The sequence below is a fragment of the Pelodiscus sinensis genome, chromosome 9 (assembly GCF_052426305.1).
Source record: "Pelodiscus sinensis isolate ZL-2025 chromosome 9, ASM5242630v1, whole genome shotgun sequence".
In the NCBI taxonomy this organism is placed as follows: Eukaryota; Metazoa; Chordata; order Testudines; family Trionychidae; genus Pelodiscus; species Pelodiscus sinensis.
Genome location: NC_143060.1, coordinates 56,701,849 through 56,753,639, shown reverse-complemented (window position 1 = coordinate 56,753,639; position 51,791 = coordinate 56,701,849). Strand labels below are relative to the sequence as shown.

The following is a 51,791-nucleotide window of genomic DNA, read 5'->3' as shown; positions in this document are numbered from 1 at the left end:
CTTTGGGACAGCTCGAACAGACAATGGTGGCCTAGAATATCCCTAAACCTAACCCTGAACTGAAAGAAAATCCTAGCTACGGCCGACGCGCCTGACGAACAAACTCGACGACGGCCGAAATGCTTTGAACCGACGACGATAGCTAATCTAACTAAACCTAAATCTAAACCTAATCCCAATTGGTAGGTACAAGCCTTCTGCTTGACCTGACCAAACCCTTAACAGACAAGAGTACTCTGCTCTGAACTAGACTGCTCATACATATTTCATATAACAATCATGAACATTCTGCACAACGTCCTCCTCTCTCCCAAACTGTGTTGTTGTGTATTGGGAGGTAAGGGGAGGGGAGGGAGTTGTCCAGGGAAACAGAGGTGACCCTACTCCGGGGCCTGTGAAAACATGTCTGTGAGGGCCTCCCGGATGTGCACCCCATCCTGGTGTGCCTGGCGGCTGGCAGCTGTGTGGGGCTGTTCGTAGGCCTGGCCCTCCACTGCCATCCATGCGGGAAGGAAGACCTCCCTGCTCCGTTCCACAATGTTGTGGAGCACGCAGCACACGACCACTACCTCCGTGGCATTCCGCTCACCCATCTCGAGACAGGTGAGCAAACACCAGAAGCGGACTTTTAATCGCCCAAAGGCGAGCTCCACTTGATTACAGGCCCGGTTGAGGCGGTCATTGAACCGGGCCCGGTTCTGGTCCGGCCGCCCCGTGTAGGGCCGCATTAGCCAGGTCAGCAGGGGGTAGGCCACGTCCCCGATGACGCAGATGGGCACAGGCACATCCCTGACAGTCGACTCCCGCCGGGGGAAGTAGGTGCCCGCCTCCAGCCTGTGAAACAGTCCGGAGTTGCAGAGGATGCGGGCGTCGTGTGCCCTGCCGGACCAGCTCGCATAAATGTCCAGAAAGCGGCCCCAGTGGTCCATGAGGGCCTGCAGAACAATGGAGCAGTACCCTTTTCTGATCATGAAATGGGCCGCTCGATGCTCCGGGGCCCAGACAGGGATGTGGGTTGCATCCAGGACTCCCCCACAGTTGGGGAACCCGAGGGCAGCGAAACCGGCAATGGTAGTGTCCACATCCCGCAGGTGGATCACTCTGGGGAGCAGGACATCGTTGATGGCATGGACGACCTGCAGAAGGGTGCAGAGACACACAGCGGAACACATCACATAAGGCAGGGGTGGGTGTGCACTCCCTTGGCCCTCTCCCCGTGATTCCCTCTGTCCTCACGCGCGCGCACACACACACACACACACACACACACACACACACACACACACACCACAGCCCTCTTTCCCTACATGCGCCCCTCCCCCAGCAGGCCTGTGCAAGGGAGGGACAGCCCGAACCCCTGGGTGATCCAGGGTATGTCTACACTACCACCCTAGTTCGAACTAGGATGGTTAATGTAGGCAACCGAAGTTGCAAATGAAGCCCAGGATTTAAATATCCCGGGCTTCATTTGCATCTTGCTGGGCGCCACCATTTTTAAAGCCCCGGTAGTTCGGACTCCGTGCCCACGGCTACACGCAGCACGGAGTAGATAGTTCGGATTAGGCTCTCTAATCCGAACTACCGGTACACCTTGTAGTTCGAACTAGGGTGGTAGTGTAGACATACCCCCAGCGTGGAGTCTTGGCTGCCCCTGGGCATGGAGTGTAGCACCCTTCCCCCACCCCACTCCCCACTCCCCCTGGGACTTACCTCCATCATGATGGTGCCAACAGTGGATCTGCCCACCCCGAATTGGTGTGCCACTGATCGGTAGCTGTCCGGGGTGGCCAGCTTCCAGACTGCGATAGAGACCCTCTTCTTGATGGGGATGGGTGCCCGCAGCCGGGTGGTGTCTCTCTGAAGCGCGGGGGTGAGCCAGGCACAGAGCTCCATGAATGTCCGCTTTTGCATGTGGAAGTTCCAGAGCCATTGCTGGTCGTCCCATTGCCCTAGGACCATCCGGTCCCACCAGTCGGTGCTGGTGTCCAGTCTCCACAGTGGCCTCTCCACCCTGGGGTGGGGGTGCCATAGGGCCTCACTGGTGAGGAAGTCTAAAGTGATCTGTCCCTCCTGGTCCTGGAAGAGGAGGGCACCAACCTGGAGCAGCAGCTGCAGGCACTCGAAAATGTCCGACAGGGGCCAGAGCAGGCACGTGGCCACCCCTGGTTCCATGGCACAAGAAACAAGGCAAGAAAAAAAACCCTGGCAAAAGCAGTAGGTGGCCAAAGGCAGCGGTGTCCAAAAGTCAGAGGGCAACCACCAAACCTGGTATGGCTGTCAGTCCCTGCAAGAGGTCCTATAGCACGGAGCGGAGACAAACGGCCATCCGGCGAGACCCCTTTAAGCACGTGTCTGAAAGGAGCTCCATCCCCCGGCCCCGGAAATGGTTCCGGGCTTCTGCTTTTGCGGAAAAGCGCACCGCCAATGTAGACACGCTTTTCCGCAAAAGCGCATCATTATAATGTGAACTCTGCGCCAATCTAGACGCTCTTTTCCGAAAATGCTTTTAACGGAAAACTTTTCCATTAAAAGCATTTCCGGAAAATCATGCCAATCTAGACGCAGCCTCAGTGTCCAAATGCTCAACAAAAGGAAGAAGCAAATGATTCCAGACTAGATGGTGGTGTTTTTTCTCTTAATTCCACCAGCTCATGGGAATATGAATTTGCACATTAAAGGACTTTTGTTTATGTAATCCTAGAGAAAGTCTGAACTGAAGAGATGTATTTTACACTTTGTTATAAACATAGTTAGGCTTGGCCTAAGTGTGTTACCTTCTGGCAGGAAGGCTAATACATATTCTTTGCATTCATGGAAGACAGAAGGCACCTGCACTGAATTATCTGCAGAATGGCAATCTTCGTTAATGTCAAGATAATCATTGCATAGCACTGAGTAACACCGTTAATCCAACACTAACATCCATACCCACATCAGTTCATATCTTTTAAACAAAGCCAAATCTCCAGTCCTGTGGAATTTAAAACCAGGAGAGAAATTCTAACCATCTAGTGGTTAGCAGCTGTATGGAGTCAGAATTACAGAAATAAACAGACTTGAGTAGCTGATTGGCACTGAAGTGTATACTCAGAATCATTTAACCGTGCACACACTTCAGTCTATTTTGAGGAGAATTACCCAATCATTGGATTCTTCTGCATTTTCAGACCAGCAGAGTCATACTACATTCATTTTTCTCAGTCTTGGAAACAGCTTTTGCCACTGATTTTGCTTTAATTATCTCTTGGGTGCCTTTCGTAACAGTCCCTTCAAGTTCATTCTTATATTAGTAAGTACAGTCATTCCTTTACTAGTCTTTCATGTAGGTTTCTAGATTTCTACATTCAGCTGGACAAAAATTAGGAATAGGTTCAATAGGAGTAGGTAACTCTGTTTGGATAAATTAACAACCTACCAAAACATGATCTGAAACCAAATGAAATCTTGTCTGCCATTCAAGAAATATGTTCCATCCCATTTTTGAATAGGAGCAACATTTCCATTTTTCACACACCTCTGCACTTCCTGATGGTTGACAGGATTGCCAGTGGAAGTAGTAAAATGTGAGAAACCTCATTGTTTTGATATTTTCTGTCTGTTAGAAAATAGAAAATGCCGGAAATTCTAAAGGAAATTCTTTTCCCACTAGATTTCTTGACATATTAGCCCAGAGAGAACTAAGTTCAACTAAGCATCAGAAAATTTTGTCTGATTAGGACATTGCATTCAGGCTCCAGAGTGAAGCGAAGTAACTTAATAGTTTTATCTGTTTATTTTATCAGCCTTCCCCTCATTAAGGGAGCCATGTATGGGGCTTGAGATAACATTAACCTGTTCCAGGGTTTCTGGTAAAGGGAATGGGATCCACTGAGGGGGAGGAAGAGTCCTCACAAGGCAGTGAGAATTTGTGGAAAAAACCAGAAACTGCTCAGGGCCTGAGACCAGATTTCCAAGAACTAGCATGGCGTGGGCGGTGGGTGAAGGCCCAGCTGGAGAAGGCAAGCCACATCCTTATCCCTTCGGCCTGTCCCTGGAGCCTCACCCACCTTCAGCCCAATCCTTCCTGGCCACCTCGAGGGCCTGGGCTTGCCATGCTGCGGCTCCAGTCCCAGCCCTCCTCGGCAGCCAGGGAACAGGGCTGCCACACTACGGCTCCAGGCCTCCCAGCAGCTGGGGAAGCAGGACTGCTGCCTACATTACCTGCTACCCATGCAGGGGTGTCAGGAACGCATGTCTCCCCACAGTGGCTGCCCTTCCATTCCGTAGCTTGGTCTCTCAGGGTGAGATGCCCATATTCAACAGAATCTTGTTTCTGGAAGCCACAATGCGGGGAAAGAATAAAAATACAAATAGCAGAATTGAGGGGAACTTCACAGAATGCTTTCTGTGGGCCTGTTTCTGCAGCACAGTGGAGTATAACTAAGTGTTGCAGAAACAGGCTCTGAGTAGTTGAAAATGATTGCTTGTTTGTGTCTCTGCTCTTGCTCCTGGCAGCTGGCTCTGGCTCTCTGTCTTCTGCTTTCCTATTCTCCTGACTGTGCTACGACAAATTCCAAGTTTTAGTTACAGGCCGGAGGGTTATGTGTGGGGGGCTAGTTGAAGATGAGTATCAGTTGTGCAGGGATATTGCACAGCATGTTGATGTCAGCATGCTGAGTATCACCTGTTGAAAAGTGAATGATGCTGTGCCTTCCAGCACAAGTACATACACTTGATTTCAGAGGGGCTGAGCTTCCATAGTTTCCATTGACAAATTAGTGCACAATTCATTAGGTGGCTAAAATTTGGAATTAAGATTCTATCTTTGGTCACCCAAACTTGAAAAGTTTGGTCTAAGTTTCTGTTCACAGCCTTGTTTTTTGTAATGTACATCAGCATGTCTACAGTGTTGAAGTTTTGTTGGTCAGAATGTTAGCAAAAACTGAGCTAGGGTTTAGTAAAGAAACTAAATTATGTTTTGGAATGAAAGAAAACTTGCTTCTGTCAGAATTGGAAATAAATTTAAAAGGTTAGGTCATCAGATCAGAGAACAGAAAGGTATAACCTACAAAACTACCTTAAAAATGGTTTGAAAAACAAATGGCAAGTATGGAATGTTTGAGCGAGTATGAAATATTAGCAGTCCACAAACAATTGATAGCCCATATGTTGAACAAATTTGATACGTAACAAGTCACATAAAAATGGTATTTCTTCATAGATTGCTTACGGATAGAAAAAGGGCAAATTTCATTTAATATGTTGTTACTATTCTAGATAAAAACTAATTTGCTCACATGATTGTTAAAATGAATTTCATTTCCAAGAGAAGTCAGCCATTCTGTACTGGAAGTCCTCTATTTTGCAGCACTGGAAGAAACAGTGCAAGCTTGATATCTTCTAGCTTCCTTGGGACACCTGGGATTGAAATACAGACCGCTGAGCTCACCATCTGTCTCTCAAAGCTTGAGCTACAGATCCAAGCTCTGCAAATGGTGCCTATAACAAGCCCCTTTTCTCTGGTTTGGGCACAGATACCTCTCACTGGCAAGTGGGATACATAGATGTTCTTTGCAAGAGTACAGTCAAGGTATTTAACCTGGGGAGTTCACTGTGACAGTCTGCACACCTATTCTCCATTCTACCCCATTTATAGGACTAATAATCTTAAACAACATAGGCCATGGAAGATCTCGTTTGAAAACTCATCATTCGATGGTCATTATTGTTCTGGTAAAATATGCATGGCAACATTTCATGTAAAACTATAATGTTCTATTAAGTCTCAGAGGAATAGCACTGTTAGTCTCTAGGGCTGTGTCTAGACTGCATCCCTTTTCCGTAAAAGGGATGCAAATTAGACACATCGCAATTGCAAATGAAGCGGGGATTTAAATCCCCCCCGCTTCATTTGCATAAACATGGCTGCCGCTTTTTTCCGGCTCGGAGCTTTGCCGGAAAAAAGCGGCAGTCTAGACGGGGATCTTTCGGAAAATAAAGCCTTTTCTGAAAGATCCCTTATTCCTTATTTTAAGAGGAATAAGGGATCTTTCGGAAAAGGCTTTATTTTCCGAAAGATCCCCGTCCAGACTGGCGCTTTTTTCCGGCAAAGCTCCGAGCCGGAAAAAAGCGGCAGCCATGTTTATGCAAATGAAGCGGGGGGGGATTTAAATCCCCGCTTCATTTGCAATTGCGATGTGTCTAATTTGCATCCCTTTTACGGAAAAGGGATGCAGTCTAGACACAGCCTAAGGGTATGTCTTCACTTGCAGCCTAATTCAAACTAGAGCTGCAAATGTAGGCATTCAGAATTGAAAATCAAGCTCGGGATTTAAATATCCCATGCTTGATTTGCATCTTCCCAGCCGGACAGCTGTTCATGAATCCAAATTGTACGCTGGGTAATGTCACATCCACTTTTAGGACTGAGTGGTAAATCCAACCTATGCACATTCAATTCTTGGTTTTTCCCAGCAAGCTCGCCCATTAGCGCTTGTTGTGATGGTGTCCTGGTGTCACTGAGATGTGAACTGAGATTGCCAACTTGTCTCAGTTAGGTCAGTGGTTCTCAGCCAGAGATATGTGTACCTTTGGGGTACATAGAAGTCTTCCAGGAAGTACACAGCTCATCTAGATGGGTGTTTCTTTTCTCAACCTGGAGTTATAGCCCTCCAGAGGGCTATGGGACTGGTTAAGGGGGATCACAAGTGCAGGGTTGGCATTAGGGACAATTGCCTGGGGCCCAGTGCCACAGGAGACCCCACTGAGCTAAGTTACGTTCTTCAGCCCTGCAGCCTGGGCCTTGGGCTTCAGACAAGGCTCATAAGTAATAAACAGGCTCGAACATCACACTGAAAATTAAGTGCAATTCCAAGCTTTACAATTATATGGCAAAAAGGAGAAAGTCAGCAATTTTTCAGTGACAGTGAGCTGTCATATTCTGTATTTTTATAAGACTGATTTTGTAAGCAAGCCGATTTTAAATCACATGAAATTTGGGATACACAAGACAAATTAGAGTACATCTGAGAGGGGTTTGTCTGGAAAGCTTGAGAGCTGCTGACCCAGGTCACTGAACACTTGACAGATGGTTAATGACTTTCCTTCAAATTCAACTAGCAGCTTTCCTTATTGGTGGAAGACTCCATACTTCCTGCATGTTTATGGAGAAATGTTTGTTCCAAAACCTCTTCTAAACTTGAGGGTGGTTGCAGTCATCCTCATGCAGTGAAACTAAGTACTTATACCTGGCCTCTGGAAAGTCATAAGTGCAACCTTTGGCTGGGTAAATATTTTTGTTAGATGTGATAACAACCTATTCCGGTGATCTCATCCTTGTACTTAAATCTATTTCTGCATAATATGGTCCAGATGAAAAGGAAAGTTAAAATTGTAATTTAAACTAATTAAAAATACCCTTCGCAGCCTGTGGACGGGTTTCGGGGTGCGATCGCCTCCTGCCGGCTGGCAGGGGGGTTTGGCGGACCCCACCGTCCAACTCTGTGATGTCAGTTGCTGGGTCAGGTCCCAGGTCCATGTTGTGGGGTGCGATCACCCCGCTCCACCGAGTCTGGGGGATCCGCAAACCCTGCAGCCACTCCCTCCTGACAGGGGTGTTCCCGTTCCGAATCACTCGGGGAAGTTGCTCGCGTGGGACCGGGGTGGCACTGGCTCCCGAGGTGATGTGAGGGGAGCGGACACGGGCCCACCCTCTCCTCCAGGTCCCAGCCTGGGGCCCTAAGTGCAGGGATCTTCTAGCCCCCTGCACGGCAAACGTGGGATGCGTTCCCTCAACACGTCTGCCCACAGTCGCCAAAAGGGCCCTGCCCCGGGCTGCTTCCTCTCCTCTGTGAGTCTCGAGACCCTGCCCGAAAGGTCCCCGGGGCCTACCGTGGTTCTGGTGCTCGGCTTGGTGGACGTCTCTGCTCGGTGTCCGGTTGCAGCTCCGGAGCCAGGAGGAATCTGCGGGAGTCTTGGGCCTCCGGGGGTTGGTGTCCGTCCACCGACCACCCTTGGGGGTGGCGCCAACCCGACGACAACCCAGGGCATTCCAAGGGTCGTCCTCGGTGGCTGCCCCCTTCCTCATTGCCGGTGGGCCCTTTTGAACCGGCCTGCCAGTTGTGACGTGCTTGCGGGGCCCTGCCCCTCCCTGGACGCGGCGGGCACACTTGTCTCCCCCTGCCCATCAATCAGGGCATCCACCCCCTGTGGACGCACAGAGGGGGCGGGGCCAGCCGCTGCTAGACTGCGCAGGCGCGGGGGAAGGCTCCGGCGCTGCCGCCCGCTCCCCACCAGACTGCGGCGTTCTGGCACCACCACCGGGGCCGCGGTTTCCTCCAGCGCCGCCCCGCACTCCAGCGTGTGGGTCACTTGTGGCCCGTCACAGAGCCTCAGAATTTCTACTAGTTTTTATTAAATCTGTCCTTTGTTGTCATAAAATATATTTTAATATGCAGCCAAGTGCTCTCGAAAGTGACTTCATATCTTGATACTGCTGCCAGGACTTTCTCTGAAAGGGGTCATGTTTTCTTACTGAGGCTAGTTTAATTGGTCCGAATTTTTTTCTGGTTCTGATTATATAGTTTTACGATTACTCAGAGTGTTGGAATCTTGGAAGAAAAAGATCTCTGCGGTGTTTTTAAAAAAAAAAAAGACCCATGAAATGATGAAAAAGGGAATGAAAAAATTGGAAAGCAACAATTATAATGAATTGGATGTGAATTAAAATATTCCATATGCATTCATCTCCATTTGCTTCATAAATAAGATTATAAACATATTATAGCTACAGTTCAGCAAAGACTTTTTGGGGGCAAACTTCAGGTGCCAGTGTACATGGCAGCTGCCTATAGGCCTATGAGTAAGTGTATTTTACAACCCAGTCACTTTACGTTATCTCCCTGTTATAGACAGGGAACTTACATGACAAAGAAGGGAAGTGACTTACCTGATTGGAACTTATGTTTTGTGTGTTCTAGTCCTGCGCTCAGTCAAACTGACCTGTACTCATAAATGATGTGTACCTGCATGTCTCTTTCAAATGGCTGGAGGATAAGTAGCAAGACGTCTTCTTTGTGCTTGCTGCTGCCTGAACCAAGGCAGAGGAACTGTCACAGATGATACTATAAATGTTGCATGGACTTGAGTCATAAGACACCTCTGCCCCACAAGTGAATAAGCTGTACCCCAGACTATCACTCAGTTATGGATGAATTTCATAAAGTTCAGAATGAAAGTTTGGATGCCCCTCTGAACTTTATTCTAACCTTCTCTGGGATTTGCCTATTCCAAAGTGCTACATTAGCATCCCTTTTCCGAAAGGGAGGCCAGTGTAGACACAGCCATAGCGTGTCTTCGTTCTTCCAGACCCAGCCAGAACTGAGAGAAACCTGAAAACTTAAAAATGGTTTGGAATGAAGGTGGGAGAGAAATGAGTCAACATAAGTGTGGAAAGTAGGAGTTCAGGGAGTGTTGCAGAACCCCCATTATTTAGGCAGGGTCCTGGCTGCTGGGCCCACTGTTCCTCATGGGCTCTGCTTCCAGTCCTGGATCCCACTTGGCTGCCATTCCCATGTAGAGCAGCTCGGATGCTGGCTCTGGGTCCTAACCAGCTGCTGGGCCCAGTTTCTTGGCCACCAGCTGCACATGTGGGGTCCTATCTGCTGGCCCCAGCTCTAAAGGGGGGGCATGGCATGGACACGGGTAAGGAGAGTGCAGCTCCGCACCCCTACTCCAAATATTGTTGCCGTGCTACTCTGGGTCAAACTACAGAATTAATGTTTCCTGATGGGTCCTGAGTTTGTGTGTTTGTTTTCAATGAATGCTGGAATTTGCCTAGGGGCATGAAGAGAAAATTGAGAGTGGAAAGGATGACATGGTATTAACATATTTTACTGTTACCCTGGAATAAATTCTGTACTGAAGCTGCTCATGCTATCCAGATCCTTGGAAATGTCTATTGTAGCTCACATTGCACATGTAAGAATGGAAAATTTTGCCGGACATTCTTGAACCTTGTGGTGTGGGAAGAGGGCTGGATGAAACAATTTCTAATTAACATGTCAAAGGGTGCTTTGGAAAAAAATTCCCCATATTACAGGTTTCCTTGTTGCATCACTCACAATTATAATATAAAATTGGCACACTCAGAGAGCATGAATGATCTATCTGTGTATAATCCAAAGCAAGATATCAATGCTTACATGCTCTCTGGCTTTCTTCATAGCTTTGTGACTGCCACAGAACTAGTCCCATGAGTAAAACAAGCAGGATATAGCCAGTTCTACAACTTGCTGATACTGGATTTATTTGTTTGAAGGAAGGAGTCAATAAACTGGGATTTCTCTTCTCTCATATTCTCCAGACATGGGTGTGTACGTCATTGTGTTAATTTCAGTTTAGATGATGGGAGGAGGAGGCAGAGAAAGCCCCTTGTGACGTTTCAGACATAACCGGTAATATCCCGTCTTAAAATGGCAGCTCTGAACTCTACACAACCTGTCTTAGAGTGCCTGCCAATAACTACTTTTTTTCAGCAAAACACTTAAAAGAAAAAAGAAAGAGAAAAGAACAGACTGTGCCAATAATTGGGGTGGGGAAGAAGGAAGTGGCCTGTGCAGGAGAGTTGCTGCTGACATTTTGAAAGGAAAAAGAAATGGTCAAATATCAGTGTGAATGTTTTGTTTTTTGAAAAGTTCCCACAGAGTCATTGTTTGAGCAAACACCAATGATAAAGCTGAGAGTCTAAGTAATGGAATATTTCAGAAATACAGCACAACAGATGACCTAAGATTAGTTTTCCTTAAATTACGTACAACATAAAATAGTTCTGGAGCCATGAGTTCCGGAGCCATGTGCCAAAATATTTTTTTTGTTTATTTCATTAAAAATTTAAATCACACTTTATTTTTATCTTTTTTGGGGAAGGAGAAAATGACAAAGGAATGGAAAATTAGTAAACACTACGCACAGGTCAGAATATTGTTGATCATCACCCTGTTGTTATGGATGCAAACCCCAATTACTGGTTTTCACACCCTAGTCCATTTCTTATGTGGACTAAAAATAGGTGGCGTATATTTAAAGGTTTTTTTAGTGAGTGAATTTAAGCAGTTTCCACATGTAGAGCCTTATTTTACTATGTTACTCTGTGAATCAGAATCATAGAATACTAGAACTGAAAGGGACCTCGAGAGGTCAAGTCCAGTATTCAGCACTCATGTCAGGACCAAGAACCATCTAGAGCAGTGTTTCCCCAATAGTGAAAGTAAGGGTTCCGCGAGAACCCAATCACTCCCACCTCCCACCCTGAGCCGGTCTTAGAGGCGGGCGAGCTGGACTTTTTTTTTCTTTTTGGTCTACCAGTTTTCCCTGGCGTTTTTTTTAAAGGGTTCCATGGGCAAATAAAATTGGGAAACACTGATCTAGAGCATCCTGGACCAATGTTTGTCTAGCCTGCTCTTAAAAAATCTCCAGTGATGGAGATTCCACAACCTCCCTAGGCAATTTATTCCAGTGTTTAACCATCCTGACAGTTATGAAGTTTTTCCTAATATTCATTGTAAACCTCCCATACTGCAATTTATGTCCATTCCTCCTTGTTCTATCATCAGAGCTTAAGGAGAATCATTTTTCTTCCTTCTCCTTGTAGCAACTGTTATCCTGTCTCCTCTCAGTCTTTTCTTTTCCAGACTAAACAAACCCAATTATTTCAGACTTCCCTCATATGCCATGTTTTCTAGACCTTTAATCATTTTTGTTGCTTTGCTGCATGCCTTCTTGAAATTTTCTGCATCTTTCCTGAAATGTGATGCCCAGAACTAGACACAATACTTCAGCAGAGGCCTAATCAACACAGACTAGAGCGGAAGAATTACTTTGAGAGTCTTGCTCATAACACTCCTTTTAATACATCCCATAATCATGTCTGTGGCTTTATTTTTTTGTTTTTGCAGAAGTGTCAGATAGCTGACTCATATTTAGCTTATGGTCCACTGTTACCCCTAGATCCCTTTCTGCAGTTCTCCTTCCTAGACAGTTACTTCCCATTCTGTATGGGTGAAACTGATAGTTCCTTCCTAAGTGGCACACTTTTCATTAAACTTCATCCTATTAACCTACGACTATTTCTCCAGTTTGTCCAAATCCTTTTGAATTATAATCCTATCCTCCAAAGCACTTGCAACCCCTCCCAGCTTAGTATCATCTGCATATGAAGCATATAACAAGGCCTCGCCTTCCAACAAGGGAGGGGTGGCAAAGGGGGATGTTGCCCTGGAGCCTAGCAATTCTAAAAGGCTCTTTAGAATCCCCGCTGGAGCACCACACTCTCTAGAGCGCCACTTGCTGTGGCCAGCTCTGAGGTGGGTGGGAGAGGAGGAGTCATCACACGGTCCTGGCAGGGCTGAGAGCTGGTGCACCGAGGCCCCAGCCCTTCAGAAAGCAGAGAGCCACTCCTGCATATTGCCCAGGAGCATGGTATGGCTGTCTGCGCCCCCTGAGCAAGCAGGTTTCCCCTTTTAAGTGGTGTTGTACCAGGAGCAGCAAGGAGAAACCTTGCAGGAAGGTGCTGGGAATCAGTACATCCAACTAAGCAGCAGTTCATGACTGGCTCTGATTCCCAGTGGAAGATATAAATGAGGATCCATGGCTGGATGAGTAAAAGGGCCAGGAGAACAAACATGTCCCCAACCAGCAGCAGGCTGCAGCAAGCAGGGAGGATCTTGAGCTCCTAGGGAGCGGAGGAACCTACAGTAGCTGTCCAGTTCAGGGCTGTTACTTTTCCATATTTTCTTTATTTGTATAAGAGAAGAATAAACGAGCTGCCTCCATGAAACCTTAGGTGGAGATGGTGTTGTCTCCGAGCGGGTGGACAGACCCAGCAAACTTCATGGTGCTCTCTGGCAGTTGTTCAGGGAGACATAAAGGTAATGAAATACTCCTCATTTGCCCAAGTGGTGCTTTTGGAGCAGGGTAAAATTGTACTGGTTGAGCACAGAGTGAGGATGCTTGCATCATCACACCCACGTTGTACCTGTTTTACAGCTCAATGCAGCACATCAGTTAGTGCTTCTGTTGTGGAGGAGTGCTTGTTTTTCGGTGGGGAAGGATTATCCTGTTGATTCTGTAGGAATCTTCCATTTTTAAGGTAGCAGGCATCATTCCTGGCTACTGAATGAATAGCAGCTTTTGATACCACTGGTCCCAAGCTTTCCCTGACTTCCCTGCAGGATTTTGGAGCAGTGGATTGGACAGAGGTGAACTGGTTTAATTCCTTCCTCTATTTACCATTTAGCCCTAAAACTGCTTTTAATGCAGGGTTCCTTTACGGTCCCCTCCCTGCATCTGTGCAGGGCATTCAAGTTCAGCCTTGGGGCAGACGGGTATGTGCAAAATTATAAATGTCCATGTGCATGTTTGTGTACATGGTTCTCTCTCTTGGAGATCTTATTAGATGTCTCTTACAAAAACAAGCTCTTAATGAAACAAAAGGCTCAAAGTCCCTACCTGGGGATTTAAGGGGGTCACTAAATATAATCAAACTTTTGGAGAATCAAACATCAATCTTTCTCAAAGGAAATATAATGTAGCTTAGCAAATAACAGAGGGGGAATTTGATACTTGCTTCAGAAACCACTAGGAAGACGTACTTCACTGGAGTAAAGAACACACAGTCTGAATGGAAGGGTGACGTGTTACTACACAGTAATGATGATGAAAATCTTATCTAGGTCTTTAAATATGTGGCACATTTTTTGATAGGAGAGCCAGGAACAGGATCGTAAACATGTTCCCTAATTTAAAACAAAACCCTCCGAACAAGAATATTGTACATGGCAAAGCTCTGACCATGCCCCAAGGGTCCTGTGCCTCCTGGCAGATAGTGTTTGCTTCAGAGGCTCGCTGTGACCCTCCACATAGCCTCTTCTTTTCCAGAAGCAAAGGCCACAGCCTGCTGAGCCCTACGCATCATAGGCTACGGTACAGTCTGGGGGAATACCCCTCCGTAGTTTTGGTTTCCCCTCTCTTGGAGAGACTCTGTAGTGGGATGGGGAGGATTGGAGGGAATCCTGGTCTGTCTGCTACTCTGGGTTCCGGCCCAGGGACTGTAAAGCAGAGGCACAGACAGGGTTTCCTCTACTGCCCGTCTAACAGCTTCTTCCTTGGGCCACTTCCGCAAACCATCCTTCCAAGGACCTTTCCTCTGGTATCTTCTGATCCATGAAAGCTCTACACTTCCTTTGTGTATTTTCTTTCAGAAATGAGATGAAGAGGAACAAATGAATGGGAAGGCCCCCACTTGTGAAAGTAGGGGCAGAGGAGTGGAAGGAAGAAAACCTACATGGTGAATATCAATTAGCCAGCAATTATCTGGCTCCCCATAAAGGAAAATGTGGGTGATGAACTTGGACTCTCAAAAGCCGTCTCTTTAGATAGTGGTTTAAGCACAGGGAATGGAGTGTTGTGTGAGACCACTCCTCTTCCACTGTCTCCTGCTGTGCTTGTTCTGGGAGTAAAAGACTGAGGTTTGTAGTGAAATTCAAGTGCTGCCTTCCAGTGGCATTTACATTGTTCTTTAGCTAATCTTATCTGAAAGATAGTGCTTGGGGCACAGGAAAAACCTTTTGTTTGATATAGCTTGGAATTATTGCTGAGGGGATGCCAAAGATAGGACACACTGACAACAACTTCTATACATCAAATGTATTTATTTAGATGCAAATGAATAGTGATGCACAGCCAAGGCAGCTGGGTCTTAACATAATTAAATTTATATCTCAGAAGTGTTCAAATGATCAGTTCCATAGGAACTCAGCTGGCCAGACAACCATCTAAGAAGCATATCCTCAACCTTCTCCAACCTATCACCTCCTTGACTCCAAAAACACATGGTTAGTGCATCTCAAGATATTGGAAATACCTCAGTTTAGTACTCTTCTATGGTCACAGCGGGCAGAAGCTTTGGGGCAGATCCTTACCTGGTGTAAATTATCATAGCTTTGTAGATTTCCATGGAGCAGACACAACTCACATTAGCTGAAGATGTGTCCTAGGAAAGAAGTGTTGAAATAGATATTGCTTGTGAGTAAATACATTTGATATATTTATTGAATCTGTCACTCATCCTCCCCCTCCCTCTCCCATGACATCTGCTACACTTTTTGGTCACATGTTTAATGTGTTTTTGTTGAGTTCAGACTGGCTCTGCTTTTATAGTTATAACAAAATAAGGCCTCAGTTCAGCAATTTGTTCTGATTAAGTGGATCCCTATGCCTGTAAAAAGCTCTTTTGCCTTACAGTGAGGATGAGGAAAACAACTTGCAAGATGAGGATTTGAATTTCAAAGCTCTGATTCTCATTTCCGTTAATGCTGCTTTTTGTAGGCTACTGGGATAAATATGCAGGCACGTGTAAGAAAAAACAAGTCTGATATATGCTTGCTTCACCTTTCCCCATGAGCCAGAATTGGCAGGGCAGACCCACAGAGGTGTATGATTGGCACAGATTTTACAAACTGGTTAGCCAGATTCGATATTTTTGGTTTGAAACCAGAATTTTCCTTCTAGGTGAACTGCCTGTGATGGCTGACCAGCCCCACCTGCCTGAGAGACTCACACTGAGAGATGAAATGACTTGTCCAAGTCATGCTGCAGGTCAGTAGTAGAACCAGAACAAAACCCAGGTCTCCTGAGTCACAGTGCCCTTCCTTCTCCCCAGCTTTACAGTGCCTCCCCTAGGGAAAAGCAATTAAACTATTACAATAAAAAGGTTAGTCATCCTTCCGCCCCTCATACAGCACATTGAATGCAAGCAGTTTATTAATGCTTGCACAGGAATTGAAACTAATAGAAAATCTGGACAACAGTTGTTTACAACGAAGATGTGTGTACATCCACCCTTCCCCTGATGCATGCCATGCTACATCCTTTATCTTCAGACCACGAGATGACTTGCAGTAAATACAATGTATCATTAGTATGGTATTAGTAGAGGATTTGAAAAAAAAATGTTTCCCCTTCAAAGGCATGTCCTTCTGGGACTTGGAGCCTGCCTTGAAAATACATGGAAGTTAATGAAGAATTCCCACTGACTTAATAGATTGGGTCTAGAGGTACGTCTAGACTACATGCCTCTGTCGCCAGAGGCATGTAGATTAGGCTACCAGACATAGTAAAATGAAGCGGCGATTTAAATAATCGCCGCTTCATTTAAATTTACATGGCTGCCGCGCTGAGCCGACAAATAGCTGATCAGCTGTTTGTCGGCTCAGCGCGATAGTCTGGACGCACGGGGGTCGACATCAAAGGTATTTGTTGACCACCCAGGTATGCCTCCTGGGATGAGGTTTACCTGGGTGGTTGACAAATACCTTTGATGTCGCCACCCGCGCGTCCAGACTATTGCGCTGAGCCGACAAACAGCTGATCAGTTGTTTGTCAGCTCAGCGCGGCAGCCATATAATTTAAATGAAGCGGCGATTATTTAAATCACCACTTCATTTTACTATGTCTGGTAGCCTAATCTACATGCCTCTGGCGACAGAGGCATGTAGTCTAGATGTACCCTAGAATTCCTCTCCATGGGGTGACCATCAGTGCTATTCCTGGGTCAGTCAAGCGTCAGTGAGTACAACATGCCTTTCCTTACTTATGTCTGTTTGACATTGCTGGCATAACCCTTACCATAGCTGAAATCTACACAGCCGGAAGGAGCTTTTCTGGAAGTGCAGTAATATCAGTTTGTTAAATGATGTTAGCTAAACTGGCAGAAGACCTCTTCTGTCACCACAGCTGCATTCACACTGGGGTTATTTTTTTTTTAAATTTAAGCATAGCTAAGCCATTGGAGGGGGCGGGGAGGTTCGCAACTCTGACTGATGTAGTTGTGCTGGTATAAGTTGTATAAGCCTGTATTTTCTCCTGAAATGGAATTTTGAATGTTGCTTACCTGTTTGATTTTTTGATGCATATACGTTGTTACTAACACTAGTGAATGAAGATAAAAAGGCAAAGACACAGTGGGTACGTCTAAACTACATGCCTCCGTCGATGGAGGCATGTAGATTAGCCAGATCGGCAGAGGGAAATGAAGCCGCGATTAAAATAATCACGGCTTCATTTAAATTTAAATGGCTGCCCTGCTCTGCCGATCAGCTGTTTGTCGGCAGATCGGGGCAGTCTGGACGTGACGCGCCGACAAAGAAGCCTTTCTTGATCGGCACAGGTAAACCTGGTTTCACGAGTCATACCTGTGCCGATCAAGAAAGGCTTCTTTGTCGGCGCATCGCGTCCAGACTGCCTCGATCTGCCGACAAGCAGCTGATCGGCAGAGCGGGGCAGCCATTTAAACTTAAATGAAGCCGCGATTATTTTAATCACGGCTTCATTTCCCTCTGCCGATCTGGCTAATCTACATGCCTCCGTCGACGGAGGCATGTTGTCTAGACACACCCAGTGTGTTTTCTGCCTAGCCCGATGGGTTTGCTAGTACAAGGGGAACATAAAAGAGCAGTTAGTATTACTGAAGCATCCAGTCAGGAGGGGCAAAAGAGAGATTGGGAGGAAGATATAAAACACTAGGGTATGTCTACACTATGGGATAAGGTCGAATTAAGATATGCAGCTTCAGCTAAGTTAATTGCATAGCTGAAGTCAATGAGCCTTAACTTGACTTTTGGCGCTGTCCACACTGCAGGAAATTGAAGGGAGAACACTCTCCCTTTGACTTCCCTTACTCCTCATGGAAACAGGACTGCTGGCATCAACCAGAACAGCCCTCTTAGCTCGAATTAGTGTGTCTTCACTAGACCCACTATTAAGAACCCTGGAAGATCAACAGCAGCAGCTTCAATCTTCTCTGTAATGTAGACAAACCCTTAAAGACCAAAGAAATACCTGTTTCTAACTGGAGCACAATCTCACTCCTTACCTCTCCCTTAGGGTACAAAAGAGAGGGGATGAAGACCCCAGGCCTACCACCGTGGAACATGACCATAAGTTGTAAGGGGTGGGACTCTGGGTGTGAATCTCAGGTCTAATTATAGCTAGTGAGAAGAGGCACACTGGGAAACAAGGCTATGCAGGATTAGTAATGGGACACATGATTGCTAAAAACTAACCCCAATAAACATGGCTTTGCTTGCACTTCAGACTACTGGTCTTCTGCTTTCTGTCTGCCTGACAAGAACAGGGGAGAGGGTGAAAGGAAAGCCCTCTAACAGTGCCTGAGCCAGAGTATATTTGATTCATGTGCACCTACTTTACAGACTCTTTATGCTGCCAAATCAACACAAAGAAACTTTAATGCAAATAAGAATAATGGCCTAGTTTTCTGGAGAGAATATCAACTGGCTAAAGTCAATTTCAGTTTTGAAATTGGCCATTTGTGCATCATATGCCATTTTGCTCCACTAGGTTAGTAGTGCTTGATAACACTTGTTAGGTCTGGAAAGATATTTTTTATTACCTAAATAATTGGTTTCAGCCACTTAAGCTGCAAATGTATATTAACTTTAAGTATTAGAGGTGTACAGAAGAGACACTTTGAGGCATTATATTTTGAATTGAACAGGGGAAAGGAAAAGACAAGTACTTGATGAGAATAAGGGTTTATATACAGAGGAAGAAAGTTTGACTTAATGCTAGCAAATACTATAGTCAGTCTCTGTAGTATTATTTCCCTTTTATCATGATTCAAAATGTACAGGAGAAACTGCAAACATGAAATAGAAATATATTTTTCTTATAACTGTTTGCAGGTGCAGTGTATCTTGATTCAATTAGCTAATGTTTTAGCTCAACCATCTGTGAGTCAGACATAATCAGGCATTGATGTAATGTGATATCATGGAGTGTTGCAACTTGCAAACCAGTGGCACATGGAGCTCCTGGTAAACATGCTGGCTGCTTCTGGAAGTGGTACAGGGCATGGGGCAGGAGTAGGCCTAGCTTGGCTCTTCTGCTACATCCCTGGGGCAGCTGTCTGGCTGCTCCTGAGGTGGGACTCAAGCTGTTTAAAAAAGGCAAGAAAAATGTTCGAATGGGGTTGCTGCTTTTTAAAAGCAATGTCTAGATCAGGGATGATGTAGACCAGTGTTTCTCAGCCAGTGGTACGAGTACCCTTAGGGGTACTTGAGAGAAGTTGGGGAGAGGGGGGAAGAAGGGGGTATGTCAACACAACTGAAATGTGGAGAAAACTGAATTTTTGTTTTAAGTTTTACAGCGCTTTATTATTTTTGTACTTTTTACAGCCAACAATTTCATTGTCACCCGGCTATGATCAAGTTGTTTAAACAAATTTGTTGCAATGGTAGAAAAAAAATTGTGTCTGAAAAATGTAGGTACTGGGGGTACTTATATATATTTTGAAAAAGGGGTATTGTATTAAAAAGCAGAGAAACACTGATCTAGACACTGCTTGGTCCTGCCGTGAGGGCAGGGGACTGGACTTGATGACCTCTTGAGGTCCCTTCCAGTTCTAGTGTTCTATGATTTTGTGATTCTATAAAAAGAAAATAAATAAAATATCTTTTCAAAAGAGCTGCATGTTACTTTCTCTGAAATGGTGAAAACAATTTGCATTTGTGCTCCCATTGTGAAAATGAAAACTGCTTTTTTTTTTTGCTAAATAAAATCTTCAATTTTTAATTCAGAACTGGGCCTTGTGTCCTGTGCTTGGACGCTTAGGTCTCTCTTGAGACTTTTACAACCAGAGCTAGCTGGGCAAGGGGTCAGAGTACGTTCCTTCCTCAAATTGGAGGCTAATCTAGTTGTCATGGAGGAATAAGTCCAGGAATATGCCACAGGAGCAGTGACAATGTGTACTCCCTTATGCTTTGGACTGGCTCTTCTGGCGGTGGCACATGCCTGGAGACTAAGGACTGTCAGACTAAGGATGGAAGTGTTTGATCAAAATTTATTAACAGAAATTTGGATTTTGGGCTAAATAATTGTTTTATTTGTTTTTTCTTTTTCGCTTCCACTTCCTCTGTGTTGCTTCTGCTTTTCATGGTTCTGCTACCTCTTCCTCATCGAAAGTGTCTGCTTTTCTTTAATGGTTTTCATCGAAAGATCCAGGTTTTGTTGGCGTTTTCAATGGTGTGCAGCTACTGTGCTTTCAGTTTTTATCTAAATAGGGGGGTGGCAGTAGGTAGACTGTTTTCTAACCAATTCTTTCCTCAGCCATCTCTGCTAGAGAGGCAGGCTGGGCTAGGTCAGGCACTGCTAGGACCCTCTGTATAGACAATCAGTTGAGCCTTCTGACTGAAAAGTGCAATACTCAGAATCCAGCTTTTCCCCTGCTGTCTTTAACTCTTATTCCAGTCCAGCAAAGTACGGGGGACCCAATCCAGTCTCACTGGATAGTGTGTGGGCAGGAGGATTGGGGAGTTTCTCCAGAACTGGAGTGTACATTTGTGGAGTTGCAGAAATAATGGATGGTGGCTTCCTGTTGAACAGAATAGTGAAAATTCTGCGATGCGTCCCAGCCGCCTGTAGATGTACAGAGCTGTGGAGGTGTCTTGATTCTCCTGGAGTTCTGAGCACTGTCAGTTATATATCACATTGAATGCAAGCAGCAAATATCCTACTGTATTTTCAGCCTGTGCTGGATGGGGTGAGAGTTTTACCAGAAAAAAGTGGGCCACATGGGCAGATCTGCAAGGATTGAGATTCTGCATAAGAGGCTGAGTTAATTCATTTTCTTTGTTGATGAGGTTTCTCTTTTCTCTCATGCTATGTGATCCTTATAGTCCAGCATTAGATGGAGATGAATGGTTGTGGTGGCCACTTGCACAGACACAAGAAGGAGAGGCATGAGAGGGAGGGTTTCTTGTGTTCTTTCTCCCCACACACATGGGCTAATCCCAATATGCACTCTGAGCTGTGACATCAGCAATAAAGACTTATTTGCTGAAATTTGCCTTCTGTCTGATATCTGACTATGGTGAGTACATGGAGTGAGAGAGGGCTATAAGAGAAGAGAGAGTAGGAAAATTTTAGAGACTTAGAGAAAATAAACTCACCTTCTTTTTGGAAATCTCCCAAAAAGCTAGAAGCATTGGAGCGATGCTACAAGTAGCTGGCAGTATTGGGAAGAGACATTGCCCTAAGAAACGGGAGTAGGAGTTCTATTGCATACTACTGGAAGATGCCATTGGGACATTCCATACATTTTATTGTGCTGGTGTTGAAGTCCCTGGGGATACAAGTAGAGTGATTACAAAATGTCGACAGATGCCACAACTTGGTATGATGTTTCTGGGCTATCAAGCTGCTGTCTTCAGAGACTACTTGGTTTTCACAGGCATTAAGTGGTTTATATGGACATCAATTAGTACTTATTTATGGAGATGATCTGTTCTTTGTTTCCCATCCTTTCCTTTCCAAACCTAGCTTATTAAAAGCAACTCGGGAGATTTGTTCTTTGTCAGGTTTATACAATCAAGCTGTCTAAATCTCAATCCCTATCCTTGGAGGGTAGTACTGAAATAAAGAACAAGCTGACATATCTGTTCCTATTCCAACAGAGCTTTCTATCAGCTTACAGTTAATATCTTGAGTTATTGCTCAAACTCACTCTTCTGTTGCGTAAATGCAGGCTATTCTCGTCGGTGTAAGCTGGCATCGATACTTGAACCAATATTGTTGAAGGTCTCTAATGAATATGGAAGCTTTCCTCCCCCCCCACCCCCCCACACACAAACACATTCAATCCTAAAACAGGGTTGCAATGAATGTGAGTGGGGGAAGAGGGAAATGCATTGGGATGATAACCCCTTTCATTCTGAAGAAGTGTGTTGTGCCCACGAAAGCTCATGATACCATCTACATTTTTGTTAGTCTTTACAGGATAAACTTTAAAAAAACAACCAATGGTCCTGCAGCACTATTTGTTGTTTTTTAAGTTTTTCAGTTACAGATGAACACGGCTACACCTCTGAGCCTTTGAATTCAATTCTTTGGGAATTGGGGAGCATTTCCTGATGTATGCTGTATTATCTGACAGCACAATTAAGAACTGTGATTATCTGCAAGTAAGAGCTGCTCTTGCGAATGAAGGTTCAGAATCTACTACCATATGGGAACATGATCCCTAAATATGAGTCCTTTATTCCCAAGGCATTCAGATCCTAGTGTAGGAATTCATTAAAGGTTTTCAAATGCCCAGTCGTGTCTCCCACAAGCCTATATCTTGGAAGCTGACTAACCCTTGAGAGCTCCACCTAAACTAATACGTTATCTGGGCTTCTTCTGGCAGTATTAGTGTTGTGGTAGATTTTGTTCTTCCAGAGTTTTGCAGTCACCAAGGACAGTGATTCAAAACTGAGTGGCCTTGAGGATTTTTTCATACAGGAGATACACATGCAGGCACACGTGCCAAGGGAGACTCTTGCCAGAATACGTAAGTGTGGGAATAGAAGAGCCTCCATGCAGTCCCTCCCCATACTGGCTACCTTCATTGCCAGTTTGTGCACAGTAGGTTCCGCAGGCTACTTGCATGCTTCTCGCCCATGTGGGAGCGAGGGGAAAGGATGGCCAATGGACAGAAACATGAGTCCACTCATTATGATGGAGAGAGCTAGCCTGGTTTGGAAGTAGAAAGCAAATGGATTTTGGATGGGTCAATATGAGATTAATTCCTCTGACCCTGAAACCAGGCATGCCTTAGCCCCACAGAGCTGCACAGACTTCACTGGCTGTGCATTCACAGGCCCATGTATTGGAGTTCCGTACACCGACACCACTACAATCCATGAACAGCAGTGTATTTACTATGCAACCTATGCTGTGGCCTCGCCTCAGGACCTAAGGAGTCAAAGGTCAACCTCCTGTGAGGTGTCTCTAAGGCTGGGCTTGGCTAGCACTATACCTCTCCCTGCATACCTGTACTCATTTATCTGTGCTTTCAGGTAACAGGCTAAATGGTTCCTCAGTTCTTCCCAGACCAGGATGATCTAATAATTAGCCTGTCCTTCCCTCAGCTAATTGAATTTATACTGCCTGGTGTGTGGATTCAGTTGTAGGTTCTTGGCACTGTCACAAGGATAACTAGGGAACCAGTTGTAATTCTGGGTGCCAGTTTCTTCTCTCATCTGCTGCAGAGGCCATCAAGCTGGGGCTTCGAGCAATCTTTCAATCCAGCCCACTCATTTAGCAGAGTTCGTGGGTATTACCAGGTGGCATGATTAGCACATGTAAGCTGAGTTCACAGCACACACCAGAGCATCCTAGTATCCTTCCATTCAACTTCACAAACTCTTGGAGTGCCCCTTCCTATCCCCTCTATTTCAAACACCCCTTCATTTCCTCCACCAAGGGTCCTATGTACCCCCCATACAGCCTTCTGTCTATAACAGGATCTTCTGTTCTTTCCTCATGGCAGCAGCTCAGTATTCCCCCCTTCCCTTTGGCAAAGTTCTTCAATGTTCCCTCTTGAGGGGTTCTGTGTACATCCCGTCTTCCATTATTTGGGGCTAAATTATTCAGGGTGTAAAGAATAATGGGAGGATGAACAGGTGTATTGTTATGATGGAAGGTGTTATGTGTGCATTCAGTCAGCTGTTCAATCCAAGCACAAATCAGCACAGGTGCTTTAAGTAGCGGTTGTGCTAAAGAAATGGAAGAGGTTCTTTTTATGTATGCTCCAGTGCCCCCTTTCTTTTGTCCAATTTCCTCCAGGTCCACGAAAAAACTCCTAAGTGTCATCTAGTAGTTTAGAATCTTGGAATAGTTCAGATGTGGCATTTATAAGGGATTGTGTTAGAGACTTACTATGAAATACTGTCAAATTGAATGGAAGGTATTTGCAAAGCTGGCCAATTATGTGGTTGATAAATGTTTTCCATATGTTGAGTCCCCTGCAAAATTATTGTGATTCCCCTGTTTGTTTTTATTGTTTCAGCATCTATAATTTTGGCTATTAAACATTCTAGGATACTGCACAGACAGAGTTACAGGGAATAGAACAAGAATTGCCCTAAGTTTAAAAAACCTTTCTTGTGCACCTAAACTTGATATTTCTGCCCCAGAGATGAACTATTTGAAAATGATTGAGACCAACTGTTTGATTCAAAGCAAAACACTTCCCTGAATTCACTTGGTGTTGCTAATCTCTTTCTGCATGTGTAGCTCAAGCTTGGATTTGACCCAACAGTTCCATAAACTACAAGCCATGCTGAGCAACTATCTTCTCTAAAATAACAATATGCGGTGAGCCAAAACGTTCTTTATTCTAGAAAGTTGATTCTGATGCAAGATCACCCAAGAGAGACACAGTAATTAGTTATAAACAAGCACACTGCCCAAAAACAGTGGGAGGGAGGGAACGGGGAGACAAATGGGGCAACTGCCAAGGCCCAGCAATTTAAAAGGGCCTGGGGCTCTCAGCTGCTGCTGCAGTAGTAGCTGCAGTCCTGGGCCCTTTAAATCACCACTGGAGCACCAGGCCACACAGCCCGGGCAGCTTTTATGGCTGGCTGGAGGGAGGGGGGTTGCAGTGGTGCACTCCACCCCTTCAGCTCCAGGCCCCACCCCTTCCAGGAATGTGGAGCTGAACGCCTACTGGCCAGCAATCCTGTCAGCCCCCATGCACCTTCCTTTAGTGCTGTGATCTCTTTAAAAGCTCCCAGCTTTAAAAGCTGGTGCGCTGGGTGGTGGCCTGGAAGGAAGAACAGGCCCCAGGTGGGCTGGGAGGATGTAACCTGGGGTGGGAGGAGAGCAGGTGGCCTTGGGAGGAGAAAACATGCCACTAGACAGTGGTATAGCGAGGAGGGATGTGGCAGTTGCCCCAGGGCACCACGCTGGGGGGGGGGGGGTGCCAATTGAGCTGCCAAAAGTTCTGTTAACTTTTTTATGATTATTTCCAAATGCGTGCGAACTGAGGTGATTGGGTAGAGCGTATTCCTGCCACCATTCACACTAAAATGCATGCAGTATAACATAACTATCATCCTATTTCCTTTGTGAAGGTTTCGCTGAAACCTTTTCACAGTTGCCTGTTGGAATATATACAAAATAGGAAATAATCATAAAAAAGTTAACAACAGAACTTTTGGCAGCTAAATTGACGCCTCCCCTAGTGTGTTGCCTAAGGGCAACTGCCCCTCCTGCCCCTCCTCGCTATGCCACTGCCATTAGTCCCCTGCACTCCTCCTCCCACCCCACATCACCCAGGCAATGCCGGGTAAGTCTTTTATTTTTATAACTAGATCTCCCCCCAGCTACATCTTTATATAACTACATGTAGAAATGTATTAAGAAATCTTTTAAATAGAAGAGTTTTAGTCCTTTGTGGCAAAAGAATATTTTTTCTGTATCACTGTAGTTTCTCCTTGAACAATGATTAGAAAAAGGTCAAATATAAATTCTTTGATTCCTGACCCTCTGCATCCAAAAAACCAGACAAGAAATACTCAGTGATATGAACATTTGGGTTCAAAGCCTGCTTGCTTTATTCCCATGAACTGTCACTTATTTCAATGGGACTACTCCTGTGACTAAGAAGCAGGACTTGGCTTTGTAGTTGAATATTCTGATGTTATAAGAAAGGAAATGGCTGATTTCCAAACTATTGTAATCAACTTTCCACCATACAACCTCACTAAAAGCTGAGCGCTCCAATGGCAAGTGGCTGCATTTTGTGTTAGAGTGAAAAAACCACAATTTTAAAATGGAAGGATCCTGCATCACAAAATCTGCTTTGTTCTCTTATTCTGACTATAGTTTTAAATAATTATGGCAATGGTTTGTACATTACTGAACATGAAAACAAGTAATCCTGTGGCACCTTAGAGACTAACGCAAATACATATATAGCTTTCATGGGCAAAACCTACCTCCTCTTGTGAGCTGAACATATTTTAGTATGAAACTTTATTTAAAGCATCTACTGTACTTTTCCTCCCCTGAGCATTGAGAGGGCCTTGTATTTGGTGGGGTCAGGGTAAGTTATATGCAAATGGATGGAGATGAATTACAATGTTTGTAGATGAGCGGCTAGGTTCTGCTGTAGGCAGCTTTCTTGGTAATTGATTCTTATAATGGAGTTTCTGGAAGTCTGCAGGGAAAGTACAATGGCTTGGAAGATGCTTTTTTTATAGTCTTTAAATGTTTAACTTTACCTGAGCTCATTTTTGACCTGCCTCTCTCTCTCTCTCTCTCTCTCTCTCATAAAAATAATAGGCAAAATAAATGGCCAGTCTTGATCTTTTTTTAATTAATTCACTAAATATGCCACTTTTCAGTTTTAAGGACCCCCTCCCCTTTTCTTGGGAAGCAATCAAGTCCTTTTTCATCAGCAATAAGAGTTGTAGGCAGCAAGAAAAGTTGGAAGAAACAAACCCCCTGTTGGTAACATATGCCAAAGACAGTATTATACTTAGGGTTGCCAGGTGTCCGGTATTCGCGCCCCCATGTAAAATGTCCGGTATTTCCTGTTTCCCTCGGACAGAAGCCCGGCGGGGACAATTTTCCCCTGCTGCGTCTGGTGAGAGTGGGGGGAGTGAAGAGCGCAAGGCCATTTAGAGATGCAGTGTTTTTGTTTTGTTTTTTTGCTTAAATTTTGGTCTCCCCCCTTTTTTTTCCTCAACAGAATTTGTTACCTGGTGATTTTTTTGGGTGTGTGTGTGCGTGTGTGCGTGTGGTATTTTTGGCAACCCTCGTTATACTTGGAGAGCTGGTCTGTGATGACAGCTTACATTCGCATGGCAAACTTTCTCAGGAATGCTGAAAAATCTGCACTTGTGTCACTGTATCGATTTCAGGATAAACGTAGCCTAAGGAATAGCCCATGTTCCCATGATGTTTCTGCAGTGCACTCGCCAGTTCACATTGACTACATGAGAAGGCACATAGATAAACAACAACAAAACAAACAGAAAACCCCCACAGTGAAGACAGTCTGTGAGGGAACACTTTGTGCCATGACTAGAGAAAGAGGCTGGATTTCAGGATGGCGTACGAGCTGATCTGCACCATCAACTTTCATCAGCATAGCTATCTCTCTCAGAGGTCTAAAAAATCCACAACCCCGAGTGACATAAGTAGGCCTAGCTAACTCCTGGTGTAGATCGCTCTAGACCGAGGGCCATTACACTTAAATGGCTACAGTGACATAGCTGCAGTGCTACGGCTCTCCCTCTGTAGTGCTTCGGTGCAATCACTCATCACAGCGAGAGGGGGTGCTCCTATTGTGGTACTTAATCCACCTCCTCAAGAGGGTGACGTTAGGTTGACAAAAGAATTCTTTCATTGACACCAATCCTATGCCAGGGATTAGGCCAGCATAGCTACCTGTGGATTTTTCACCCCCTGGAGAGATGTAGCTATGCCAATGTACATAGTCTACACCGGCATACACTACACTAGTGTATATATGCCACTCTTAATCCACACCACTGAACAATGCAGTTAAACCCTCCTGTCTCTGATGTAGATTACACTGGAGAAATCTGTCACCCTAAGTACTGCCCCTTGTTGGGATAGGTACTTCATCCCCACCCCCCAACAGGACAACCCCTCCCATTGACATAGGTAATGTCTTCACTGAAGCACTACGGTGGAACAGCTGCAACAATGGTGTAAGTGTGGACAAGCCCTTAGTCCATCCTGAAACCTAATCCTCTTTCTCCAGGTCCAGTCGTCATACCATGAGCCACACACTGCTTTTATCTTCGCTTTCCATTGCTGTGGTAAAATACAGTAGATCCTTGCTATACTGCCCTTTGCCGTAGTGAACCTATAGAAAATGTGATCCCTGGATACCAACTCTAGCCTGGCCTTCTGGGGGATGAAAGGGGGAGGCAAGAACTCATCAGCCATGGAGGCGGTGGGGGGAGGGAGTTGAGTGCTTCTTTACCTTTCTGCATCCAGGCAGAGGGCTTCTGTCCAGCCCCAGAGCTACTGTGGCCCAAGCAGAGGTCTTCTCCTTGGAGGAGCACGGTCTGCCCTGGCTGTGGCAGGCTTGGGGATGTAGAGGAGCGCTTTGCCCCAGCTGTCACCCTGCGGCTGGAGGATCTGCCTCGCCCTGCTAAAACAACCCACTGGCTATACTGAACTTGGAACCTCAGGGGCTTGTTATAGTGAGGGTCTATTGCAATGTTAAAATGTATTATTCTGTTCAGGCACTAGGTGGTGCAGTCTGCAAAATACGTAATTTAAAATCATTTCAGCCATCCTGGGTGCAGCATTAAAGGTCCCTATGATGAACACATCTCCTGTGCATCTTGCTAAGAAGGGAGCTCTGTAGCCAGGCCATGTCTGGTGCAGGGACATTGTGTGGAAAGTAAACTAAGAACAAAAACAGAAGGAACAAAAATGCAAACGTTTCAGACAGAGGGAGAAAGTCAAAGGCTGTAAGATCACCACGCCACTCTTCAGTGCCTCAGAGAACCTCAGCTTTGACACAGCTTCAGAATGCACAGACTGGAAGCAGCAGTTTGTGCAAAATTTGCCATTGAAAGCAAACTCCACAAAGGAAGTGGAGAGCACAGGTATTGGCTTTAATGTATGTGGTGCGAGAATGAGCAGAGCATATCTCTGTGTACTTTACTGACAATCACAAAGACCACTGTACAAGGGTTCTGGCTGGGTCTGAAAACACTCAATGTTTTATAAGAGTTCTGCATACTTTGACTTAAAACTGCTTTTTGGTCTGGGAATACAAAGCCTGGAAATATTAGAGCTAGGCTCATGATAGGGCTAACAGATGAAAACCTTTCACAGCTATAGGATAATGCCCATACCTAATATGTGTTAGCTTTTCTTCTGTAGAAACACAGTGGACAACAAGATGCTTTTAGCTTTATAGTGAGGTCAGCTAAGTGAATTGCTGATCCCACCTCACTACCTTATGCTGCAAATGTCAAAGGTTTAGGATTTGACAGCTAGGTAACTATCCTTCATTATCTCACTGGGGCAGGGGTGATCCAACTAAAACCAAACCACCATTACTGCCCTTACATCAGTGATGACCAAGCTGCAGACTCCTACATCGTGGCAGGGGAGGTGTCAGCTGGAACAACAGCAGCTGCTTCTGATGGTCACCATCCCAATAAAACAAAGCCTAGTGAGCAAGAATGCTTGTCAGCCTCCAAAATATTCCCAGTGAAGAGGCAAATTGAGCTGAAAGAAAACCCTAGTCAAAATTAAACATGTAAGGGATGTAAGAGAACTTGGAAAGAGCACCCACAGCCCACGTATCTGGACCTGCCTGGGAACAGATGGAGAAAAATAGAGGATAAATCCTTTTTTGGGGGGGGGGGGGAGGAGGGAAGGGAGGCTGACTCTAAAATGGATTTTTTGATCCCATGATACATCAAGAATTTTTTTTTAAAAAAAGTCTGAAATAGGGATGACAGCCAATGTTTCAAGAGTCTTGGGGCACTCAAGCTTGGGGAGGGGGTATTGGTGGGTCAATAAAATTGGTTCCTTTTCATTTCAACCATATTTTTATATAAAATTTCAAAATAGTCATTTTGAGATGAAAAATGAAAACTGTCCATTTTGAAAGTTTCTGCCTCTCAAACTCTCGGAGAAGGGGAATTTTTGACTCTCCATCTCTGACCAATGGGAATCTGAGTTCTGCCCAGGGTTGTGCATGTACGCTCCTTTGAAGTCACTGGGTGCTGTATGATGTGGCACACAAACTTCAGTTCAGAAGCAAAAATAAAATATTAACAATATGATTATAGCTTTCCTTTACTGACTACTAACTGATGGCTATAAGGATATTACCTCCAGGATGCCTGAAAATACAACTGTAAGCAGATAGATGGGAAGGGGAGAAACTTCTGGAGCACACTCTATTTACATGAATGCACCCGCTCTGCTTAGATATCTGCATATAGAGAAGTGTTGCTCAAAGTGATCAATTTTGGTTAGTGTTGGGTTACAAATCACTTCAATACTGAATACAGGGGTAGTGAAATGCTTTTATCAATGTTCAAAAGTTTTGGAGTTAGTCTGTAACTGGAAACACTTAAATAACAAAGGGTATGTCTACACTACCCCGCTAGTTCGAACTAGCGGGGTAATGTATGCATACCGAACTTGCTAATGAAGCCCGGGATTTGAATTTCCCGGGCTTCATTAGCATAAAGCCGGCGCCGCCATTTTTAAAAGCCGGCTAGTGCAAACCCCGTGCCGCGCGGCTACACGCGGCACGGGCTAGATAGTTCGAACTAGCTAGCTATTCCGAACTATCTGTACGCCTCGTCCTAGTGTAGACATACCCAAATAGTTTTGCAGCACCTTAAAGGCTAACAAAAATGTAGATGGTATCATGAGCTTTTGTGGATACAACCCACTTCTTCAGATGAATAGAGTTTAAGGGGTCAAGTTTTCAAATAAATAGCACAGAGAGGGGATGGGAAAGGGGGAAGAGGAGGAAAAAGAAGAAAAATGAGGAAAGAAATAGTCAATTAAAGTGTCCTTGCTAAATGAAGCTGATAAGAATACTTAGTACCCACTTTAAGTACTCTTTCTTTAGTTTTTTATATCATAGAATCATAGAGCTGGAAGAGACCTCAGGAGGTCATCAAGTCCAGCCCCCAGCCCAAGGCAGGACCAATCAACCCAGCCAAGGCCCTGTCAAGCTGAGACTTAAAAACCTCTAGGGATGGATACTCCACCACCTCCCTAGGTAACCCATTCCAGTGCTTCGCCACCCTCCTAGTGAAATAGTTTTTCCTAATGTTCAATCTAGACCTCTCCTACTATAACTTGAGACCATTGGCTTCTTGTTCTGCCATCCGTCACTACTGTGAACAGCCTCTCTCCAGCCTCTTTGGAGCCTCCCTTCCGGAAATTGAAGGGTGCTATCAAATCCCCCCTAAATCTTCTCTTGTGCAGGTTAAACAAACCCAAATCCCTCAGTCTCTCCTCGTAGGTCCAGCCCCCCTAATCATTCCACCTCTGTCATTAGGATATGGAATGTAGTGGGCCATCCAGCCAATGTCTGTGTTTAGACTTACGTCGTAGGAATCAAATTTAAGTTCCGTAGCTTCCCTGTCGAGCTGGCTTTTGAAATTGGTTTGAAGTAATTCAGTGACTTTGAGATCCATTAATGAGTGCCCAGGCAAGTTAAAATGTTCCCCAACAGGTTTCTATGTGTTGCCTTTTCAGATATCTGATTTGTGTCCATTAATTCTTTCTCGTAGACTGTCCAGTTTGGTCAATATATATGGTGACCATCTTTTCTGAACCAAAATTAGGGATGTGTTAGCCACGCCCCCTAACCTCTATTAGCCATGGCTCCTGACCCCATTAACCAAACCCCCTGCCACAAGTCCCACCCCTGGAGGTAGTACTTCTGAGGTCAAGATGGAAACATGACCAGAAGTAAAGGGTGTCGTGTGACCCCTCTGAGAACTCCTCCCACTGTCCTACCAATAGGGATGGGTTTGGCCTCCATGGGACCCCCCATGCAACTATCCTGAAATTGCATTAACCCAATTTGCATTGCATTAATTCATGGTGAGAGGCTGGGGAAAGTGTTCCCTCTAAGATTTTCTTCCCATGAGTGGAATGAATTTTGTCTTGTGCACCAATATTGAGTTCATGTGCACTTGTTCGGATGTCTGACACTGCGGCACCCAAATTATTAATAAATATCTTATAAATGTCTCTCTTTTCCCTCTGCTGCAATATCTCCCACCCTCCCCTTTCCCCATCTGCTCTCCTGGTGCCTGCTGCTCCCCACTCCTCACCTTCCTCTGCTGTCCTGGCTCCTGCCCTTCTCATTGCCCTCGGTCCTTTGGGTACCTGCCCTCCTCCCCTGCACAAGCCCTATTCTTCCCCCAGTGTCCACTCCTCCTCTAGCAACACTCTGATTATCTGTAGCTACCTCTCCTCATCCCCTCTCCTAACACCTTCCTCTACCCACCTGCCCTGCCTTTATCCTCTGGTGTCACCCCCACAGTTCCCTGGCACCTGCACCTTCCTGGTGCCTCCTCCTTCCCCCACTACCCCGGCCCTGCTTGCCTTTTTTCTCCCTGCCCCACGCTTTTCCCCAGTTCCCTCATACCCCTCTGTGCCCTCACACATGAGTTACTCCATCCCTTGCCTTCCTCATGCCCAACCCTCCTTTCAACCCCTCTTCTCCCGGTGACCGCTCCTCCCCTCCCCTCTTCTCTTCCTCCCTCTTGCCCTCATTGTCCCTTCCCTCTCCTCTCCCAGCATGCACGTCTCCGGAAGCCAGCCCTGCTGCCCACTGGCAATGGAACTGCCTATGGACCCTGCTGAAGGGAGGGGGAGGAGGAGGCTGCTGTGCTGCATAAGGAGCAATATCACGGCACCATTTCTTGGTCACTTCTTCCTGCAAGCCGGTGACTCCATCAAGTAGTGAAATGTTCAGCAGGGCTTTTCAGGATATTTCATTACTTGATGGGGCACTGGTACAGAGGATTTAAATTCGAGACAGTCTCGGAAAAAATCAGGACCTATGGTCAGTGTACCATCATATATGGCAGAGGGGCATTGCTAGCACTCGATTGCATAAATCACATTAGTCAATGTGCAGTTGTATGAACCTTTGATGTGGTGGTTTATGTGGTTAGGTCCTGTGATTATGTCACTTGTATAAGTGTGTGGACAGAGTTGTCACCGGGGCTGATTGCAGGGCTAGGTTCCTGGATGTGTATGATGGAGTTGAGCTGCATAGTTACTGGAAATAATTTGTTAAGGTTAGGGGACTGTCTGTAGGCAAGGATTGGCCTGTCCCTCAAGGCCTGTGAGAGTGAGGGGTCATTTTCCAGGATAGGTTGTAGATTGTGGATAATGCATTGGAGGGGTTTAAGTTGGGGGCTGTAGGTGATGACAGGTAGTGTCCTGTTGTTTTCTTTGTAGGGCCTGTCTTGAAGTAGCTGGTGCCTGGGTACTTGTCTGGCTCTGTCAATCTTTTGTTTTTTTACTTCTCCAGGTGGGTATTTAAGTTTTTAAAAGTTTTAAAAATGTATAGATCCTGTAGGTGTTTGTCTGTGTGGAATGGAGCAAATCCAGTTGTATCTTAGGGCCTTGCTGTAAACAGTTGATTGGGAAATGTGTTTTGGATGGAAGCTGGAGACATGTAGGTAAGTGTAATAGTTGGCAGATTTCCAGTATAAGGTGGGTGAAATGTGTCCATTATGTAATTGTACTGTCGTGTCAAGGAAGTGGACTGGTTCAGCTGAGGAAATGTTCGAGGTCAGCCATAAAGCAGTTGGCATATTGTGGGGCCATGTGGGTGCCCACAGCTATGCCAATGACTTGAAGATATAAATTGTTTCCAAACTGGACATAGTTGTGGGTGATTTTATCAATGTTGTTATCTTTATTATATCAATAAAGGGAGCAGAACTGTGCTTAATATTTCCCAAATGAGAGGACACATATGTCAGACCCCTGTGAAGGTAAGGGGTGGGGGGGGGAGACAGGTTCCCAGTCAGGAGGTATGGATTCATTGCTAGATTAAGACATGCTGATGCCTTAAACTATGTCAAATTTCAAAGGCCCCAGGGCCTTACCAAAAATGTGTGTGATTCTAACTGAAAGGACAATAAAAATAGAAAGAATGAAGTTTCATATTTGCATAGATACCAGTGCATAGGTGAGGATGCAACTAAAAACTAGAAATTTCTTTTGTATTTAGAGGGTCATCATAATTTGAGGCCCTAAACTAGAGCTTGCTTAATTTGTGCATAAATCTGGCACAGTGTGGATTCTCCCTAGTTTAGCCTGTTCCTCCTCAAGTTCAGAGACAGAGCTAAATAGGCTTAATTTGGAGCCTTTTTATTATTTTAAATGCTCAGTCAGACCTGAAATTACTTCTGATGTTTCTGGCCAGTCTGCTAACAGCTAAAAATCATGGAGAGAGTGACCTGCAGTGGAGAGGCAGGTGACCACAGAAGGTGACTGATGGGTAGGTGGTAGGACAGCCAATGAAAGGGGTGAGTAGTCAGTCAGCGGGGACAGTCGGCAAAAGTGGCAACCAGATAGCTGACAGGAATGGCTGGGGAGGCATCCAGGTGGTGATGCATCCAGGCAGCAAGGAGCAGCAGCTGGTGGGGCGGCCAAGTGGAGAGGAATGGTGGCTGGGGCATGTCCAGGGAGCAAGGACTGGTGGTCAATAATTATGATTAATTAGCTTGGTTGTAATCATAGTACCTCTAAGGAATGTGAAGAACTAAAATAATGGGAGTCACATGCCAGAGTTGGCCGTAAGAGAAACACTTAATAAGAGCTGGCTCAGCCATTTCTAGTTTCTCCAAACAAAATATTTTTAGTAATTTTTAAAATGAAATGACTTGATGTCCAGAAATTGAAACGACCCCGTTCTACCTCACAGTGATACTTGGCTAGGTAAAAGGGCCAGTTACATTAGCCCAGAAACTGAAGAAAGTAGCCCAGAAAGTGTGGGAAACCAGCAGCAGGTAACATTTCAAGCACTGCAGGGTGACAGCCTTTTGAAACTGTATGTGAGTGCTTGGTTCTGTGATGTACGATGCCTCCTGAGCTACTCTATGGCAGGAAGTGTACCACAACTTGGAGGCAAGCACTGAAGATGCTTCGGTTGTTAGGCCCTGTGACTGCCAGCCTTGGTGAGTCCCAGCAGCCACTAAGCAACTTAGCAGTGGCTTTCTTCAGCATCCTCTCCTTTAGGAATCTGAGCTGGCTCAGTGCCCACAGGAGGTCCCTTTATGTTAATCTCTGCTCAGATGCCCAGTGTCTGCTGCCATCCACACATTTTGTGTGTCTAGGCTGCTCTGCATGTAACCCTTTGGTCTACACTTGTGTGTCCATCCCGGAGGACAAAGGTTAGTGTGTTGATGGAAATAATTGTTTCCTGCAAAGATGGGTCATAACTGACTATGAATGCCGTTATGTAGGAAAGACTTCTAAAACCTGGAACTGTGCTAGGCAGGCTAGTATGGAATCTGGGCTGATGTAGTAAGTACTGGGCTAGGATATGTTGCCTGAGCTTCCTTGATTTAGATACTTTGCATAAGCTTCTTTGGTCACTGAAAGCTATTCAGACTGCAACTCAACAAGAAACTTGAGCTTCCCTTTTTTTCGGATAAGGCATATCCTATGCTAGTGACACCATATCCTATAACTATTTCCTCAAAGATGTGACATTTTTTTTCTAGCAGAACTTGAGGGTAAAAACATGTGAACGAATAGCACCATTGTTCTCATTCTAGAGTCTTTCTCAAGAGTACCTTTGGCTGTTTGATTGAGGTTTGAGTTTTCCCCTAGTATTGACCAACGTGCTGGTTTACCTAGGCTCTAACTGATGAAATACCATGGACTGTTGTTGCCATTATTTACCGCTTCCGTCCAAATTCAAATAGTGAGTTGACTGCCTTCAAAGTGTGTGTAGATAAAATGAGAAGCATGCTTAAGGGTAAGTTCTGGCAGCACTTTTACTGGTGCCCATTTACAGTGCTCACTATCAATTTGTGGTTTTGAGTTCATGAACTAAGTAAATAAGTTGAAAAGCAGAGATAATCTTTTTAGTATTCAGGACTATATTGTATTGTGTAATGAATGAAGAAAATTGAAACATAGTAGCATTAAATGAGTTCTGAAATGGAGCACTTTTACAAACTGGAAGAAATAATCTAGTCTACCATCTAGTCCAGGGGTGGGCAATAATTTTTAAAAGGGGGCCACTTCATAAATTTCTGAAGTGGCCTTGGGCTGCTCCAGAAGGGGCGGGGCCTCAGGCAGAAGGGGCAGGGCCAGGAGACGCCCCTGCTGGCTCCCTGTGGAACCTCAGCCTTTGAAATGTACAAGAACCCCAATGGAGCTCTTGTGTATTTCAAAAGGAAACCGGCAGGGTTTCCCTGCTGCTTTTGAATTGTACAAGAGCCCTGCAGGGAGTGCCTCAGCCTTTGAAATGTACAAGAACCCTAGTGGGGCTCTTGTACATTTCAAAAGGAAGCCCTGCAAGGAGCGTGGGGTCAGCGCTGGGTTTCAGTGAGCGTCCTCTGTGTGACATGGCTGATACACTCATGCATATGAGTGCACCTAGGGAAGAATAGAGAGTCACAATTAGTTTAAGTCAGAAGACAAAGAAGGGATTTCAAATTCGAATGAAATCATGGGTATCCTCTGAGATGTGTTAATAAGTGTGTGAATAACTGCTAGTTTTCACAATAAGCAGAATGCACAATTACTCCGAAGCACCAATGCAGTACACATTGAGTATGTCTGGGGACCAATTCTACCCCATGCCCTGTGGGTACAGCAGAACTGATGTGGACTTAGGAGGATGGCACTTATTTATATGGAACTCAGCCCTGTTCATGGTGCCCAGCATGCCAGCCTGTTAAAACCCATCTTGGGGGTTGAGCAATGGCAAACCTGAAGAGGGGAGGGGCTAGAGGGTCTGGTCCTTCACACATCCATTTGTTTGTCCTGCTCTCAAACACCTTCAGAAGGGAAGCCTTAGGACTACAGGGGCTACTGGAAACTCAGGTTTCCTTGCTTGCTTTTTCAAGAAAGCTCTCCAATGTTTAGCCCCAGTATACCCGTTGAATTCAATCTAAAGTCCATTGAAGCCAGTGGAAAGATGTATACTGACATCAATGCATTTTTTATCAGGCCTGTTGTGTTTTGAATGGGAGGATTCAATCTTAATATGTATTCTTATCTTATACTCATAGTGGTGAAAACAGATGAATGATTAATGAAATACTAAACACTGAAAGATTAACACTAACGCATTTATCATTGTTATGTAGGATTGATGAATGCAAACATGATGAATATTTTGTAGTGGAAAATATAGTAAGGGTAGCATTTCATTCTTGAAAAAATAGCTGTTTATAGTGTCAGTGACTAAGTACGCCACAGATTGTGTAACTATGACAAATAAACCACACTCAGTTTTTGGGTTCATGGATTATGTCTTAAGAAGAATGACTTCTAATCAAGCAATTTACTGTTATCATAAAAAATAACAGTTCAAAACAAATCTTGTAGACTGTGCACAGGATTGTTGACAGATCCCGAAGGGAAAGTTTTCCACTCTCGCAGCATTATGAGCAGACTGGGACTTTCAAAGGGAATTAATGTGAATTCACTGGGATTGGTGTGCCTGACTCATTGGGGTGCATTCAAAAATCCTCTACTGAAGTACTGCCACACACTCAAAATGTGTGGGGATCAAGCTTTCTCACATGCATAGTCCCACTGAGTTCAATAAGACAAGGGATGGAAGGAGGGGGGATGGCAATATGGTTGCGACGGGGTGTGGTCAAAGAATCTCCCGGAGTGCTGACAAAGCCACTGACACTCGCCACCTTGCTCTCTGGGGCTTTTCACCATCCTGTCCTTCTGGGCCAGCTCTCTGTTCAGTTAGGGACACTGTCTTATGGAACCCAGTTGGGAACAGGTTTGTTCTGAATCCAGGGCAATTGAAAACAAGCTAGTGTGACTCTAGATATTGTTCTTCATGTCCATGTTTATTATTTGTTAGCATTACTCGAGTGGCTACAGATATGACTAAACAGTTCTTGCCCCTAAAAGCTAACTATGTAAATAGTGTGGGTAAAAAAAAAGGCACTATCCACATTTTACAGGTGGGAAACAAGGAGGCCCAAGGTTTTCAGTCCAGTGCCTTACATACAAGATCACCCTTTTCTGTAAAATATAGCGCTATGTTTTCTATAAAATGTAGAAATATAATCTTCTGATATAAAATATTGCATGGAAGCATATGTATTCAGAAACTGCCATTTGCTTCTTATTTTGTGATAAAGACTATCCAAGAATGTTTTTCCAATTTTACTATGTATTTATATCTTTTAAACAAACACCTTTGTATTAAAGCAAAATTATAATAAAATGTTGATATACTACATCAAATGTTACTTATTTAGGCTCAGGTCAATATTCAAACAACCTGGCTAACGATTCTGGCTTTCTGTTTGGGGAGTTTTTCTCTTCTCAATATAATAAAAAGAATTATCAAATTTCTAAGTGCTGTTCTCTTCTTGGCACCCTTCTTGTGTAGATGCTGGATATGAAAGCTTGTCTGTTTTAAGAACAGTCCTTATTTCACTAAACAATAATTTCATAGGAGGAATTGCATTTTTTTAAAGTTCAGTACAAAAAAATTTCATAGAACCATAGAATCATAGGGCTGGAAGAGACCTCGAGAGGTCATCGAGTCCAGCCCCTTGCCCAAAGCAGGACCAATCCCAACTAAATCAACCCAGCCAGGGCTTTGTCAAGCCGAGACTTAAAAACCTCTAGGGATGGAGATTCCACTACTTCCCTAGGTAACCCATTCCAGTGCTTCACCACCCTCCTAGTGAAATAGTTTTTCCTCAGATCCAACCTAGACTCCCACACTGTAACTTGAGACCATTGCTCCTTGTTCTGCCATCTGTCACTACTGTGGACAGCCTCTCTCTATCCTCTTTGGAACCTCCCTTCAGGAAGTTGAAGGCTGCTTTTCTGCAGACTAAATAAGCCCAAATCCCTCAGCCTCTCCTCATAGGTCATGTGCCCCAGCCCCCTAATCATTTTGGTTACCCTCCACTGGGCCCTCTTCAATGCATCCACATCCTTTCGATAGTGGGGGCTCCAGAGCTGGACGCAATACTCCAGATGTGGCCTCACCAGAGCTGAATAAAGGGGAATAATCACTTCTCTAGACCTGCTGGCAATGTTCCTCCTAATGCAACCTAATATGCCATTTGCCTTCTTGGCTACAAGGGCACACTGTTGACTTATATTCAGTTTCTCATTCAGTTATCTCCAGGTCCTTTTCTGCCAAACTGCTACTTAGCCATTCAGTCCCCAGCCTGTAACGATGCTTGGGATTCTTCCATCCCAAGTGCAGGACTTTACACTTGTCCTTGTTGAACCTCATCAGAGTTCTTTTGGCCCAATCATCTAATCTGTCTAGGTCACTCGGGACCCGACCACTGCCCTCCAGCGTGTCTACCTCTCCCCCTAGCTTAGTGTCATCCGCAAACTTGCTGAGGGTACAATCCATCCCCTCATCCATGTCATTAATAAAGATGTTGAACAAAACCGGCCCTAGAACCAATCCTTGGGGAATGCCACTTTAAACCGATCGCCAGCCCAACATCGAGCCATTAATCACTACCCATTGGGCCCAACAGTCTAGCCAACTTTCTAGCCATCTTACGCTTTGTTGCTCTTCTTAATGTACAGATATTTCACTGGAGCATTAAGTAGAAAATGGTCTGGATGAATACTTGGGAGAGGGATTTGCACAAAGAAACTGATCTGAATGAGGAGGGGTCTCTGTATGGGAAAGGAGATACAGAGATTAAAGGGAATTTTTTTACAAATGATAGCACAGTGAGTCAAGACTCATAAGTCATATTTTTGCTATTAAAAAGGTGATCTGTTTGAGGAACTGCAGGAAAAGTGGAAAACATATTTTCTTCTATTTTTTAATACAGGCTGAAACTCTTTAAAATGGGGCTCTCTGGTCTAGCGACAGCCAGAAGCAAGGAGGCCTTCAGAGTCAGCAGGGCAGTGGACTGTCCATAAGGAGCTGCTGGTAGGGCTGTCCAGCAAGGCTGGGAGACCTAGTGCATGGCTGCCTGGCAGGGCTGGGAGGCATGGAGGTGGTGCATTGGGACCAGGAGCCATGGTATGCAGCTGCCCGGTTGGTCCTGGAGCCTCTGGCACTTGGCTGGGTCGGGACTCCTAGCATGTGAGAAGCCAGCAAAGAGGCCAGCAGCTGGGCCAGGGATGGGGAGAGTAGTATGGGGGCCAGAAATGACTTTCTCTGGTCCAGCAAAATCCCTCATCCGTGACTCAGTCAGGTCCTGTGGGTGCCAGACCAGGGAGGACCAACCTGTAGTACTCTTATGCTCATAACTATTCATAAATGTATAAACTATAGTGTGCCTGAAACACTCCCCCCAACCCTCTGCCCTGAGTGCTTTCCCTCTTTGCCCCCTGCACATTCCACCCACACTTAAATTATCACAACCCCCCAGCCCCTGCCGTGATCATCCGCAAAGAGGGAGGGTTACGACAGGACAGTATCTGTAAGACATTTAAGTTACTTTCACCCCCATATATATGTAGCAGTGTATGTTTGTTTGCATGGACAATTTATTGTTTTCTTTATAATTTTGCTGTAAAATAAAGCAATGTGGTTAAGAGGAAGTAGTAAAGTGGATAGAGAGCAATGTTGCAAAGATATGGAATGCAAAAGTAAAATTTCTTCTCTGCTATTGCAGCACTTTGTTGTTGTTGATGATGATGATGTGTTGCTCAAGCAGATTGTGAAAGAACTGTGCAATGAAGTTCCCTGTCATCCAGATGATCCATTTTGAAAACTATTCACTGAAACTATTAAAATTCTACAATCTGAATACAATCTTATTTTCTGTAGACAACGTGTTTTTAAATTCGGCCAACCTTTTAAAAATAGCCAGAAAAGAATGTGGGATAATTTTGCCAACTTCCTTTCCCTCCCACAAAAAAGCTTTTTTTCCCTGTATGTCAAAATGAAGATTCAAATGTCTTTAGAACACGATGTTTCCATTCAATGGGTGATTCTCAGCCTCTTAATAGCCATCTGGCCCTTCCCCCTCCATATTAGTTATTCGAGAATATGGGTTAGATCAGGAGTAGGCAAAACGTGGTCCATGGGCTGTATCTGGACCTCCAAACATTGAACAGAACCATAAACCCTGTGTATGATATGATGACTTATAAATGCACTCAAAAAACCCTGTGTTTTTAAGATCATCAGATAAGGTACAATATGATGACTGTTTGTAGGTTTAACATTTTGTTCACAAGCCTGGTTCATTCTGTGCTACATCCCAGGCCTACACAACTCGGAAAGTGGCGAGGGCCATATTACTCCAAAGAAAACAGCAGCGGGCCGCAAGTAGGGATGCTCTCCCCAAAACTACCGAACACATGGACTAAACATTTTTGTCGGGCAAAAAAACCCCACGCGTGTCTCCACTTGGCCCCCTGGCATTTGTCTTTCCTGCACCCTGCCCCTTGGTGTCTTCTCCATTCTCCTGACCTGCCCCCCCCTCCCCTCAGCACAAGCCTCTTCCCCTCCCCTACCTGGCTTCTGCCTTCCAGTTTGTGGGGCTGCCGAAGCCTTTTTGAATCCGGCGGTTGCCGGCCGTGACATCACAACGCCACACCACGCCAGCATCCTGGCGTCTGCCAGTGTCCCGCCCTCTGGCTCGCGCCCTGCCTTCTCGCACTGGAGCTGCATGCAGGCAGCCCAGAGGTAAGAATCGTTGCATTTCCCCGTCCCCGGTGGCACTCCACTCCTCTGCCCGGATGGCAGATCGGATGGGGCCACGCTGTCCTTGGGCTTCATGTTGTGCAGGCCTGCTACATCCTGATTAATGTAAAGGCTAATAATAAAACTCTTTAGCTATACTGAAGCTCAGTTTCATTTCTGGAAGTCGAAATTCAGAATGCACTGAAGGATCATCATCCATTTCCCTTTACAACTGAATGGCTACAGAAGATGTTGCTAACTTGTATTGAAGGAGAGGGTATGGTCCATGTTTCCTCCCTAACTATGTTTTAGATTGAAAAGGTATTAACAATCACTACTGTTAGCACCCAGCCACATAATTTATAACTCCATATTACACTATTAGGGCTATCAAGCAATTAAAAAAAAATCATGCTTAATCATGTGATTAATTATTCTGTTAAATGATAATAGAATACTGTATATTTAAATATTTTGGATGCTTTCTACATTTTCAAATAGGTCGATTTCAGTTACAGCACAGAAGTGTACAGTGCTCATTTATATTTGTTTTTTATTGCAAATATTTGCACTGTAAAAAACAAAAGAAATATAGCATTTTTAATTCAGCTAAGACAAGTACTGTACTGTGATCTCATTAGCATGAAAGTTAATCTTACAAATGTAAAATTATGTAAAAAAACACATTCAAAAATAAAACCATGTAAAACTTTACAGCCTACAATTTCACTAAGTCCTACTTCTTGTTCAGCCAGTTGCTGCGACAAACAAGTTTGTTTACATTTTCAGTAGATAATGTTGACCACTTTTTGTTTACAAGTCATCTTAAGTATGCTCGTTCATTATGTCTTCACTAGGAGGGTGGTGAAGCACTGGAATGGGTTACCTAAGAAGGTGGTGGATTCTCCATCCCTGGAGGTTTTTAAGTCCCAGCTTGACAAAGCTCTGGCTGGGACGATTTAGTTGGGGCTGGTCCTGCTTTAGGCTGGGGGTTGGACTTGATGGCCTCCTAAGGTCTCTACCAACCCCATGATTCTATGATTCAAGCACCATTCCAGAGGGCATGCATCCATGTTGATGATGGTGTCTGCATGATAACAATCCAAAGTAGAACAGACTGGCACATGTTCATTTTCATCATCAGACTCAGATGTCACTAGCAGAAACTTAATTTTCTTTTTTGGCGGTTTAAGTTCTATAGTTTCTGCATGGGAGGGCTGCTCTTTTAAGACTTCTGCAAGCATGCTCCACACACATTGTCCCTCTCAGATTCTGGAAGGCACTTCAGATTCTTAAAGTTTGGGATTGAATGTTATTGCTATCTTGAGAAATCTCACATTGGTACCTTCTTTGCATTTTGTCAAATCTGCAGGGAAAGTGTTCTTGAAATGAACATGTGCTAGGTTGTCATCTCAGACGGCTTTAACATGAAATGTATGGCAAAATGTGGATAAAACAGAGAAGGTGACCCATACTTCTCCCTCAAGAAACATAGGAACAGCCATACTGGGTCAGACCAAAGGTCCATCTAGCCCAGTGTCCTGCCTTCTGACAGTGGCCAATTCCATGTGCACCAGAGGGAATGAGCAGAACAGATAATCATCAAGTGATCTTTCCTCTGTCACCCATTCCTGGTTTTCAAAAAACAGAGTCTAGGGACGCCATTCCTGAGTTCACTCAGCAAATTAACAAATGCATTATAGTTTTGACAAGTATCATCAGCATGGAAGCGTGTCCCCTGGAATGGTGGCCAAAGCAGGAATCTCACTTGAAAGCAAGGTATTTACATGTTGGATATGCTATGAATATTTAACATACCTGGCATGTAAATAGCCATGGTAGATAAGAATTGGGCAGCATTATCTACTGCAAATGTAAACCAAGTTGTTTGAACAACTGGCTGAATAAGAACTGGGATTTAGTGAACTCTAAAGTTTTATGTTGTTTTGGTTTTGAGTGCATTTATGAACTAAAACATTTCTGAATTTGTAAGTTGCACTTCTATGTTAAAATATTGTATTACAGCACTTGTATGAGGTGAATTTAGAAATATTGTTTCCTTGGTTTATCATATTTACAGTGCAAATATTTGTATTAAAATAATAATATAACGTGAGCACTATACACATTGCATTTTGTGTTTGAAGTGAAATAATTGTATTTAAATATGTAACACATCTGAAATATTTAATATATTTCAATTATTATTTTATTGTTAAACAATGAGATTTAAACTGTTATTAATTGTGATTAACTCAAAAACTTAATCACATGAGTTTGAAACTAATTGATAGATATTTTAATAAAACAGGCTAAGATTTAATAAAACCGGCTAAGATTTTCAAAGGTTATCTTAGCTGGCTTGATTTTCAGAAAGTGCTGAATGCTAACTACTTTCCAAGGTGCTATGGGGATAGGGTTTGCGTGTCCTATTTACTATTTATATAAACATGCTTGATGTATGATTCATGTGTTTTCCCAAATTAATGCTGTTTTCTTTTTCCACGTAGATGTCTTCATGATTTGAATATTGTAGGTTAGAATGCTGTTGGCTTGACTTGACAAAATTGCAAAAGAGAAATAAATATATAGTTCTTGAAAGCTGATGTGGACAAAGATAGGGATGAACAGGTGATAGAACGTGGTTCTTAGTGAATTATTATTCATTTCTGGTGCAAGGAAATTATTTGGATCCCCTAATTATGATAGAAAAGCTTTAAAATATTTTAGATGAAATCTTAGCCCTACTGAAATCAATAGGAAAACTCTCACTGACTTCATCAAGGCTAGGATTTCACCTTTGCCTGGATTAAGCTGTAGTAAATGAAAATAACATAAGAACAGCCATACTGGGTCAGACCAAAGGTCCATCTAGCCCAGTACCCTGACTTCCAATATTGGGCAATGCCAGAGGGAGTAAACAGATAATCATCAAATGATCCCTCTCCTGTCATCCATTTCCAGCCTCTGACAAACAGATGCTAGGGGCAGCATTCCTACCCATCCTGGCTAATAGCCATTGATGCACCTAACGTCCATGAATGTATCTAGTTCTTTTTTGAACCCTGTTTGTCTTGGTCTTCACAACATCCTCTGGCAAGTAGTTCCACAGATTTACTGTATGCTGTATGAAATAAAACTTTATTTTGTTTGTTTTAAACCTGCTACTTATTATTTTTATTTGATGACCCCTAGTTCTTATGTTATGGGAACAAGTAAATAACTTTTCCTTATTTACTTTCTCCATGCCTGTAATGATTTTATAGACCTCTGTCATATCCCATTATTTTCCTCTTTTCTAAGCTGAAAAGTCCCAGTCTTTAAATCTCTCTTCATATGGAACCCGTTCCAAACCCCTAATCATTTTTGTTGCCCTTTTCTGAACCTTTTCCAATGACCAGATGTCTTTTTTTTAAAGATGAAGTGACCACATCTGTATGCAGTATTCAAGAAGGGGGTTTATATGGAGGCAATAAAATATCTCTGTCTTACTCTCTATCCCCCTTTTTAATGATTCTAATATTCTGTTTGGTTTTTTTTTTGTCTTCTGCTGCACATTGAGTGGATGTTTTCAGAGAACTATCCACAGTGACTCCAAGATCTCTCTCTTCAGTAGTTATAGCTAATTAGTCCTCCTCATATTGTATGTGTAGTTGGGATTATTTTTTCCAATGTGCATTACTTTGTATTTATCAACATTACAATTTATTTGCCATTTTTGTTGCCCAATCACCTAGTTTTGTGAGATCTTTTTGAAGCTCTTCACAGTCTGCTTTGGTCTTAACTATCTTGAGCAGTTTGGTATCGGCTGCAAATGTTGTGACCAGTTTACTCCTTTCTCCAGATAATTTATAAATAGGTTATATAGGTTTGGTCCCAGTAGGGACCCTTGGGGGCACCACTAGTTACTTGTCTCCATTTTGAAAACTGACCATTTATTCTTACGCATTCCTGCCGTTTAACCAGTTATCAATCTGGTTGATAACCTTCTCTCTTATCCCATGAGAACTTACTTTACTTAAGAGCCTTTGGTGAGGGACCTTGTCAAAGGCTTTCTGGAAATCTAAGTTCATTATATCCACTGGATCCCCCTTATCCACATGCTTGTTGACCCCCTCAAAGAACTTTAGTACATTAGTGCCAGTCAGCCTTCACCAAAATGTGCCTGTTTGTCCCTGTATGTCTGTCTATAAGAAGTTGAATTATGGAACATCCTGGAACTCATTAAAAATGTGAAGCTTAGACTCATCTCTTTAAGTCACCATAGCTGCACCAACCTTCTCCAGGGAGGGGCAGAAGTGTAATTGTGAGAGGGAACTAAATGTCAGAGTCCAAGTAGAAGGAAATCGACAATTAAAAGCACTTGGAAATCTATAAATCCTACTTAAAATACTGGACGTGCCTAAAGCTTTTAAATTGAGATTCTCCCTTAGGTAATACAGCTAATACCACCAAGAGAACATTAGGATACTTGATAGTCTGAGAGAGAACTGCACAGAGTTTATTCCAGAAATGTTTACCGAAATGAGTAAGAGGTAGAGAAAACTTTATCTAACAAATGAACAAAACTGAAAATGTTTAAAAAATAAGTGTGTGTTTACTGCAAAGGACTCACATTTTCCTCTTGTGACTGCATGATGATCATATTCATCAGGCCTAGGTAGATCTGAATATTTTCTTCTTGGTTTCAGTGACCTTCAGCTTCTGTGGTCAATGGAAAATTAAAGCAAAATGTCAGTTTATAACATTTACTTTGGTGTGTTGAGATTAATCCCTGTTTACATGCCTGAGTCATTCAAGTTACAATTTTCCCCTAGAAACATGCTGAAATCCCCAAAGGGCAGGATGTTGCCTGACTCCTTTTAATAGTTGTAAATAATTGTATTCGTTGCCAATTGATCAGAAGGTGATAAAGTTCATTCCCAAGAATCAGGTTTACTGGGACCCTCAGGCTGTGTGTCAAGGGCACTCGGAGTGAGGACAAAATACAGCACTAGAGATTTTTATTAAGACAAAGAATTAAGCCAGAAAAGCTTGGAGCCACATAAAAAGAGAGGAGTAGTGGACGTATTGGAGAGATCTGTTGTCACATTTTTTTCACAAGCTCTTAAAACTGAACAGTTACACTCTTCCTAGAGCACCTGGTGGTAAGAGACCAAGGGCCAGCTATGGCTTGCAAATGGACCTGATGGTCAAGGTTCTTCAATGTCCAAATTTGATAGTAAAGCTGGAAGGTTAAATGATGGAAAAACTAACAAGGACGGAAAGCAGCTCTAAGCTAAAACTAAAAATTAACTCTCCACATGGTGGTTTGCCCTATTAGAGGACCTGAGCACCATCATGAATATTCATGCTAATACTCAGTTTTCCATGTCAAAACCGGACTTCCTTACCCACATACAATTGAGGTATTCTTATTCCATAGGTTAACAGATTAATAAATATTAATACCACTTAGCTCATTAGCATCTCCATCACTTCTTGCTTAAAACAGTTTAGTTATTCCATGTTCCTGAGGTTGCTATTTACTGATACTTTCCAACTCCTGCCATTGAGCAAGCTAGTTCGAATTCCCCTAAAGGTAAGGGTAGCTGTCAGAGTATTTATCTGTGTCAGAGGTTACAGGCTTGCTATACTTGACTATACTCATGCTTATTTGCTTAAGCTAAGGTCTTACAGGATATAGGTCTGTAGGTTCCTTGCATTACAGCTGAGTATAATCAAGACTATGCTAGTCTTATGGGCAGGCCCAGCCAAAGAGTTTCCGGGGCCCAAGGTGGCATGTTGAGGTTGGCTGCACTGCATGGCCAAGCGGCTCCCAGCCAGAGCAGCAAGCGAGCAGCCAGGTGGGCGGGAGCTGGTGGGTGCTGGGCAGCGCGGGGACCTGAAGTCGCGGGGCCCAAAGCAACTGCCTTGCTCATCTTGCCCTAAGGCTGGGCCTGCTTATGGGCTACAACAGGGATGGACAATAAGCCAGAGGCAGTTCACCAGGATTAGCCTGTGGTGGGCTGCCAGAGCTTTGTTTACCTGCACGTATTCAGTTATGGTCACTTGCAGCTCTTGTTGCCTTTGGATTGCCGTTCCTGGTCAATGAGAGCTGCGGGAAGCTGTGTCCCAGCCCAGTAGTTAAAGTGCCAGGCTAAACCTGGCAAACCATGTCGGGCCTGTGGGGCACTAGCTAACTAAATTTAATACATTTTCTTGTAGAACTTTAATATTCTTCTAAGATCTTAATCCATTCCTGCTGACCTTTGATGCAACTATACCATACCTAATTTCTGAACTGCATATACATAGCAGTGTATGACATCCTCCTAATAAATTAGGTGTTTTAGCTAGCTTAGCTCTCTTGTAGAGATATGGACCTACACAAGAGAAAGACAGAATCTCTATAGCGAGACATGAGAGAGAGTGAGCCAGACATAAAAAAAAAAAAATTGAGTAGTCCTATGTCACCTTAGACTAGACTCATATAAATATATTGGATCACAAGTTTTTTCGTGGACAAAACCTACTTCATCAGATGAGTTGGAGTGGCCTCATCTGATAAAGTGGGGTTTTCCCATGAAAGCTCATGATCCTATACATATATGTCTCTCTAATGTGCCACAGAACTACTCATAGTTTTTAAAATTACAGAATAGCATGCCTACCCCTCTGAGACTTTTTACCAAGACATACAGTTCTTTGATCTGCATTAGAAGATTTTTTTTCACTGTCACACTAATGTGTCTGAACTAATGACAATTTCCATGTGACATACGTGAGACAAGAGTTAAAGCAGATGAGAACAGAAAGAAGAGCTCGCTAAATGTGGTGACTGTCATAACAGTCACATGAGGATGTAGCATGTGGTGACCCTTGGTACAAGAGTTGAAGTGTATATTTTGGAAATTAAATTTGTTTAATAATTTTTACATTTTTTTACTTTTATTTCATAATGTCATGAAGCATTGTAAACATAAATATAGGCATTACAAAAATAAGATTTAATGGAATTCAGTAATATTTATGCAGGTACAGTAGACTTCTGATAATCTGGAACCTATTGGACCTAGGTGGTGCCAGATTATCAAATATGCCGGACTATCAGGAGGTACTATAAGATGGTTATACATATATATACTGTATACATTATATACTGTATATAAAGTGTTCTTAACCCTTTTTATTGTACATACTGTATACAGTATACTGTAATGTTTTAGTTTTTTAAAGCCTTTTTTACCCTTTTTGCTCAGTTCAGCTGCTGCCGCTGTTACCTTGTGACTCAGTTTTAGCTGAAGCTCACTCACTAGGCTCTTGCCATTTTGATGCCGGACTATCAGGAGTGCCGGACTATTGGATGCCGGACTATTGGAGTTTTACTATATTACCATATCTGTCACAGGAATAACAAACTTACTTCCATTCTTTTTGCTGTGAAATGTTATTTAACTCATCTCACATATTTGTTTCCTGCCTGCACAGCAAGGCTAAAATCTTGGAAGCGTCTTTCTTTAGAGGCTGTTTCCTTTTTTGATACATTTATAGTGGTCCTGGTCTCTGATACACAAAAAGGTGAGGATTGAAGTTCCTCCTATTTTTTTTTTCTTCTTGGTACCTCTGAAGGAACTTGTACAATGATTCTGAATCAGGGGTACACGTCTTCCTGAGGATACACAGAGATCTTTCTGGGGGTACATCAACTTATCTAGATTCCTTCAGGGCTGGCCTTACCATGAGGCGAACTGAGGTGGCCGCCTCAGGTGCCAGACTGTGGGGGGGTGCCACTAGGACCCAGAGTGTAGAAAATTGTGTCTGCTGCTGGTTCATATGTAATTCCCTCTGATCTAGAGAGGGGACAGCATTTGAGCTCCTCACCTCAGGTGCCAAAATGTTGTGGGCCAGCCCTGGATATCTGCCTAGTTTTACAAAAAGCTGCATAGAAAGCACTAGCAAAGTTAGTACAAATTAAAATTTCATATAGACAATGATTTTTATACTGCTCAATATAAGCTGAAATGTAGCACTATATTTGTATCCCAACTGATTTTATAATTATATGGTAAAAATGAGAAAGGCAGCAATCTTTCAGTAAGAGTGTGCTGTGATACATTTATATTTTTGTCTGATTTTATAAGCAAGTATACTTCAAATGAGGTTAAACCTTGAGGTACACAAGATAAATCAGATTCTGGAAGGGGGCACGGTAGTCTGGAAAGGTTAAGAGTTGTCTACCTAGTAGATTCCTTTCCTTCCCCATAGCAAGTAATTTTTATATTAATCTTAAACAATTTAGCTTTTCCTAAAATTCTACAGCATCTGGATTTTCCATTCCTTTTGGAATTCCCCCATTATATATCCCTGGGAAAGTTATTGTTTTATAAAGAAAAATACTTCTCTGCAGTGTATTGCATTTAAGTAGGCCTTTGTTTTGAGTAGAACTAAGTAACATTTATTTTTAACAAAAGTTTTTCAGGGGAAAAAAAGGAAAAATCAGCAGCACTGAAACATTTCACAAATTTGTTGATTTTGCTAAATTGGTTGCAACCTCATTCCCCAAAATCTGGCCCTACATCTAAGAATGAAAATACTTCATTTTGACATTTAGAAAAGAAATATTTTTTTTGTTTTGCATCTGAAGGTTATATGAAATTTCCTTCAGCTAAGTCTTGGGTTCCAGAATAGCTAAAAAATCTGGGCAGCATACATATTGCTCTAACCTCTACTGCTGGGTGAGGAATGAGCCCCTGCATAGCCCATTAGAGGAGGCACAAAGCTGGCAAAATACCAACTTTGCCCTGTCCTTCCCTCCCTTCAGACTCAAGTTAGGCCAAGCTCTGGCACAGAGATGAATGTGGACCTGAAACTTAGCATTCATAGGAAACAGACGTGATACAAATATAAGCGGGGGAATGATCCCGCTATTGTGGGGAACTTTCCTGGCTTCTATACCACCCCGGTGAAATGAACCAGCGAAAGGATCTGAGTCCCCGCTCCCACTTCCTTTACCCCACGGCTCCCTGATCCTGAGGGCTCCCCCTTCACTCTCCTGAGTAGCAGAGCCCTTGAAACCCCAACAAGGCTGGGCCCAGGTTTCCTGGGTCTTAATCCCCGACCTTGTAGTCACTAGGGGCAGGAGTTAGGGTGTCCCCACTCCAAGGTGCTCTCTTTACACTGCAGGCCTTCTTGGCCCAGTGATCACTTCATAAGGTTCAAAGCAAATACAATTTATTAAACATCAACTGATTAAAGAGAATAGAATAAGAAACAATGAGAATGGTTAAATGAGAACACACAGCCCTGCTCTGTAGCACAGGGACATCAACACAGCAGTCTGCAGAGTGTAAGGACAGTTCACAGTCTCTTCCTTAGAAGCCCTGGATGTGCTGCGGGGAGGGCGGGGGGGGGGGGGAGCTGCAGGCTGGACACACTTGCACTGGCAGTGACCACACAGCCTCAATCTCTAAGTGGCCAGACCCCTCTCCCAGTCCAGAGCCTTTCCCCACACTTTGCAGGTCCCAGTAGCTCACCACATCCAGCTGCAGGCTGTGCTGCTTGGCCAGTTCCAGCTCCTTGTGTTGCTTCTCTGTTCCTTTTGGCTTTCTGAGCACTGCCAGTCTGCTGCTCAACACAGGGTCTGCACTGCTTGGCCTGTCTGTGTCTGGTTCTGTCGCTGCAGGACTTCTTCTTGTACTCCTCTTTCAGCTCTCTGTCTTTGCAGGACCTCTTCTGCACACAGCTGGCTCTGCTCTTTCAGCTCCCTGTTTGCTCAGAGAGAGCCAGAACAATCCCCACTTACAACCTGTCAGTCAGGCTGAGCTGGAGTGTTGGCTGCTTTCCATTGTCTCTGGGGTCTGTCAGTCTCATGAACCCTTCCCCTTCTGAAGCTGGCAAACCAAAAAACTCCCACAGAGTTTTAGTAAGGGGTAACAGTCCCCTTACACAAACTTATCATTCATAGGAAATAGACGTGACGCAATCCTATTGAGTGCTTTGCTATAGTAGGCTGAAGGAGACTTATCTTTAGTGATAAGGGCAGGTGTGATGCAATTCCCCTTTTAATGAATTATATCTCGAATATGATGATATGTAACCTCATGAACTGTGGGGCACTTTTTTTATTAATGGAATTGTATACATGAAACAGTTTTAACCACTTTTCGTTAGTAACCCGTTAAGAATTGTCTTTGAATAATCTGTTATTGTAACTTTTTATATCTGTTATCACAGAAACCCCATTTTACACTGTTAATACATTGTAACGAAAGTGACTTCATAATATAACTGAAACCCCATTTTAAACGTTGTCTAAAGTTAGGTGTCTATAATCTTCTTTAAAAGTGTGAATGTGGGTGAGTATGAAATGAGATCAGTCTCAGACCCCAGCCTGCCTCTGGCTACATCTAGACTACAGTGCTTTATCAGAAAAAGGTTCGCACATTGCGCTATGCAATCTTCGTACCTTTCTCCGATAGTTTTGTCGGAAGAGACTTTTCTGAAATTTGGCCCATCTGCACTGGGCCAAATTTCAGAAACTCCTCCACTTTTGGAAGATCCCTTCTTCCTCATGGGAGGAGGCAGAGAGGGCTTCCAAAAG

The 51,791-nt window shown here is 44.0% G+C and overlaps 1 long non-coding RNA gene across 1 annotated transcript; it reads right to left on the bottom strand.

Annotated features, from left to right (window-relative positions):
- Window positions 1-6,213: 6,213 nt before the first annotated feature.
- Window positions 6,214-51,177, bottom strand: LOC149523942 (uncharacterized). Its single transcript, XR_016350281.1, has 3 exons — window positions 50,725-51,177; window positions 45,825-45,913; window positions 6,214-15,028 (listed from the first exon to the last, which is right to left on the bottom strand). It is a non-coding gene; the product is annotated as an uncharacterized LOC149523942 (long non-coding RNA).
- Between the last annotated feature and the right edge of the window lie 614 nt (window positions 51,178-51,791).